This window comes from Equus asinus, chromosome 7, assembly GCF_041296235.1.
Source record: "Equus asinus isolate D_3611 breed Donkey chromosome 7, EquAss-T2T_v2, whole genome shotgun sequence".
Classification (NCBI taxonomy): Eukaryota; Metazoa; Chordata; class Mammalia; order Perissodactyla; family Equidae; genus Equus; species Equus asinus.
This window is the reverse complement of record NC_091796.1, coordinates 103,753,272-103,825,360: the sequence shown is the minus strand read 5'-3', so window position 1 is coordinate 103,825,360 and position 72,089 is coordinate 103,753,272.

Here is a 72,089-nt window from a genome sequence, read left to right as displayed (position 1 = left end):
TATTTTTTATAAAAATTTATCTCGATGTTTCCTTAAAATTTAACCCAGCAGTTGAAGGGGGGCCAACCCTGAGGTCAGAGAGTCACGAGGCCATAAATCCACATTCGTCAGTGGCCGTGGCCATTCTGCTGTGAACAGCGGGCACCTGCTCTTGGCAGGATCTCTTCTGGGTAACCATGCATGGCTCCCCTGTTCCCCGGCCAGGATGAAGCTGTAGGAGCTAATATATTCTGAGTCAGACCAACTGCCGCTCATGAAGGGGGAAAAAAGACTTGCTTGAGTAACCGTAATAATTGGAAAATTATTTTGATAGCCTGAAACAATCTAATATATTACAGAATTTTATTAAAATAATATCAAATCAAATTAACTGCTATTCCATAATGAATTAGGTAACAAGGTAGGCAGATATTAATCGGCCCTGGCTTCTAGGCAGGGGAGCGCGGAATTTATTAGTTCTTGCGGCTGGCGTGAGGGTGCAGGCAGAAAGCGCTCTTGCCGCCGCCGGAGAGGGAACCCCGTGAGACAAGCGGCTTTTACTTTTTCTCTCCCTGCTACTTCCACTTCCTAATCCATCATTAAACACTTGTATTTCTTTTATGTCGGGTATTATGAAATTTTTAATTTTTTAATTGCTTTGTGATTTAATAATGAGGACTTTTCATTTTCCCCGAATAAGGAACGAGATGGCGATATTGAAATTCTTGCACCTTCTCCACCCCGGATGACCTTCTCCCCCTTCCTGGTCTCTTTCATTTCCCAAGTTTAGGCATTGGAGGGGGCGGATTGCCAGGCAAGCATACATTGGCTGCCTGGACATTTGCTTCCTAGAAAAGCAGATGAGAGGGCTGCCCAAGGGGGATGCAGGGCCAGCCTCCAAGAAGCGCCTGGTGAACACAGGTGGGGTGGCTTTCTCACTCAATGAACTGGAGCCTCTAAATCATTCAGCCCCCAATTCACTTTTTGCGATCTCTGCTCTTTGACTCTGTGCTTTCCAATCATTAAAATGTGATATCACGTGGAAGATGTGATAACAGTTTTACTGCAGATCAGATGACCAGCTGGGGGTCCCACCTGCTTCAGGCCCCACCTGGCTGCAGGCAGCCATACCTCTGACCCCTCAAGGCCCATTTGTGGCGCTCCTTCAGAGAGCTCACAGTAGCCGGTGTTAGTTCCAGTTGCGTAGGCCACCAGCAGTACCTGAAACAGCTCGCAGGTTTTAGAAACTTGAGGAGGGGACATCATGTCTCTGAACCTCGGTTTGCTTCCCTGTAAAATGGGGATTAAACAACCTTGTGAAGTCATTCTAAGGCATAAAAATATTACACAGAAAGCTCCTAATACATAGCATTCCCTCAGCAAAGGGCAGTTTATTAAGAACCACTGAAGTGAGGTCTGAAGAATGATGATGATTAGGTGTTATCCCATGGAATCGCCACCATACCCCAGATAATGTAGGTAATATTTTTAATCCCACTTTATAGATAAAGAAACTGAGGCTTCGATGAATTGCCCAACGTCATGCAACCAGTAAACGGTGGAGCTGGGTTTAGAAACCAGTTCCGTCTGCGAGGAAAGCTTTTCCACTACACTGAGCATCTAATGTTCCATGCTTTTGGTTTGGAGCCTTTCTGATTCGGAGATGTCACTGGATGGAAGCTGCATTCCAGATCAAAGTTTAACCAGAAGATTAAACATTGGGGAAACTCATAAATTCTGCATAACAAGGAAAAAATATTTCACTTCAAGGGCGAAACATTGAGTGGAAAGAATAGCACATGTGTTGTCACTTGCTTCCCCCTCACGTAGTGTGGTCACATGTTTTGAATTCTTTGTCTGTATTGGCAAGGACCTGTCAAAGCTCTTTGACAAATGTCCTGGTTTAAGGAACAGCATCTGCTCACGTGCCATATTTCACCGTGAGCGATCGTCATGCTTTTGATGGGAAGGTGGCAGGCATAGGGAGAATGGGGCTTCCTCTCCACAGCGGGGGAAGGTTGGAACTGTAAACCCAGCTCCTACGCCCGTGACAACCCCTGAAGTTCTGAGGATCTGCATCGCCCTCTTGTCGAGGGTATTTGTCATCAGTTTCCAACTTCTTGGGCGCCAGAACCCAGACTTCTTTTTGGGGAAGGACGTTGTCATGTTATCAGACGCTCTGACAATCACGTGCTCCCTCTCTCCTTAGCCAAGGGGCTGGAGTGACCTAGGACAGGTTGGTTCAGCTACTTCTCCCCTGGCCTTGCATCTCGAGATGAAGTGGAGTGATGCAAGGAAAACAACAATATGAACAACCGACCAACGTGGAAACGACAGTGGGAGTCACTTCACCCCCATCGTCCCTGTAATGGCGCCTTGAAGAGGACCTGGGCTTAGATCCCGAATGGAGCTTACTTAGAAAACGTTTCGAAGTTCAGTCACATGCTCCGATGAGAGCATGACTCTTTACATATAGGAAGGCATATACTGTGTGAAAAGTGGAAACGCTAATGCCCAGTGATAAGTCCAGGGCCATAGCTGAAGTCTTTCTGTAGCTAACCACGAGTTCTCCCCGCCGTTCCCACCATTCAGCGGATAGAAGCCAGACTTGGGTTAAGTGTGAACATGCACACACCACACACACACACACAATGTACATCACACACACAGCCGGCAGATAAACACAGACCTACCCTCGAGGGGTCACAGGCCATGGGTGGGAGGTAATTTCAGATGATTTAAGGCAGGAGGGGAACAGGGTGCCCCTCCCCACTTTTTAGCCCAGTGGATGGATATTTTTAGATCCAGTGTGATACTGGAGGGTAGTCTGGAAGTGGGGAGAAGACGAGTGAAGGCCCCAGGCAGAGTCCTTCCGTTTGAAAGGCAGAGGTGCAGATCCCAGCCCGGCATGCGGTCCTGAGGGTGGGATTCTGCTGTTCACCCTGAAGGCCCGAGGAGCCAAGACTCCTTCACAAGCACTCATCCCTCCAAGAGGTGGTTGAAAGGGCGGGCACAGCTACCATTTTAGTGAACCGAGGGGGCCTGAAAACTCATTTGTCTATTTGGGATGAAATGGAAAGCGCCTTTTAAAGTCATTCCCTCCACCACATTGGGCTGCCTCCGTGGGCGAAGGTGAGGTCTGGGTTTGTTAATCTGAGGTTTCATGGTTACTTTTCCTTACAGGGAGGAGAAAGCAAAGGCTCCAGGACAAAAAGTGAGACTCAAATGAAATGAACAAGGAATCATTTCCGCTAATCGTAAATACAGCTCGTGGAGGAGTTCGTTTATTTAGAAGCTGTTTTCTTCTAAGTCTGAATGTTCTTAGCCCGCCGTGCAGAGTAAAGCTCATTTCCTCTCATCTTCAAAGCTGCACAATAAGAGGGTTTCATTATAGGTGACATTCCAGGGCTGGGAGAAGAGATGGGAAGGGGTGCGGTTGAATCCTCCAAGATGAGTTGATTTATACGGGATGAGCTTACAGCTGTGATGGGAAATAAAGCACATCACCCGTCACTGTCTTACGGAAAAAGTCCATTCACAAATATTTTCCCGAGGCAGTAAATATTTTGGCTTGTGGATCCGACACAGCCAACTTAATCTCTCAGCGAGAAGCTAGAATCATCGTCACCCAGAGTCACCTGCAGGGGTGAGATCTGCCTGCCTTGGACATATCTATCCTCTTGGCCAGTTTTCCCCATGGAGAAACCTGGATAGGACCGATGAAGCAGAGAAAGAGCTGGTGATGTTTCTATCCACATAGGCACACGGTTGGGGTTTTTAAATATTGACGATGGAAGCAGAGGAGAGAGAAGTTGCCTAGATGCCAATATGGATGCACAATTTGATGTAAATTCTCTTTAGTTCAGCCACGTTTTGTAAAATTGATAAAAGTCAACTCAATCATCTCTTGCTTAATAACTGCAAGACAGATAGGAAAGTCTTTTTTTGTTTGTTTGTTGCTGATGGTAATTTAAAACATCATTAATATATAAAAATGAAACAGATGTGTTACACAGTAGAATGCGATATTCATGAAACATTTTAAGATATATGAGATTTCGCCCAGAAATCTTATGCTTGTAGTGGGCCTTATAGTCTGGGGCACCACGTCTCCCCTTTCCCCGCCCCACCCTAGACGTGAGGGACTCATCTATGGAAAAACATGAAGGGTTTGAGGTAAGAGGATTTTGCATCCGTCTAAGTAAGAGACATTCTTTTTCAGACTAAGCAAGAATGCTTTCTTTTCAAATTTGCAGACAGCTTGGGGTCTAAAAGGTCTGAACTAGTGGGCAATTAAATGAAAGCTTTTTATTTGCCCTATTAGTCCAGCAAGGAAATAATCTTAGGACTTCAAGAGAGAATGTGGTCCAAGTGATTGCCACTCACCTGGTCTTCCGAAGAGGGCTCGGCCAACAGGCAGCTGAATTGAAACTCACCAAGAAAGGACTTCCCAGTGTCTGAGCTGCACAGGCAAAGTCAATTTTGTGCATTTTTATCATGGTTTGGATATAAAATGCAACCCAAATGAAGTGAACGCCTCTCTTGTGGATAATTGCTTCCAAAAGAATGAGTACCAAACAACCCCCTCGGTGCTTACATGGGAAAAAATAATAATAAAAAGGAATTAAAATTAAGGACGAAAAGAATAAAAGGGTAGATAAAATCTGAGATGCATCGGAGGGAAGATAAAGTGACTTTTTGGCAGCGACTTTAATAGAAGCTTTGCTTCAAAAGTCATCTGACTGTGGTGTTAATCTGTGCCTTCTTTGCTAAACCTCATGAATGCACGCTTCTCTGTTATTATCTCAGTTAAAAAGGAGATATATCGCAAATCAGAATCGGCTGAAACTAGTTATTGCACATTATTCTGCATTTCCCATTTCTGTCAATGCATAATGAGAGATCATGCTGTTTAACCCATGTTGGAAAAGATTGTGAAATGGCCTTTCATTTTTCAAACCCAGCTTCAGGCCACCCCTGTGCAACAGAGTTGTCAGCACCAGCCAGGGGCGAAGCAGAGGAGAGGCTGGACATGGGGACATGAGAGACCTCAGGAGACCACACCAAAGAAGCAGCTTCCATTGTTAGGGCCGGACCTCGAGGTGAGCTCTTGTCACCTGGACATGACTGGAGCCTTGTGGCTTAGGGGTTATGATGATTTGCAGGGAAAGAAACGGGGGTGCAGTGAGCGTGACCTGTCTGGGGTTACCAGGGACTACGTGATGGGCAGAATAGGAATCCGCATGTGGTTGTGCCTGACCCATGCCTGGCTCCAGGAACACGTAGGGAGACTGCCGGGTGCTCATGATGCTGGCTCTCCATCCTTCCTCCTTCCCACCTGGATGAGGCCCAGCTCAGCAGCCAAGAGTGGCCAGGGGGAAACCTAGAAGAGAGATGATTTGACATCTAGATGTTGAACGAGAGCTGCACTTGCTGAGAGTAACTGATGGCAGCTTTATTTGTCTCATCTGCAAAATGGGAGCAACGAATTTGCCTTTTAGCCTTTGGAGGTGAAATGAGAAAGTTCACTGGAACATCATTTGTTTATGGTGGAGACAGCTCAGGGGACATTATCATTTTTATAATTCTTCCTTTATGTGAATTCAATGGCTCTGGTCACAATAGATACCTTTATCTCTTTGTAAAAGAAACGTAAGTAAATCAACTTTTCGTAGAACAGGGGACATTATCTATAGTCTGTTACTGAGGGCATGCCAAGAGGGAAAAAAATGGTTCTATGGCTGTACTGTCTGCTTGGGCTCTAGTAACCAAGTCCCGCGAGCCGAACGGCTTAAGCAACAGAGATCTGTTGGCTTGTGGTTCTGGAGACTGGAAGTCTGAGATCAAGGTGTTGGTAGGGGTGTGCTCTTCTGAAGGCTCCAAGGAACGAACTGTTCCAGGCCCTTGTCCCAGCCCCTGATAGTTTTGTGGCTTGTGATACTTTAACTCCAACCTTCACGTGACGTTCTCCCTGTGTGTGTCTTTGTCCAGATTTCCTCTGTTTCTAAGGACACCGGTCATTTGGGTTAGGGGTCCACCTTACTCCACTGCGACCTCATCTGAACTCATTATGTTTGCAATGACCCTATTTCCAAACAAGGTCACATTTTGAAGTGCTGAGGGTTAGGACTTCAGCATAGGAATTTTGGGGGACACAATTCAACCCATAACAAGGGCTGAAATGACAGTTACCCCACCCCGCAAACTCTCCCCCTCTTGTAGACGTCCATAGTTCACTTCAGCGACTTAAATGCCACGTAAGAAGAAAGAAACCTGTTTCATACTTTTTCCTGACATCTTAAACGTCTTTAACTTTCATTTTATTCTAATTTTTTATTGAGGTAAAATGCAGAGCTCGATCACTTCTTACAGTTGCATATCCCTGTATAACTCATATTTCATGAAGTTAGAGAGATTTCCACCATTTCAGAGAGTTCTTTGTGCTCCTCTCAGTCATTCTTCCTAGTAGAAAACAACCGCTAATGAAATTCTTTTACCATAGATTAACCATGCACATTTTAGAACTTCCTATAAATGGAATTATATGATAGATACTCTCATGTCTGTTTTCTTTCATTTTGCGTTACGTCTTTGTGATCCACTATGCTGTTGCGTTTAGCCATCATTTTCTCCTTTTGAGTGCTGCACAGAGTTCTCTTGTATGGACCTGCCACAGTCTGTTTATCCATTCCCCTGTTGAGGGACATTTGGGCTGTCTCCAGTTTTGGCTCTTACAAGAGAAGCAGCTATGACCATTCATGAGCAGGTGTTCAGATGGGAACTTATATTCTTATTTCTACCTCTAGGAGTAGAATTGCTGGGCCATGGGGTCAATGTAACTTTAATTTTATATAAAACTGCCAGTTTTCCAAAGTGGTCGGGCCATTTTACATTCCCGCCAGCAATGAATATGGGTCCCGGTTACTCAAGATCCTCACCAGCATTTGGTGTTGTCAGTCTTAATTTTAGCCATTCGGATGGGCGTGCAGTTGAATCTCGTTATAGTTTTTAATTTTCATTTCTTTGATGAATAATAAAAACTACAGTAATCAAAACAGTGTTGGTATAAAAATAGACGCATATGTTGATGGGAGCCTAGAAATAGAAGCACACGCACATGGTCAAATAATTTGCCTCAAGAGACACCAAAGCAATTCAACAGAGAAAATCCTTTTCAAAAACGGGTGCTAAAACAGCTGGATATCCACATGAAAAATAATATTATATCTCAACCTTCACCTTACACCATATAGGAAAAATAATTCAAGGTATATCATAATTCTAAACGTCAAAGGTAGAACTATAAACAAAACATAAAAGAATATTTCTGTGACCTTGGGGTGGGGAAACGCATTTTTAACAAGGCACAGCAAGCGTTAACTGTAACAGAAAACGCTGATAAACTGGGCTTCATCAAAATGAAATGCTTCTGCTCATCAAGAAAATGAACAGGCGAGCCACCAGCTGGGAGAAAATATTTGTAATACGTATAATATCTGCAAAGGACAGGTTACCAGCATATATAAAGATCTCCTGCAAATCAGTGGTTAAAGAGACAAGTAAGCTAAGAAAAAACGTGCAGCATATTTGAACAGATACTTCACAATAGAAGACTATCGAATGGGCTGCAAGTGCATGAAAACACGCTTAGAGGAACAGGAGTGGCTCTTTGCTTTTCAAACCCTGGATGTTCCTGGCTCTTTTGCCGTCGTAGAACCGGTGATGGGCAGTGTGTAGTGTGAGGCCTCAGACTCCGACCCCTGGGTTTGGGTACCAGCTCCATCACTGACTAGCTCTATGAGCTCTGGCGGTAACTTAATCCTCTCTGGCTCGGTCTCCCGTGTGTAAAATAAGGACCATGCTAGTTGGCGGGATCCTGTAAGTTAATGTCATAATGTCCTGAGAGCAGAGCCTGGCATGCAGTGGGGGCTGCACACATGTTATTTACTGTCACTGAATCTCCTTTTTGAAGGTCTGATCTTTATGGGTACCCCACAGAAACAGGGTTCCATAGAATCCACTTTGCAAAACACAGCCCTGGCGGGAAAGGCAGTTTTGAAGGAACGGAGACTGTGTGAGGGCCAGGAAGGAGCCAGCTTCACCTCCCACAGCCTCCACCACCCCTGGAGCCTCTAAACTCTGTGACCTCTGAAGTTTCTCACAGGGGAGAAAAGGAGGGGCGCTCCCCCAATGAGGACACCCCTGTGCGTTCAGTGCGGTAGCCCCCAAGCCTGGACCTGCGCTGGGCATTCAGTGTGCACTCAGTAAATGCTGACCGAATGAATGCCCACTGAGTGAATGCATTCCTGGGCTCCAAGGAGTCCGTCTCCAGAGGCAGGGCCAGAAATCGGAGGGCAGAGACCAGTGGCTCACGGAAGGGGGGCCAACCCCGTCCAGCGTTCCTTGAAGCTGTACCTGACTCCACCCCCTCTGGAGTCGAGCATGGTGGCAATTATAGGCCTGAGATGGCCAAACAGCCACCATCCCATCGGCAGGGATTATCGAGGTTTAGCAGTTTTCTCTGTAAATGGCCTCTATGTGGCGAGGATCGCACTTTCCAGAAATTTGGAATCTGAACAATTGGCTGTTCCCGTACAGACAGAGCCAAAATCAACACGCGAAGCTCCAGAGGCCCAGTTAGCAGGACCACGGGTCAATGAAGATGGAGCTTGCAAAACTCGGCTCATGAAAACAGAGCTCCTGTCATCCTCCCATCCTCCATTTCCTCTCTCTCCCTTCCTTCCTCCCTGCCTACCCCCTTCCCTCCCTCTCCCCCTCCCTCTTGCCCTCCCTCCTTTCCTTCCTTCCTCCTTTCCTACCCCCTTCCCTCCCTTTCTCCCCCCGCCCTTTTCCTCTCTGTCTCTCTCTCTCTCTTTCTTTCTCTTTCCTTTCTTTTCCTTATCTCCCCCACATCTCTACTTTCCTAACTACTTACATCTGACACATCACCAGATTCTGCCAAGGGCCATTCCTACCTCTCCCTCCTATGTAATTCTCTCCAACTCATGGCCATACCCTAATGCAGGTTGCTGTCCTTGCAATGGTCTCCTAAGTGACCCCTGGGCCATAGTTTCCAACCTCTTGTCCCCCACCAGACCATCCTTCAGACCGACTCTGGCTTAATCCTGCTGAAAATAAACTTTTTATGTCGCTTGTACTTAGAGACCTCTTGTGGGATGTTGTTTGATGTGGAAGAGGTCCCCAGTCCTGCTCTCTGGACCAGCTGCATCAGATCCGCCTGGGGCATTCGTTAAAACTACAGATGGCTCTGGCCCGTTCCACACGTGGGGAAGAAGGACCTCTGTGGGTGGCAGCAGAGATTCAGACTGACACGAAGTGTCCCAGGTGGATTAGATGTGAGGCCATGTTAAAGGAACGCTGGCCTTGAGGTTAATAATTTTAACTCTTTTCTTCGAGTTTTCCTCGTATCTTCTACCTCCCACCTACTTTCTTACTCTAGGGTTGTCTAAATTCATACCTTTCTTGGAGTGAAATGTGTGCTTTCTTGTTTGCCTTTGCACATGCTTGTCCCCTTGCCCAGAATTTCCTCCACTTCCTATAATTGGAAAATTCTTGCTTCTTTGCCAACATCCCTGTATTAGTTTTCTGTTGCTCCATGAGGAAGAACTACAGACATAGTGGCTTAAAATAACACACCGTCTATTGATTATTGCACAGTTTCTGTGAGTCGGGAGCCCGGGCACAGCTGAGCTGGGTCCTCAGCTTAGGGTCCCTCCAGGCATTGGTCAAGGTGTTGGTCAGGGCTGGCTTCTCATCTGGAGGCTAGACTGGGGATGATGTTCTTCTCCACTCGGATGGTGTTTGCCACCTCTGGTTCCTTGCTGTTGTAGGGGTGAGAGCTTCAGTTTTTGCTGACCCTCAACTGGAGGATATCTTCTCGTTTCTAGGGGCTGCCTGCCATTCTTGTATGAGGGGTTCCCCAGTGGGGCTGTTTGCTTCCTCACAGCCAGCAAGCAAGAGAGAGACTCCAGTGAGAAGGATGCTATGGTCTTATGTAACATAATCATGAAATCACATACACATAATCATTACCTCCCATCAGCTCTGCTGTATTCTCTTGTCTGGAAGCCACAGTCCCAGCAACACTCAGGGGAGCGGGTCACACAGGTGTGAACAGCAGAAGGTGGGCCTCTCTGAGTGTCTGTCTGCCACAATCCTACTAAACATTCACCTCCTCTCCGAACCCTTCCCAGATGACCCTGGGGAGAATAAGTTCCCCATCCTTCAGGGCTTCCGTGGCATCGTGTTCTTTCTTGGTGTGAACTGGCCACTCTCAGTTCACATCTGAAAAAGATACATGGAAGCAGTTCAGAGAGTTTTCCTCTTTTAGATTTTTTTCCTTCAATTCTCACATCTCAAATTTGGCTGCATTTAAGTTTAAATACAGCCTTTTGGCAATCAGTATCCATGGTCATCTTCTGCTAAAAATAGCTCATCATCAAGGAGAAATATTTGTAAACAAGAGCTCCCACCCCCATCACGCCTTGTCCGTTCCCCGGCTCAGGGTCCTTGGGAGCCTTGATGCATGAGTCGTCTTTGAGTCGGGCTCTGCCAGCGGTGGGATGTCTTGGACAATGGATGAGCGATGAAACCACAGACTGAGATGCTTCTGAACATGAAAGAGAAGGTTGAGGTCAAAGCACCTTGCCTTCTCTCCCCTCTTTGTCTTGCTCTGCCTCCTTCACACTCCCCTGAAGCCTGTCTCCTACTCTTCAAACATTTCTTAATAATCTGTAATTTCATGAAAGGGATAAAGGATAAGAGGAACCTAGAAGGTAACTGGATTTACATATGAATGTTGCATTTTCATTTTAATTTTAACAAAGTGTAAAGGTTGCTAATAAAAGCATCATTACTGCCTTGCCACTTCTTTGATGGACTATGGAACAGATTGCTAAGATATGGAGACAAATCTGAGGGTCACCAGTTTTACCAGGAGCTATCGTTCATCCTTTAACAAAAAACAAAACATCCTGACAAATTTTAAAAAAAGGCTTAAAAAAAGAAATGACATTCTTTTCAAGGAAGTTATGGCCATTGTGAGTACTTCATAGGAGAAGCGAATCCGCTGTTGGTTTCAGGAAAGGTTCTGTGTTGACTGAGACACATGGATGGTCATGTGGCTGAGCCTTTCAGAGGCCACCAAGGGTCGGTGGCTCCTTTTAATGAAGAGCTCTTGGGTCAGCCCTGGAGGTAGGCAGAGCAGGAAAGCTGAGCTGTCTTGAGGTATAAGCTTAAATCTTTGCTTCACCCTAAAGCTAATATGGATTAAGGAGTTGGAATCACAAAGACAAGGTGAGCAATAAGATGTGGGATGTGAGGGATGGAGCATGGCCCAGCGTGACTCCCGAGCGTGCTCGATCCAGAGCTGCCCCTTCCAGGGACGAGAGGTGAATGGGACATCTGATGTTGTGGGCATGTCAGTGAGTCCACAGACTTGACGTCCGGTCATAGCCTCTTGGGTTCGGAGGCAGCGTGGGGCTGTACTAGGATCCCGTCCTCCATCTGGTACCAACTTACTGTGTGACACTAGACAAGTCACATTTCCTCTCTGGGCCCAGGTTTCTAAACTAGGTGAGACCAGTGGCTTTCCACATGTGCTCTGTGGAGCCTCTGACGTTCTGTGGAGGGATGTGGCCAGGGGGGTCTCCTGTATTGCCACATGGCAGACGTCGATTTCTGCACCCCCTTCTTCAATCAGAGCAGCTCTGCTTTTCACAGTTCTCGGTAAGATTCCATTGGAAGAAAGGGTTCTGTGGATTAAAAGGAATATTGAAAAGCAGTGGTTGGATGATCTCTAAAGACCCTCCTAGTGCTATGGTTTCCTACTATTATTTAATCATTACATGCTTTGCATCAATAAGTGAAGCTTCCTGAGCCATATTTGAGTGCTGTGTGCGTGTGTGTGGTTTACAGCCGGAAGTCCATTTTTCCGCTGGCCCTTGTTAGCATTTCCGTGCTGTTTCATCTTGCTCCTATCTGATCTTCTAGGGGCAGTGGTTCTTAACTGTTGGTATTGTGTTTACCAGTTTCGGTTTTCACGTGTATTAGTTTCAGTTATTTTCTAGTAATGCTGGGTCTAGATCTTTTGGGTCCGTAGATGGAGATTCTTAGGGGTGGGGCGTCCAGTCATCAATAGATTTCACTGTTTCAATGTTTGGGTGCCAACTTTTTAAATTTCTTTCCTCTGATTCCCCCTAAAGAGCTGATAGGTCCCTTAGGAATTGTCTAGCATAACTTCCTTTTTTTTATATGAAGAAACTGAGGCACTGAGCACTGAAGTGACCAACCACCAAAGCCACACGGGTTAATCCTGTTCTGGTCCTGTTGACCTCTTGGTCTCTCCTTTTGCTGGTCTGTGGCTAACTGTGTGTGTGCCAGCTTAGTGTACCTCTGGCAATTCCTTATATAAAGGGAAGAATCTCTCTGTGTTGTGAAGGTTCACCCCTTAATTATGTGTTGAAGGTTACATGCTAATTATATTGTGAGTCAGCCTGGTAGGACACAGGTGGCTAAAAAATGCTTCTATCTACATCTGTTATTTCTTTTATTGAGGAGAACATGGGGCTGGTAATCAAGAAAGCTGGGTTCTAGAAAGACATATATCTATATCTGCTCGATGTAAGGAATAGCTTCTTTTGATTAACGCTTAACTTTTCCTTGATTATAAAAGTAAATAGCTATTCATTATGGAAAATTTGGAAAATATAGACAGATTAAAAAGATTACAATCACCCCCTTATCCTATCATCCATCAATTAAAAACTTACCATTTTAGTATATCATTGTAGTTTCTTTGCTATGCATATATGCTATATTTACATTAATGATTATCAATTTTACTAGGCCATTTTTATTCACTTACCACTTCATCTCAAGCATTTGCTCCCATCTAGTCCATCTAAGTGCCAGCTTGCTAATGGCCACCTGCCCAAGGAGGGAGTGGACTCACTGAGAGACAGTGAGCCCCCAGCAGCTGAGTGTGCGAGCAGAGGCCACATTACTGCTAGGTGGGGACATCCAAGGATTCGTGGAGCAGAGGGGAGGTTGAGCAGGTCTCGGTGTGTGCCCTGCTGGCCATGGCATTCCTCAGGGCTCACACAGCCTTCACCGCCACCCCCTCCTCAGGTAACTCACAGTGAGTCTCCACATTTGGGGTCTTGCCCATTGGATGGAGGAAATAACATTCATTCTCCCACTTCTCGAAGACGAGGAGAGAATGCGATGGGATCCTATGGATGTGGACTGGAAAGCAGCCAAAGTTGGCACAAGTAACTTATAGTCATCCAGACATTCTAAGGGGGCTTGTCGAACACAGTTCTCCATACCTTAAGCACTTATTCCGTATCACTTTCATGGGGTCAGGCCCCTGTCAAGGATGTTGGGTGCCTCAGACACTGATTAAACTGTCTCCTGAAAGGAGGGCAACTGGCATTAACCGGGTGCGTGCAGCATGCCGGGCATTTTACGTGTGACTTCCCCATCCTCACGACACCTCTCCCAGGTGGAATGACCACCCTTCGACAGAGGAAATGGCTGAGGCTGACAGGTTAAGGAATGAGCCAAGGTTGCCCCGCTGGCTCCTGGTGGAGCTGAGATTGAAGTGTGTGTCTGTGTAGCTCCAGACTCTGTCACGTGTTCTCTGGACTGGCAGGACCCAAGACAGCAGGAGAGAATCCCTTGCTCCAAATTCCCTGGAGATGTCCACGCTGGGCTCACATCGAGGTGATGGACAATAACCTTACTTTTCCTCCAACTTTGCTCACAGGTTACTGCTCAGATCGGTCACCTCCAGGGACCAGCCTGAGTTGTGGGGCAGGGAGGGGTCAGGGGGATGTATATTTGGGTCAGTGGTGGCTTTGCTGGGCAGGGAAAGAAGGGGAAGACAGCTCTACCAACTTTAGTCTGCCCTTGGCTTTGAATCAAATCTACTCTCCCAGTGGCACCACGGCTTGGCAGTTTGGCATAATAACTTTGAGGCACACAAACGCCTAGGGTTTGGGGAGCGTGGCGTGGCTGCTGTGATGTTTAGATAATTAACGCGCAGTTGCTGATATAAGCCTCAAGTTCTAGCTTCCGTCTTCCTACCCTGGCTGCTAAAGAGTCAGGCATGTTTCCAGGAGGTGAGTGGCTCCCTGCAGCTGAGGTCTGAATCTCCTTGTCATCACCGGGATCCTGAGGGGACAAGCTGATGCTGGAGACGCCACCATCCTGGGCTGCTCTCTTCTTGGACAGGTGCTGGAAGCATCTTTCCACTCTCTAAGGCACTGGGGATGGGGAGAGCTCTCGACTTCGACTCGGGAGGCTAGAGTTCACATCCCCGCTCAGTGACTCTCCATCGCTGTGGCTCTGGGCAATTTATTTCCCTTCCTTACATGTCAGGTTCCCTGATCTACAATGGGGCACATACCCACTATGTGGAACCGCCGTGAGAATGCCCCACAGTAATGGTATGAAGTGCTTTGTAAACCCCAGAGCTTACCACACAAATGTGGTTAATATTATACCTCCCAATCCTTTTTCTCCTGCCAGAGAGAACACACACACACACACACACACACACACACACACACACACACAACTCTTTACTCTTTCACTTTTATGCCTGCAGCTTTCCTGCTTTCAGATCTTAGCTCCTACTGATTCTTCTGCTGGAATATCCCTCTCCTTAAAATGCTGTTTATTGTTCAGTGCTGCTTCCTCTGTGAAGCCTGCCTGGGTTGCCAGCTACACCGGTAGGAGCTGTGGAGGTTCAGACCGAGGTTTGGCCTGGGCACTGGGACCTCTAGCTCTCAGTGCTACTCCTGTTCGCTCTGTGATCCTGGGTGAACTGCTTCATTTATGCTCAGTTACTCATGGCTCCCGAGTTCTCTCATCCATTCTCTCATTCACTCCCTCACCCATTCATTCATCCGCTCGCCCATTCACTTAGTGCCCTGTGGGCTGAACATCTATAACCAGAGCTTCTTACAGCACTGCTAGGGAGATGGGCAGGCAAGCCCAGATACCCACTGTCCCTTTAGGGACGACAGAGGCACTTCTGGGGAACACTGGAGCCCCAGAACTCACCTGGTTGCCCGGGAACTCCCGTCTCCTCTGGGGTGTGTCTCTACCCCTGGGGCCAGCCTTGCACATTCCCAGATTCCTGGATTTGATCATAACTGCCAACTTGGAAACATTTGGCCACCGGGGATGCTTGATGTGTTGGGGCTGAAGCAACGGAAGGCTCAGATCTGCATGGTTACTTGGAGGGTGTGTGCCTGTGTGTGTTTACTCTTCTCCCTGCAAGTAACAAGTTCAATATTAATCTTCATTTCCAGGGAAATAATTAGTGTTAAGTGAACTGTGATTTCTATCTCTGGTTATTTCTCACATGCTAATTTAAGCAGCAAGGAAAATGTTCTGCGTTGGCTGGATCCACGGCTGCAAAGACATATTCTAACACAGGAGGAAAGGCAGGGAGGGGTGGAGGGAGCGGCAGACCACCCATTCAACAGGGGATTGAATTCCAGCATGCCAAGAGTCTCCAGCTGCGGGGAAAATTGTCCTTCCTGTCACAGGCCCCTCTAAGTGGGACCAGCCCACCCATGCACTTGTGAGCTGGAGCTCAGAAAAGAAAAAGAAATAGAAAAAGAAAAAGCCCAGCCTTGGGCATGACCTTTTGTCTTGGGTCTTCTTCTCTCCTACTCTCCCGCTCTGAATTTCTCTCCTGCTCTCCAGCCTTGTTTGACTCCAGATCTTGGAAATGGATTCTTGTCTCCTGCATCCCAGCCTGGAAACCCTTCTGGGACCCATTCTCCTGCCTCGATCTCAGTTCTCTCCTCTCCACCACACATCCTTGTTTGCCTTCTCTTCTTCATTAGGCTCATGGGGATGGCCAGCCAATGCACAAGCCCCGGAGAGCCTACTGTCCCTGCTGAGGATAAGCAGGGCCATTTATTGCTGGTTGTCCATGCTCTAAGCGCTCCATGCGTGTAAGGTCTTCAAATCCTCATTTATCACTATTTGACAGACGAGGTAACTGAGTCTCTGACAGGCTGACTTGCCCCAGCGAGTGGGAGGAGCACGGTTGTAATTTAGATCTGGGTGACTCCACATCTCATGCTAGTGACCATCATTTTGCATTGGTTGAAAACAAAGGCAGTTTCTTGTGGAAGCCCAACGTGGGTGCTGAGGAGCTTGGGGGGGTCTCTTTCAACCCCAGAATGGAAGCTGGAAGATAAAGCAGGACCAGTTAGTCGGCACTTTTGTAGCCTTTAATCCATTCAAAATGTGCCTCCATCTCTGGCTGGGGGAAAAGTTATTTCACTTCTTGGACAAGTTAATCAACTTCTTTAAATCGTACCTTTCTTGTTGTAAATTACTGATAACAACAGAGCTCCTTTCATTGAGCTGCTGTGAGCATTAAATGGCCAGACACACGTGAGGCACAGGGCATTGCATCCTGCCTGGAGGAAGTAGCCCCCCCGAGAGCTGTTACCACTATAGTGCATTCGTTCATTCACTCTCATTCATTCATTCATTCACCCACAAATCACAAGTGAATGTCTATTACGTGCAGGGAACATGTTGGTACTGACTGCACTGCATAAATGCCACGTGGTCTCCAACCTTAAGAAACTCTGGCTTTTGTAGGCCATCCTGTTGAGGAAATGGCTGTGGATAATTTGATGTGGTGAGTGAGAGGACGGAGATAAGAACATGGGAGCAACAGTTTGGGCTCAACTAACTCAGGAGGTCCAGGGCAGTGTCTGGGGGCAATTGTCCTGTCGAAGAAGAGAAGGGATGAGTCTTCCTGGAAGAAGAAATCACCTGTGGGAGTGTATGGATGAGACAGACAACATGGCGCCTTTGAGTCATGGCGCCAAGTTGGCGTTAGGTGGAAGTTGGGGTCTCCACTCTCATTTCTCACGCTTGGTTTGTCATCCCTTCTGAAAAGGCACTGGATGGATGATGCTGGACGGAGGAGGAGGGGGGATCCCGCTCTTCCTCATGTACCTCTTGGTCCTCACTGCTGTTGCGAGGGCAATTCTGCTGCCCACTTAACCTCTTCTCTCTCTTACGGAAGAAAAGTTGTCACTCTGGTCCCTGCTTTACACTGTCAGGGCCACTCTGCGATAACCGCCATTGCCTCTTTTGTTCTAAAAAAAATTATTATGATAAAATGTACATCGCATAAAATTTACCTTAGTAACCATTTTTAGGTGTACAACTTAGTGACATTAGGTACATTTACATTGTTGTGAAAGCATCACCACCATCCATCCCCAAATCTTTCTCATCGTCCCAAACTGAAGCTCTGTCTGCATTAAACTCTCACTCCCCATCCTCCTCCCCCAGCCCCTGGCCACCACCATCCTACTTTCTGTCTCTATGAATTTATCTATTCTGGATGTGTGTATAAGTGGAATCATGCAGTATTCGTCCTTTTCTGTCTGCCTTATTTCACTTAACATACTGTTTTCAAGGTTTATCCATGTTGCAGCATGTGTCAGAATTTCCTTCCTTTTTAAGGCTGAATAGTATTCCATTGGATGGATGGACCACAGTTTGCTTATCTATTCATCTGTCAAGGGACACTTGGATCCTTTCTGCCTTTTGGTTACTGTGAATACTGCTGCTATGAACGTGGGTGTACAAATACTGGTTTGAGCCCCTGATTTCAGTTCTTTTGGGTATGTACCCAAGAATGGAATTGCTGGATCATATGGTAATTCTGTGCTTCATTTCTGGGGAACTACCGTACTGTTTCCACAGCGGCTGCCCCTTTTCTGCCATTACCTTGGCACGTGCCACTCTGACGTGAGGGGCACACCCTCTTGGACTCTGCTTTGTTAGGCTCTCCTGCCCTCTCTGCTCTCTCTTCTAGCTTCTCACCTGCCATGAGTGGTTAGTCTGGCCACACTCAGCTGTGTAGATCCAGGCACCTCAGATATGGGAGAGTCAGAGGGGACATTGAGATGTTGGAAAGTGTATTAAGTTCAGGATAATTGAATTGAATCAATACAAGGAAACCGGTGCTCAGAGAGGGTAAGTAACACGTCTCACATCACACAGCCAGCATGTGACAGAGTGGAGATTTCAGCCCAGGTTTGCTGGACTCCTGAGTCCTCCTGTTTTGTTTAGCTCGGTCCCCACCCCCTGCTGCCCCATGTACTTCACTACCGTTGCTGCACCCCTTTGAGCAGTGCCACCTCCACCCAGCACCAGTCCCTTCTGTCCCGTGGGGAGAGTGTGAGGCTGCAGGGGAGGCTACTACTATCCTTCATCCACCTCAGGCCTCCGTGCTGTCCCCGGGCCTGTGACAGAGCAGGTGTTCAGTAAATAGACGGGGGATCCGTGCTTGCGGGGATGGTCCATGGAGGCACAAATACGATCACCAGCTGAGGAGGTGAAGGTCCGGCTTCTCTGACCTCAGGGAAGCTTTGACTCCAGAGAAAGCATGTGAACACGGACTCTGACATGGAGAAGACCCCAGCCTGGGAGCTGAGGACGTTGAGTGCTGGCTCTTCCACCGCTGTGTGGACTTGAGTAAGTTTCTTCTCTCCACGTCTCAGTTTTCTCCTCTACAAAATGGGGCGCTCCAACAATCTGGTGGCCCAGAGTATTTTGGTCCTAATAAATGGTGTCACAAGCACAAGCCCCATCCATCGTCCCTGGGCCCTGAGTCCCTCAGCATCACCATCCCCACCCAGGAGCATTAACGGCTGGAAATCTGGGTGTTTGGAGTCTGCGTTTGCACAGATGGGGCTCTGCGCGGCTTGAGGGTTCTCAGACACCGGGACTCTCTATTTTCAGCCTGATGGAACCTTGGGTACTTCCTCAGATCCCTTCTGATCCGCACTCTCCAGGTGTCAAGTGCAGCCCCCCACTGTGCAGATCTGCTTCTGGGCACTCTAAAGTATGGACTGCTCCAGGCTTCTCTCCCACTGGCTCTGACACCCTGGGTGGAGCCCTCTAACGCTGCTTGGCCGGAGAGTGTACACCCAAAGGGCATGTTTTGCTGATTCTGTTGTTATTTGTATCCCCGTAAAGACAGAGAACAGTTGAGGATGGAGGGCATGGTGGTGGGCGGGTCAGATGTCACCATTTGCTGCCAGATGCTTTGGGCTCAACAAAACCCAACGGAGACTCATCCTAGCCATTGCTTCTCATTTCTCCAGAGGCTGTGTGTGTGTGGAGTGAGTGTGTGAGTGAGTGTGGTGTGTATGTGTGTGCAGTGGGCAACATAAGGACTCCCACAGACGTCCACGTTCTAGTTCCCGGAACCTGTGAATATGTTGTAGGTTACATGTCGGAGGAGAATTAAGACCGTAGTTGGAATTGAGATTTCCAACAGCTGACCTTAGAATAGGGAGCTTATCCTGGTGGCCCTGTGTGATCATAAGGGTGCTTAAGAGTGAAAGAGGGAGGCAGGCGAGGTCATATGGGATACTGTATAGTAGGCTTTTGTTGTGCTATGACTGACCTATTTCATTGGTACAAGAAATGGATGAGACGGAGCTGCAGACTGGAACTCAGGAGGCAGAGTTTAACCTCTGGTTCTGCCTTAATCTGCTTTGTGACGTTGGCCAAGTTCCTTCCCCACGTCTCCCCAGTCTTCCTTGTCAAGTGAGGAGCCAAGCCTGTGAACCTTGGTGATCATCCCAATTCAATATGTTGAGGTCACCAGGATGGTGGTGAGATTAACACCATCCTAGGTACCTCCTCTGTACTCTCCACTGTGTAAGGTGAACTTCACATAGTCATTTACACGCTGACTCATGGGAGTAACGTTTATCAAGGGCTTTCTCTGTGCCAGGCCCGACGTGAGACCCTGGGGAAACAGTGCCGAGTGACGCTGATTCCCTCCCTGCCTTCTTGGAACTGATTTTCCTCAATTCAGTCCTTACAACACTTTTCCAAGTGGAAAGGATCATTTTTTCCCTCATTTTCCTTGTCAAGAAAGTGAATTTTGGAGAAATTCACTTATCTAAATTGACAATGCTTGTAAGCGTTACAACCAAAATTTTAATCCAGGTTCCGTTTGAATGCAGAACATATGTACTTTCTATGAGCCACAATAACTCATTACGTTGAGTAGAATCTTGCTTTCCAGGAGTAGAAAATGATACTTTTATTTTTCCTCCTTTAAAAAGTTATTATAATACTCCAAAGACTTGAAAGCAGAGACTCAAAGAGATATCTGTACACGCAGGTTTATAGCAGCATTACTCACCACGGTCAAAAGTGGGAGCAACCCAGGTATCCATCGACGGATGAATAGGAAAACAGAACGCAGTATACACGTACAACGAAATATTATTCAAGCATAAAAAGGAAGGAAATTCTGACACAAGCTATAACATGAATGAATCTTGAGGACATTATGCTAAGTGACGTAAACCAGACACAGAAGGACCTGTACTGTACGATTCTGCTCACATAAGGTATGAAGAGTAGTGAAATTCATGGAGACAGATGGTAGAATGGTGGATGCCAGGGGTTATGGGGAGAGGAGGATGGGGAGTTCGTGTTTAATGGGGAGAGAGCGTCTGTTGTGCAAGATGAAGGCAGTTCTGGGGGTGGATGCACAATACTGTGATGGTTGCACAATAATGTGATGTACGTAATGCCACTGAACTGCACACTTAGAAATGGTTAACGGGGTAAATTTTATGTTATGTATATTTTACTGCAATTTAAAAAATTAAAAAATGTAAAAAAGTCTCTTTTGAAGGGATGTCCAGGGCATAGTTGAAGGCTACCTGCTTTGGGGCCTGTCGTGGGGTGAACTTTTAGAGTAAACTGCAGAGGTCCTTACCACGAAGAAGCAGGTTTGACGTTCCAAGCATCCTTGGCGAAATGGACCACTTGACAGATGATTAAAAAACTACAGAGCAAACAAACAAAGAAACCCAGGTGGCACTGATACTTAACATTTGTAGGCTTCTGATTCATATACTGAGAAAGGAAATAATAGTTTATTGGAGAAATTGTGCCATGTTGCCCCAGGGAAGTCAGATGCTGGGTTGAAAGTTTATATGGCAGGTCCCTTACCACCCACAGCCACCTGGTCAGGTGGATTAGTATCATTATCCTCATTTGTAGCTGGGAACATGGGGGCTCCAGAAGGCAAACAACAAGCCCAGGGTTTCGGAGGTGGCCCTTGTCTTTCCACTTCGCCTTCACTCCCTCTCTTCACACTTGAGCCACACAGGCAAGTGTCCACACACACGTGTGAGCATTCAGCTCTATGTGTGTGTGTGTAGTCTGTGGGTCTGCCACCAGGTAGCAGAGCCTCAAGAGATGATGATCAAGGGCCAAACTCCCTCTCGGGAATTGAAAGAGCAATGGGGTACGTATCCACCTACACATCCTTCCTCTCTCCTCTGCAAGGGGTGCCAAGGAGGACGGGAGGGAGGGTCTGCGCTCCTGGCCGGGTTTACCTGGTCTCCCAGGACAACAGACTTGCAGGCAGCCAAAGAGATCGTCAAGCAGCAGAGCGTGACAGTCAACATCAAAGTGGGAATGCCACTCCTTGATCCGGACTTGGCCGTACCTGCCAGGGCAGAGCCGCGGATATGACCACCCCGGGAATTCAAAGGCGTTCTTAGAGTAAGCGGACACACACACACACACACACAGCCCAAATGCAAAACCCTCCTCCTACTTTCAAATGAAAATAAAAGTCTAGACATCCTTTCTTCACAATTCTTCACTGACCTAATTATTCAGATCTGTGCTTTCTTTTGGTCTTTTCAAAGAACTAGAAGAATGGTTAATTTCACTTAATGGAATAATTGAATGTCATAATTGTTTTTTACATTTCAGCACGAATGTTTGAGTTAAGCTGCACATACTCTCTCTCCCCGTCTAGAGCTCTTAATAACCAGGCTGCTCAAAGGGCCTTTCTGTTCCATCTTTTTGTTTCCTAACTGGACTGTCTGGGCTGGCTTCTGGCAGCCAGCACATTCTGGGAGGGGGTCTGGGGGGGAGTGGCAGTTAATGACTGTTTTGGTCTTGGATGTTCTGATCTCTCTCTAATTCATTATTTGTCAGGCACGAAGGCACCCTGAACAGGAGAGTGAACAATGCCATGTTATTCTCTCTCCTTGCTTTTCCTTCTCTCTTTTCTGTCTTTGTTTTGGATTAGGGAATGGAATCGTAACACCATGCCAGGCCCAAGGCATCATCGTCTTCCAGATTGTTTGCTGTAATCTCATCTGATTCTATCAATGGCTACAATTATTCTAGTAGGTTCATGCATTCATTCAATTATTCATTGACTATATATTGAGAGACTACTATGTGCCCAGACTTTTCCTGCATGTTTGGGATCTAGTGGATACAACATTCTGGATTTGGATTTATAATGGAGACAGTGGGTCTTTGTAAGTTAAGAAGTAATAGAAATGGTAAATGTGTTAAAACATCCCTCTCGCTTCTGTGTGAAGAAGACAGGAAGGGAATTAGAGGGGTGGGTTAGGAAGCTCCTCCATTCCTCCCAGGGAACATAGCTGTTGGTTCAGACAGAGTGGATGGAATGGAGATGATGCTTAGCCTTCAGTTCCAGAAACATTTTAGAGGTAGATTCGAAAGGACTTAGCCATGGGTTAGATGCATATGTCAGAGTGTGAGAGAAAGAAAAGCATCATAGGTTTTAGGCCTGAGTAAGTGAGCAGTGTTATTAAGGAAGATTAGTGAAATAGGGTGTATCAGTCAGCACGAGTCAGGTTATGCTGTGGTAACAAATACCCCCTCTCTCCCAAATCTCAGTGCATTAATACAACAAAAGTTCATTTCTCGTTCGTGATACGTATCCAGCACTGGTGGGTGCAAAGCCCCCACATTCTAGCTGCACCTACTGAAGCCCATGGCCTCCTCAGTCCCTGCAGTGGGACAGGGAGAGCCTGGAGACCCCGTGCCTTCTCTTCTGTGCTCTAGCTGAGAAGGTGCACACATTACCTCTGTTCTTAGCTCCCTGCCAGAACCCATCCCCACCCTGCCTCCTGTGGGGGCCCAGGAGGGGGCACAAACCGTGCTCCAAGACAAGAAGGCGAACCTGAGAGTTGTGGGCTCTGATGACACCTAGGGCTGCAGGAGACGAGCGTGTCTGGGACAGGAGCTGAGGAGTTTTGCTTTATCCACGTTAGATATAGTCCAAGGGGATAGGTGGACTAGGATACAGAGCACAGACCCAGGGAGAGAGGTTGGGCTGGATATAGAAAAATACAGTTATTTGTGAATGTGTTTCACTCAATTTCAGGCCCTAGTTCTGCATTTTGCGTTCAGAGACGACAAGCATGCAATTCTTGCCCTCTAAGGATTTGCTTAAAGGACACATAATATTCCCATCAATAAACACTTTGGTACTTCAGTGCTTCTAGGAAAAGCCCACTTGTACCCCAGGCTGTCTTCATAGCTTGCATTCAGTCACTCTTAGCAGTATTCCCACAGCAATCATTCATTCATGCAACAGATATCTACTGAGCACCCACTACGTTCCAGATACAGAACATTTTCGAGGTCATGAACATTCTACACACTTCTTGTCTCTGAGCATTTGTTAATGCTGACCTTTTCTTTGTGTATCCTTGGTCACCCCCATCTCCCTGGAAAACTCCTATGCTCTCTTCAATACCCATCTCCGTATCACTGCCATTGGGAAGATTTTGCTCACATCCCACTCATTTCCCCAGAAATAGGCAGCTTCTCCCTCCTCTGGGACACTTGGCATAACTCTTCCCTATCATGCCTGCCTTGTAGTATCTCAGTTGTTGTCCTGGTTGTCTCCCCACCAGACCTGGAACGACACAAGGGTGACTCGTTCTCTTTTGACAAACTCTGCTGTGCCTCGTGGAGGCCCTGGCGGGACTGGGTCTCAGGCTTCTGTATATTCTCACCCGCAGTATGGGGGTGAGTGGGGACTTACTCATCAAAACGTCCTCCTCCAAGGACACCCCTCCGTGCCCTACACCTGACCATGCTTTGTACTTACAGAGAGCTTCTCATGGCCTCCCCATCACTGCCCTCACACTCACTCCCCTGCCGCAGGTCTATCAGCAGCTCAGAAGTCAAAATAACCCTTAAAAAAAGGTTTTTTGAGGTATAATCTACATCTATAACAATTGTGTTAAAGTATAGATAAAATTACATCACTCTTCTTGTCAAATTCTCTAACTGGCTTCCCGTCTCACTCAGAGTCATTGCCGAGGTCCTTGCAGGGCCCTGGCAGGTTCCGCCATGAGGCCAGAGCCCCTGCGATTGCCCTGGTCACCCCCTACCTCTCCCCACCTTCCTCACTGGTTCTTCGCTCTCCTTGGACTATCCAAGTGTGCTGTCTTCTCAGAGCCTCTGCACGGATCTTTCCATCTGCCTGGAACCCCTCCCTGCAGATGCTGGCAGGGCATGCTCCCTGACTTCCGTCAGTTTCTGTTCACACGTGGCCCAGCTTCTGCCTCCCTCTGTGGTGGGCATGAGAGTTCAGTGAGAGAGTGCAAGGGAAGCACTTCACGCAGTGCCTGGCCCCTAGCTGTGACAGGGAGCCGCTGCTGTTGTGACCCTCATTACACCATGGGGCATGTAGGATTGTGGAGGGCTGGTCCCAGCCCGCCCCTCCTTGCCCTTCCTATTGCAATGGGAGACTCAGAGTTTATGATGTTCTCCGATAGGAGAACACAGTGACGTGGGCTGTGAGGATCAGGAGAGAGCAAAGTGAGGGTCCTTCGGTGCTGATTAGAGCTCACCAGGCCTTCCTGGCCCATGGCCTCCTGACAAGACAGTCTCCTGGGTGGGTTCCCTCATTCTGCACTGACTGCCCCCTCTTCTCAGCTTCTGTAAGGCTTTCTCCTCTCCTTGGTGGTCGAGCTGACCATTCCCAACTTCTCGAAGAGCTGCTTGTGGCCAGGCCCATCTGTCCCTCCAGGATAGAGACCCTTATGGCTGGGATTGTGTCTTTACCTGTTGCATTGCTGTGCCCAGCACAAGACCTGGCACCATGGGGACAGAGACAGTATTTGTCCAACGCATGCATACATGAATGAATGACTGATTGAATGAATGAATGAAACAGTCTTCGCTTTTTTAGCAGAGGGGTCCTATGGCTTGAAAGAGCAGAGATATCTCCCCAGATGGTCAAACTGAGACCCAGTAAGCAAATTCTTCCTCCATTAAAAATCAAGATTAACCCCAGCTCTGTGGACACTATCCATTTCCGCTTTATTGTCCTCTCCCTCTTCAGAGACTCCCACCCATCATTCTTCAGCCCTCTCTTGACCCCTCTCTCAATCACCCCTTCCCACGAGTGTCCCAGAAGGCCCCACATCCTCTCTGCTCCTTGGTTTCTTAAGTTCTTCTTCTCAGTCCCATGTCCTCCGCATTGCAGCTCACTCAGGATCTCCTGCTGCCCTCGGCTTCCCAATGGCTGGACCCACATATTTGCAGCATTTTTAGAAAAGTCATGCACATCTAATTACATAGAAACACTGGCTCATTCATTTCCTGGTTTTTGCTCACACAGATGGTAGAAAAAATTTGGGAAATTTAACCCTAAAACATTATAGAACACATTGCCCACATCTGGGGCTGGATCAAATACGGGGCCAGCAGAAAGGAAAAATGTAATTTCTTTGCCTTGCTCTAGGGCTGAGGAAGACCACACTCTCCCTCCTTGACTTTGCAGTGATCTTGGAATCTGCATGGAACATTCTGGTCAGATTCCACCACTAGAAGGGCCAAGGGATGTCAGAAATCCTTCTTGTTTCTAAGAATTTTGTCCTTTTGGAGTTTCTTATGGGAACTGGATGGCATAGTTTATGAAAATGAGCCTTGTAAATGAGAACACGTTCACTCTATAAACGATTTATGAATGCGTACTGCGTGCCAGGTATGGAGCAAGTCTTTGTTCTCTGCTCTATACCTCACTACATACAAAGGATGTAGGTGTGAGTAACGTGCAGATCTGGCCATCATGGAGACTAGAGCATAGTGAGAGAGCCTGAGACGGACACAAGAAAGTTCAGTACAAAGTAGAAATTGGTGCGTGGTGTAAGAGTGGAGCAGATAATGGGAGAAATTCAAGGGAGTGAAGAGATTTTGCACAGTATGGATAAGGCAGATTTTATGTAAGAGTGTCATTTGATCTGCATGTTAAAGGATGGCTGGGATTTGGGTATTTGGAGATAGGAAAAAAGGTATTGCTGACAAAAGGGCCACTGTGGGAAAATGCATAGAAGGAAAGAAGAGTAGGTTCAATTTACTGAAGCTTTGGATTAAGAAAGGGAGGGAACTTCTGAATACAAACAATGAGATAAAGATGGACCACAGAAACTTCCCTCTGTGACACCTAATAAAATGGATAAAGGTGAATAGAACCCAGCCAAGAATGAACAATTCCAATAACATAATCAATGGGAAACAATCTCATGTTATTCACTTGCAGAAGTGGGAACCAAAGAAAGAAATCTAAGATTCTGAAATGACTGTCTGCATGTTATCACAACCCTCTAAAATAACACAGGGATGAAAAGCTGTTAACCAAATTCTCAAATATTTTTTACCAATATCCCTCTTCCCTAATTTTGAAATAGTAGGCTGAGAGGATGACTAGAAACCCTTGGGAAAAGTCAAGGAGAATGCATTGAGCTGTCCTTGTGTACCACCATATCAGTCATGGTGGCTATGAGATAGAGTTGGAGGTGAATTTGCTGTTTTCTAAGCTCTTTTTGGAGTTATGAAACTTGTCCTCACCTGAGGTGGCTAGACCTGGCATCAAGATGGAATGCAACTCCTAGAGGATGGAATGACCAGGGGTACAAAACATTTGCTGGGATCTCAGAGGAGGGAGCTGATCTCAATTTTCAGACAAAATCTCTATCAGAGAAAATAGAAGGTCTGGACAGAGATGCCCTTGTTTAGGATAAGTTAAAAGAAAAGAAGTAGTGTGATCACTATGCAAATATACTACATCAAAAGCTAAGTATAAAAAATTTAAAGAACATTATATATAAAACAAAGATGAAGGACCTAGCCCTGAAGAAGATTTAACTCCAGGAACTGAAGAAGACCCCCAGCAATTGCTTTATGCTATAGAAGAATATAATATGTCCATAGTTTAGTAAAACAGGAACTTAGAGGTAAGTCAATAAAATCAAAGATGAGAAGAAAGGTCATATTATGGAGTTAAGAAAAAAACTTGAGACTGAAATAGTAGCATGCCTAAATCAAGAAATAAATTACAAACAACACAGAAGACAATAATATAGTTGCCATATTGAATTACTGGCCTTGAGGAAGTGCTTGGGGTAGTCTGAATGAATGCAGGGGAGAAAGGTAAAGAGATGCAATCACTCAAAGGAAAGGTCGCAGATACAGAGGGTAGACAGAGATAATGCCTGATAAGGCTAACCTGTGGTCCTACAACTCCGAAACCAACAAGCAGGACAACTATTCACTGACACAATTAAAGGAAAATTTCCCTGAAAGGAAGGAAGAAACTCATACATATGAAAAGGCCACACAGTTTTATAACAAGTTGATAAAGAACGTTTGACACCAAGACCTCTCCTGTTTAAGATGCAGACCATCAAAGGTAAGTGGAATTCTTCAGACATCTGAGCAGAAAACACCGATCTCCTGTAAGGAAGAAAAATCCAGCTTTGGAGCTTTCCTCCAGCAACATGCCACACCAAAGGCAGGGAGCAGAGGCTATGGAGTCCCAAATGATCCGAGGTATGAATCAAGAATCCTACACCCAGACAAGTTGTGTTCCAGGTATAAATGCAATAGGCATATATTCTGAAACATGAAAAAAGTTAGGCAATGGAGTCCTGGGAAACCTTGGGAAAAAATGGTGCTCTACGGCAAAGGAAACCACCAACAAAATGAAAAGACAACTCACCAACTGGGAGAAAATATTTGCAAATCATATATCTGATAAGGGGTTAACATCCAAAATATATAAAGAACTCATGCAACTCAACAATAAAAAAACACCAAACAACCTGATCAAAAAAATGGGCAGAGGATGGCAACAGACATTTTCCAAAGAAGATATACAGATGGCCAATAGGCACATGGAAAGATGTACAACCTTACTAATTATTAGGGAAGTGCATATCAAAACCACAATGACATATCATCTCATATCTGTCAGAATGTCTCTTATTAAAAAGATAAGAAAACAAGTGTTGGAGAAGACGTGGAGAAAAGGGAACTCTTACACACTTCTGCTGGGAGTGTAAATTTGTACAGCCATTATGGAAAACAGTATGGAGATTTCTCAAAAAATTAAACATAGAAATACCATATGACCCAGCTATTCTATTTCTGGGTATTTATCCAAAGAACATGAAAACACTAATTCTAAAAGATACATGCATCCCTATGTTCATTGCAGCATTATTCACAACAGTCAAGCCTTGGAAGAAACCTAGCTGTCCATCAATAGATGACTGGATAAAGAAGATGTGGTATATATACAATGGAATACTACTCAGCCAGAAAAAAACCAATATCGTGCCATTGGCAACAACATGGATGGACCTTAAGGGTATTATGCTCAATGAAATAAGTCAGATGGAGAAAAACAATTACTGTACGATTTCACTCATATGTGAAAGATAAGCAAACACATAGATAAGGAGAACAGATTTGTGCTTGCCAGAGGGGAAGGGGTGGGGGAGGACAAGAGGATAAAAGGTCACACATGTGTGGTGATGGATGGCAGCTAGACTTTTGGTGGTAAACATGATGCAGTCTATACAGGTGCCATAATATAATGATGTGCACCTGAAACTTAGGTAACGTTATGAACCAATGAGACCTCAACAAAAATAAATGATGCTCTATGTCAAACTCCAGCAAACCAAAGGATAGGTGGAGGACAGCGGTAAACACACTTGTGCAGCTGTCAATGCCCAAAGACAGGGATGATATGTAAAGTGCTGAGGGAAAGAAACATGACTTCCATTCTTAGATTTTACAACTGAACTGAGCAGTTGAAGAGAGAGGCTTAGTCTGATTTTCTCTAGCATACAAACAAAGAGCCAAACAAAACACGGACTACCAATCAAATAGTAGAATCCCAAGTAACAGAGCACATAAGTGACTTCCTTGAAAAAAAATTGACAGCAAACTTCGGCTATTCAAGCAACAAAGCAAATAAAGAACTCAAGAGTGGAGAAACCAAGGAGGAAATACTGATAGTGAGTGCCAAAACTGCAGAGACACCGAATTCTTAGTAAAAACTTGTAGACATCATCGCTAGAGAATGAAATCTAAATGCTATAAACCCTACTGATGTAAAAAAATATCTATCATCTATCTCTACCTATCATCTATCTGTCTATCTATCTACCTATCATCTATCTACCTACCTCTATCATCTGTCTATCTATCTATCTATCTATGTATCTATCTATCTACCTATCTACCTGTCTACCTACCTATCATCTATCTACCTACCTCTATTTATCATCTGTCTGTCTATCTATCTATCTATCTATCTATCTATCTATCTATCTATCCATCCATCCATCCATCCATCCATCCATCCATCCATCCATCCATCTATCTATCTATCTATCTATCTATCTATCTATCTATCTATCTATCTATGTATCTATCTGTCTATCTATTTATGTATCTATCTGTGTAGATCAGGAGTCAGCAAATGTTTTCTGTAAAGGGTCAGAGAATAGACATTTGAGCTTTTGCAGACCATTTTGCAGTTGCTGCATATTTTATTTACTTATTTACTGCCTTTTGAAAATGTAAAGACCATTCATACCTCACGTGCTGTGTTAAAACAGGCTGGAAACTGATTCTGGACTGTGGGTCATAGTTTGCTGACTCCTGAGCCACGTCTCTGGCCTCTCATCCAGCAATCACTCTATGGGACAACGTGGTCTTGCCTTGCACAATGGTCCCATTTTCTCCACTGCTGAGTATCAGGAAAAGCTAACAATGTGAATTTAAATGGAGATAGGGAGAAAAATCCTAGCCAGACCTTACAGCTCCAAGTCAGGACTCAAACCTCTGTGCCATCCTGCATATAAGACAATATGGCCTTGCCTTGCACAATGGTCCCATTTTCTCCACTGTTGAGTGTTAGGAAAAGCTGACAGTGTGGTGCTGGATGTTACTGTGATGCTGAAAGCTGTGCCACCGGTATTTCAAATACCAGCAGGGTCTCCCATGGGGGACAGGTTTCATCGGAGCTTCCAGACTAGACAGACTAGGAGGAAGGAATGGCCCCCCATTTCTGAAATAATTGGCCGTCAAAACCCCATGAACAGCAGCAGAGAGTAGCCCTGTCTGACACAGCCCTGGAAGGTGAGAGGATGGTCAAAAAGACGAGGCAGTTTCCGCTCTGCTGACGCAGCGTTGCTAAGAGTCTGAGTTGACTTGATGGCACTAACAACAACAAAAGATCTCATTAATAATGAATCATTTTTTACATTGATTATATGTTGAAATGATAACATTTTGGATATATTAAGTTAAATAAATTTGCTGTTATATTGCTTGCACCTGTTTCTTTCTACTTTTAAAAAAAGTGTACTAGAAAATTAAAAATTACATTAGTGGCTTGCCTGGTATTTCTATTGCATAGTGGAATTTGAAGTACCTGACAAGAAGATAAAAGGATTTTTCATAAAGATGGTGCCTTGCTACTAATGAAACCAGGTGTCTTAGGCAAATGGCCTCCATGTCTGTCTGTCCTTCTGTTTTCCCAGTTGAAGGGAGAGTGGTTAGAATCCTTTAGAAGGAGCGTGAGCTTCTATTCAAATCTTGGATGTTTCATCTGTTATCTGCGTGGCCTTAGAAAAGACCCTTTCTTGTTTTGAGCCTTATCTTCTCACTGAGAAATGGAAGAAAAGTTAGTGGTGATGATTTAATAAAAGACTTGGAAGCAACCCAAGTGCCCATCAATGGACAAACGGATAAAGAAGATGTGGTATATATATACAATGGAATACTACTCAGCCATAAAAAAGACAAAATAGCGCCATTTGCAACAACATGGATGGACCTTGGGGGTGTTACCCTAGTGAAATAAATCAGACAAAGACAAATACCTTATGATTTCACTCATATGTGGAAGATAAACATGTAGATACAGAGAACAGATTGGTGGTTACTGGAGTGGAGGGGGTGTGGGGGAGGGCAAAAGGAGTGAAGGGGCACATGTGTACTGTGATGGATGGAAACTAGACTTTTGGTGGTGAACACAATGCAGTCTATACAGAAGCTGAAATATAGTGATGCACACCTGAAATTTACATAATCTTATAAAACAATGTGACCTCAATAAAATTTAATAAAATATGAATCTCTATGTTACAATACCTTGTAAATGGTTGCATAAATGAAAGTGTTTAGTAATATCCACCTCACCCTGAGATGGGCTGGGTTCATGAACATGAACATTTAGAACTCAGCAGAAGGATGGCACGCTGGGAGCTCATGGGTTGTGTCTCCCCACGGACCTTCTCTCTCCAGTTATGCCTTCCCCTCCAGCTCATCTCCTTCCATTCCCCAGTACGTACCCTCCTCTACCCAACTTTTCTACATGACTCACCAGGCCCACAAGTGTGATCTCTCTGTGATTATCTTTATCCATTCTCTTCTGCACCTTTGGCTTCAATGACCCCTCCTCCCCCAGCTTCCCCTCTTCTCATCCTTTCAGACCAGCTCCCAAGAGAGACTCCTTCAGGCAAGTTTAATCCCTTCCTTTTCTGGGCTTCTTGGCCTCCTCATCTCCCCTCCTTCTAGTCTGGCTGCTCCTTGAAGGCAGATTGTTTTTTCTCAGTAGACCCAGCAAACAACCCAGTGTCTGGTCCCACTGACCCTCAGCAATCACTTGGTAGATGAACGCATGTGTGATGATGTGGAGAAAGCTTTAGCTTTCAAACACCTTGTATGAGACATCCTTGTAACAAAATTCCGCCTTGGTTGGGAAGTGGCTTGGGAAAGGTCATTTTGGGGTGAGCACTGTTATCCCCCGCTCCTGACTGAGAATGGGATTGGAGACAAAATGAAAAATTCTCTTCCTGGCTGTCGTAATTTGGGTCCTTCAGAAGTGGACCCTGAGACAGGGAATTGTGTGCAAGAGGACGATTTGGGACGTGAGCCAGGGTCACATGTTGGAGGAATGGGGAGACAAGACAGGCTGTGGAGACAGCTGATAAAGAATTCATTAGTAAGCGAGTTCTCACTGTGGGCAGCGGGAGGCCAGTTTGTGAGGGGATCTCAGGGAGACAGCGCAGAGCACACCAAAGGGCTGTCTCCCTCGGGGGAGGGAAGGCAGGCAGGCGTTTGTTCACCACCTCCCATCCACCATGGGGGGACTGCTCCTGGGGTGGGTGCTAATTCCTTAGCTCTCCCAGTTCCTCCCTCCCTCAGGCAAGGGAATGCCGTGCTGGCAGGTGGCAGTTGGGCTGGTGTGTGCTGAGGGGAGAGCAGCTGTCACAGGACACGAACCCATCTGCCACCCAGGCCCACCCAATGCATTTTTCTCCTGGTTAGTGTGGCCTGGTCTTGTTGGTGGCACCAGTGTGTCAGGTAGCAGATCATATCTGGCCTAAGCAAACTACCATAATCCGGTCCCATCATCTCCCAGCCTGCCTTGAAGATAAGGAACGGTCATGGGGCCCAGTTCTGGCCAACGAGACTGAAAGGTAAGACGGGTCTGGAGGCTTCTGGGAAAACTTTCACTTTTAGGATAAAGGGGACTAACCATGTGGCATCACGCCCAATCCTTTCTTCTAGGATTGGTTATAAATGTGACTGGTAGGGTCACAACATAGCAGCCTCCTTGGCACCTTGAAGGAAGAGTTTCAAGAACCACCAGGATTTGATGACTGCCCTGCCCTCCACACCCTGGTTACCTGGGGAAGATAAAGTATCAGGTGTCTGATCCGGCATCACCAGAAAACACTTCCAGCTGATGCCCTTGGGACAAACGGGGGAGGGGGGCGGGTGGGGTGTTTGCAGAAGGCCAGGTACTTCGAGACGTGACACTAAAGTACAGAGCCCCCACTTTTAGAGATGAATTAGTATTCTATGGCTGCCATAATAAATTACCATAAACTTAGTGGTTTAAAACACAAATTTATTCTCTCACAGCTCTAGAGATCGGAGGTCTAACGTCATGGTGTTGGCAGGTCTGGTTCCTTCTGGAGGTTTCAGGGGAAGATCCTTTTCCAACCTCTAGAGACCACCTGCATTCCTTGGCTTGTGGCCTCCACCTGGTGTCACTCCTAGGAGACATGAGTGGATTACAGATGGCCCCCGACTTACGATGGTTCAATTTATGATTTTTCAACTTTACAATGGTGCGAAAGCGATATACACTCAATAGAAAGCAAACTTTGATCTTTGACTTTTGATTTGTTCCTAGCACTATGTGGTTCGATCTTCTCCGGTGATGCCGGGCAGAGATGGTGAGCCCCGGCTCCCGGGCAGCCCCGTGATCACGAGTGTGAACAACCGACACACTGACAACCATTCTGTCCCCACACACCACGCTGTTCTCACTTTCAGCACAGCATTCAATAAACGACATGAGATACTCAACACTATATTATTAAATAGGCTTTCTGTTCAATAATTTTCCCCAATTATAGGCTCATGTAAGTGTTCTGAGCACGTTTAAGGTAGGCAAGGCTAAGGTATGATATTGGGTAGGTGATGCGTATTAAATGCATTTTCGGCTTATGATATTTTCAGCATATGATGGATTGATTGGGACATAACCCCATCATAAATTAAGGAAGATCTGTATTTTAAAAATAGGGAGCAGCTGGACTTTCTGTCTGGATGTTGGGGCTGCGGGGGAAGGCAGAGGTAAGGCATTGTGTTTAGATGTCGGAGCTCAAAGGTGGAAGGAGGCAAAAATGGGAGTGAGAAACAAGAAGAGGTCATAGGTCCAGGCCTATGACTCTCAAAAGCCCAGAATTGTGGTTGGGGTCAAGTTAAACTCCGGGTCTCTAAGTGATTGCGGTGGGGGCAGGCCAAGTTGACACCTGGGATACAGTAGATGGGGAAATGAATGAATATGCAAATTAGCGGTTTCACCAGACACACCCCTCCTTCCCAGTGAGAGGGAAAGCGAGTTATCCCCTGCTCGCCTGCCTCCTCACCACGAGGTGAGGGGAGGCCATGCTGGGGGTTCAGGGACTGGCGGTGCTCCTCTTCAGTTTCTGAGTTTAGACAAGGGCGTCTAGCCCGCGCTTGGGGCTGGCAGGAGAGCGAGCAGAGAGGTGAGCGGCAAGGAGACTTCTACCTCCTGGGCCACCCCCCCAGAGAGAGGAGGCCAGACAGCAAGAGGTCTGCAAATGGGAGCCTGGAACCAAGCCTGCTTGCTCTGGTGCAAGCAGTTTGCCGAGAATGTCACTGTGTTGGTTCTGTGCCTGCCCCTCGGAGCCCTGCCCTGGGCAGTATGGAAGAGCATCAGCAGAAGGGGAAAATAAATCAAGCCCAGAAAGCCACTCTCGCTGTCACCTCGTCAACTCCAACTCCTTTTCGTGGCTTCTCCACTTCTTCGTGGGTACTCAAATAATGTGCCCATTAATTGCAGGCCTTGATTCATTTCTGTTTGGCTTCTGGAAAAAGGTGAGCATCATGCGGAAGCAAAGGAATTCAAATGAATTGAGCACTCGGCTGGAATCATCCTGTGGAATAACTATCATGGCTCTCACTTTTGGGAGGCGGTTCAGGGATGTTGGGTTGCCTGCCAAGGTCATACAGTGGGTGGTAGAGGAAAGAGGGTTCTGGCCTCTGTCTGGCACATTCCAGCTAGTGTGTTCTTCTCTGCTGACAGTGGTCCCCTTCTGCCTCTCAACCCATCAATGGATGCAGACTTGTGGAACAGACCTATTTTCTCCACCACTAAATAATGGAAATCCAAGGACTTAGCTTAAAATAGAGTGGGGGTTGTGGGAGCAAAGCCATGCCAAGACATTTTAAGTCGGACCCCTTGATAAACGGAGATTTGATATTTCTGGATAATTCCCAGGGAGCACGCTTTCCCTTTAATTATCTTGTGGTCACCCTTTCAAAGGTGATTAAAGCTATTCTTCAGTAGATGTGGTTATAGATTGAGTGGGAACCTGGTCTTTCTTGTGGTTTTTATCACAGCAATTAAATCTGGTCGGCTTGGAGACGCTGTGTGGCAGGAGGGGCTTTACCAAGCGAAATGATTTTCCCCTTCAGGCAATGTTAAATTTAGGAAAAATACAATTAATTATATCAGACAGGTATCTATTAAATATCATGCACACATTAGACTCATGAGTTGAGCCTCATTCCTCCTAGCCCGTCTGGGTCCAAGGCCACGGCCCCTCACTGAGCCTTGGGCCTGCCCCCACATGAAGCTCGCTCCCCGCCCTGCTCCCTCCCACCCACTCAGCCACCCGGCCCCTCCTCCATCCAACACCCACAGCTCTCTTTGGAAGTAAAAATGAAAGACTGGTATTTACCAGAACTTTCTCTAATGTTCTCCGACATACGACTTAGGTGTTCATGTTGAGAAACATGAGAGCTCTGAAAAAGCGAATCGAAGCCCCTTTGCATTGCTCTGCCACCCCCTTGTTGTATGACCCAGGGAGAGACCCCCAGCCTCTCTGAGGCTCCTTCTTCCCATCTGCAAAATGAGAGGGTTGAACCAGACACCGTCGAAATCCTGTTCAGCTCCAAGTTAGGCATGCCAAGGGCGGCTCAGAGGAATGAGAGTCTCGATTCTTCGGTAAAAGACATAATTAGTATTTTTTCTCAGGTGCTGTTTTGTGTTCCTGATGTTGAAAGGGGCTTGGGATTCATCTACGATTATCCTCTTTCCTCTCTGCTTCATTAGCTCTCAGATAGATTTGGGAAGAAAGACTCACAAACATTATTGATAAGCTGTATTCAGCTGTATCGCCAGTGGGAGCTGGCGATGAGCAGATGCTCAGAAAGCATTTGCTGAAAAGCAAAAGGTGACTTTTCAAAGATGTCAGTGATTGGCTATCACTTCCTAAACACCAGTTAAACGTCAGATGTATCCATTATTCACCCATGAGGTCCAGATAAATTTTTAAAGAATACACACGTGTGACTTTTCCGCTGATTGGGTGTATGATCTTGGGGCTTGGGAGCACGATCTAGTGCCCTTCCATTTTTTGATCCTGGCCCCTTCTCTGAACATCATCTTTCTGTCTTCTTTCTCTTTCCTGATAAACTGGGCTAGGTTTACCTGCCAGCTGTCTCACCAGGGTGTTGTGAGGATTAATGAGATAATATTTTTTAAGTACTCAGAGATCTTCTGATGAAAGAGGCTATAAAAGTACAAAGTGTCACTATTATTATAATTAATAGCATTTTTGAGAGCTTTCAAAGTGTACGTTGGGTTATACGGAAGACAGAGGCGATCTCTGATTCGAGTCAGCTTTCTGTTGGGGAAAAACAAGGTGAAGGCGTCTGCGTGTGGCCGAGATGGCAGCGAGGAGTCGGGCTCACATGCAGTAGTGGGGAGGGTGTTGAGGAATGACTCCAAGATAGGGGGCGCAGGTGGAGAAATTGCCCAAGCCAGGAGATACGGGAAGGTATGCAAAGATGGCTTCCCTTCTGGGGCAAGTTGAGGTCAACTGGGGACCAGATCTCAATTTGGGCATCAAAGCAAAGTGCATCCCTGGGTGGTTCTTTTTCTTGTTATGGCATATACAGGAGGTCTGCCAAAGACTGCTGCTCGCTCCTCTACTCCACAAATGAGGAGTGAGCTCTATATACCAGGCCCTGCGCAGCCACCAGGTTCAAACAAGCAAAGAAAGTCGCTGTATGCAACAAGTTCAGAATCTGGTGGAGAAGACAGGTGCATGCCCAAACACTAGAGCAGGAAATAGCATGGCTGCAAAAGCAGAGGGAAGGCGGAGGGCACGATGAGACGACAGAAAAGGGTAATTTCATCAGACTGTGGGAATCAGGGAAAGTGTCCTAGAAGAAATGGCCCCTGAACTCATTCCTGAAGATCCAAAAGGGGACCTAGCTGAAGAGAGAGAGAGAGAGAGAGACAGAGACAGAGAGAGAGAAAGAGGGAGAAAGAAAATAGTCAGCAGGGTAATTCAAGCTGAGGGAACAGCATGTGTGAGGCCAGGAAAGGCAAGAGCACACCCTTGATTGGGGTAACTGTATACAAGTGGGATGGGAAATGAGATGGGGAGCTTAGAAAATTGGACAAGGCCTGCCTGCTGCAAGGAGGGTCTGACCTGAATCAGTGGCCATAAGGAGGGGTGAGTAGGGACATCAAGGAAGTGGCACCTGCAGGACCAGTTGAGGAGGACGTAGGAGGGGAGGGTTTCATTGTAGTAGCTACACTATTTGCTCACAGGTCTGAGACTCGAACTAGACTGTGGGGTCTTCAAGGGAAGCCATCGTGCTTGATCTGTCTTTGGGAAATGAGTGCCGAGGGTAGCACCAGGCACAAGACTTGCTACGTAATTTCTGGGGCTCAGCGCAAAAGGGAAATACAAGCCCTGTGTTAAAAAACTACAAATGTCAAGATGACCACAGCAGAACATTAAGCCAAGCCTGGGGCCCTTCTAAGCACTAGGCCCTGTTCAACCGTCCATGTCACCCCCCACAATGCTGGCCCTGACCTGCCGTGTTGAAGGTACTCAATCTTGACCGGGAGGGCTGTGACACATCTGGAGGAAGCACAGGGCAGCATGTTTCGACAGATTCACACACTAAAGTCTCGGCTAGGCTGACCCTCAGGCCTTTCTCCTTTGCACCGGGACACTGTTCTGCTTGCCAGGAGATCAGCATGTAATAATGCAGAAAAACAAGGGAAAGAAGAAAAAATACTGATGGTTCTTCAATCTACGCTGGGCAGAAAACAGAAAAATTCTTCTATTTCAGGGCAATTGCTGTATGAGTCAGCTCCTGCCTTGGCACCTGGATGATTTTTCTTGCCAGATGAGTCAGTTTAAATGGAAACATTCATTTATTTGAGTTAGTGTGTCAGGAGTGATGCCGACCATCGGACCAGCCCCAACTTCCACCGAGAACACTCTGGGAGGCGTGTGTATCTCCTTGGGAGGAGAATGTGAAGTTAATAAATATTATATAGATATTAATTCACAAATCTCCCTCCAGCACTGACTCTACAGGTCTCTAGGAGGACCTGGGACACAGGGATGGACGAGACAAAGTCCCTGCATGGGGCTTCCACGCAAGGAAAATTACTAATGAAGATACAATTGTTACTACTTAGGGTACTGAAAAATTCGTTGCTATTTTCTGTATTTGATGTATTGTCTTTCTCCTCTATAGAATGCATTTTATTTCAGGAAACGTTAAACTGTGTTTAAGCTCTTCCACAGCTCATGGTCGACTCGAGAGCCTGCTGACTGTTGTTTCTCCTGTAAAGTCTTGAGCCTGTCAACATTGAGTCTTCCTTCCAGGGGGATATCCAGGACGGTGACATCCTCAGATGGGGAGGGGACTCTGTTGTTTTCCAGAAATTGAGTTCTATATTTTTAGTCATCTAAATAAGCCTTCTTATTGCTGTTGAATGCAATTGGGGTTTGATGAGAATTACCTTTCTGTTTTTCAGTTTTATTGTTCACTATTTCTTCTTGCATCTCAGACCTCATTGCTGCATCTTTTTCCTTCTTAATTAAGTACATCATTAAGATATTCCTTTGATATGTTGGTTAAACTTTCAGTCTTATTTTTAAAAAGTAATTTTGGTGGGGTTATTACATGTTTTATCACGAATATCTTGCAAGTTTAAGTGGTCGTATGTGTGTGCATGTGTGTGTGTACACACGCCCCCTATGAACCAGACCATTCTTTTATTTCATATGACTTGTGTAACACAGCACTCACCATGGCCAGGGGAAACTTCATTGGCTTGGTATCCAAACGTAATTTTAATATAGTTTATTAATCGTGTGACCTTGGGCAAGCTATTTAATCTCTCTAAGCTTCTGTCTCTGCATCTTTAAACTTTCAACGGAAGATAGTACTTTCTTCCTATGGATTTGGTGGAGGGCAAAGAGAACGCCTCCAAAATCGTGAGCCCCACGCCAGCACGCTGAAGCCCCGTGCTACGTCAGTCACAGCTGTTAGCAATCTTCATTGTATCCAGTATCATCCTTTGAGAAAGTGATGTTTGCCAGGAGCTTTTGAAAAACAAAATCACCCACGTGCTACTATGAGCATCTCTTGTGTTTCCCTCCACTGTCTTCCGCTTCCCCATCTTTTCACGTTTAAACCCATCAAGTTTTGGGAACACGCCTGGGAAATGATTCTGCATTCAGACCAGGGACACTGTAAAACTCAGGATGCGAATCAACGCCAGGCTCAGCGCAGCACTGCTTTTACTATACATCATGCTTATTAACTAGACTATCATATCACTGGTTTATTTAGTGCCAAATCCCTAACTCCACCTCTCCCCACTGAGGACCTGGAGTCGGGTCTGTCCACTGTTGTCCTTGTCCACAGTCTTGTCTTTTTGAGGAAGATTAGCCCTGAGCTAACTGCTGCCAGTCCTCCTCTTTTTGCTGAGGAAGACTGGCCCTGAGCTAACATCCGTGCCCATCCTCCTCTACTTTATGTGTGGGATGCCAACCATAGCATGGCTTGCCGAGTGGTGCCATGTCCACACCCGGCATCTGAACCGGCAAACCCCAGGCCGCCAGAGCAGAATGTAAGAACTTAACCGCTGTGCCACCGGGCCGGCCCCCCCACAGTCTTTAAGCTCCACAAACCTATGCCTCTAGACTTGTCAAGGCACACCTGCTTACAGGAGCTTTACGTTTTCCTATTAAGGAGGAAGCTGCTAAGGGAGCAGTTGGATTTTCAGAAGAGTAGATAAGACACACTTTTCAGTAATTTCATAATAGAACCAGCTTTCAAAAAGGCCTTCAGCTCTCCAACACCTGAGTACACTTTCCTCTAAATGGAATCCAAGGAAGATAGCATCAAAATGAGCAAGAAAAAAAAAAATATTTGGTCAGTTGGAAGGAGTACCGTGAACATCGAAGTCATAAACCCACGTTCAAATGCAGGCACTGTCCTGTCCCAGCTGTGAAACCAACGCAGCACCCCGTAACCTCTGAGCCTCAGTCTGCTCCTCTCTGAGATGGGGTGGCGGTTCCTAACTCATAAGGTGACTTAGAGAATGAGATCAGATAAGACACACAGGACCTGCATACTGTGTTCTCTCTTTCTCTCTTCCTTTCCTTCCCTGAATCCGGCCCACTATGACTGCGAGAGCTGAAAAATACTTTAGGTATCATCTAGTCAGGCCCTCCCAGTTTTTGTAGACACGAGAATCAAAAAACAAGTAAGTAAAGAGAGTTACAAGATGATTCCCAGTGTGAGAAAAATGGAATTGGAGCCACACTCGGATGCCCCGCGCCCAGGTCTGTCCTCACCCAACCACAGGAAGTTGAAGGTTCTCTCCTACTTTCCCAGAAGAAGATGTTTCTGATTCTAAGTTGTAAATTAATTGAAGAAAATAAGGCAAATCTGACCCAAAGTGGTTATTCAGTAAATATTTGTGGGAATTCTTCAAAACTAGAACCTCTCCTTGGAGAGATTCAAAGAGGCTATCATTAATCACCAAAGATAAGCCCCTGATTCAGAGAAAAATGCTCAAAACATTAATGCTAAGAAATATAATTTCAGGCCTATGTGGATAATTATGCACTTCTGCGTCCTACCCTCGTTACTGGTGGCTAGGGCTGGTTTATACCATTTTTTTGGTGATGAAAAGAAATGAGGTCAAGCAGAGTGGAGAACGTTATATGGAAGAGATATTTCTTTCCTAGCTTATCCTCTGGCCATCAATGGCTCCAAAGCAAAGTGCAAAGTTCTAGATCTTTCTCTGAGCCTGGCACTCAGTCCTCAACTCTGCCTTGTTTAGTACTTTTATCACCTATGGGGACAAGAGCAGGGCACAATTTGGGAAAGATACCAGGCTTGGAGAGAAAGTTAAAATACTGGCTGACAAAATCCAGGAAGATATAGATAGACTGAAGCATCCTGGTGGACCCAAGAAGCTGAAAATTAACTGAAAAGGGAAAAGATAAATTTCTGTATTTATTAAAAACAAACAGAACACACATCCCACAACTAGAAGGACATGCAACTAAGATATACAACCATGTACAGGGGTGGTTTGGGGAGATAAAGCAGGGGCAAAAAAAAACAAAACAGAACAAACCTCCAAAACAAGGCAGAAAGATTGGAGGAGGGTGTTGTGGTTTAAAAGGTTTAATAAGAAGACTGAGAGATTATTAGCTGACTGTTAAAGAATTATCAGATTTGATATTAGGCCACGTCTGATGAGACAGAAATGAAATAAAAAGTGAATTTTGGTTGTTTTAAGAGAAATTTTCATTTAATACAAGCATATATCGTTTTGCCATACCACTCAAAGAGGAAGGCCTTGCAGAGCTTCCAAGAGGCTATCATTAATTGTGGAAGATAAGTCCCTGATTCAGAGAAAAAACGCTGGGGAAGATCAGAACGCGCATGGCTGTGAGAATTGTGGTATTTGCAAAACTGTTGTCTGGTCGTACAAAACGATCTTCTGGAGTTTAGAAAAAATGCTTCTTTATTTGACCTATAATACTATACCTAAATTGGCCATGACAGTGAATCGTCATTGGCTGGGTAATTTTAAGAGTGTTGCCAAGGATGTTTCCAGCGCATGTCTTACTTGCTCACAACGTAATCCTGGCAAGACCGTGAAGATGCGACGTGGACAGGAAGCAAAGCCTCGAAGCTCCTTTGGGCAGCTCCGGCCTTCATTGCTGCTGCATTGGGCAGTGAGCATCTTTCGGTCATTCCTTCTTCTCAGGACTAATCGAGGATTTTTGTTTCTGGAAAGGAAGGCTCTGATGGTAGCGGAAAATTTATTTGATTCTTTTTTTGTTGTTTCTGATACGGGAAAATCTCACCCATCTCCCCAGTGACAGGGCACGCATTTCACTGGGACTCTTAATAATGAACTTTGCAAAACTTTGGCCTTTACTAACAAAGGCTTCATCCTCAATCTTCAGGAAAAGTAGAGCGCATAAATGAAATTTTGAAACTAAGATTAGCAATACTTTCAGAGACACTCAACTCTCCTTGGCCTGAGGTATTTCATTAGCTTTAACGACAATGAAATCAACTACTTTTGGGATTCATTAGCTTTCACCTTATACATTGATAAGAGGCTGCCCCATGTGTTTTGAAATTTCACCTTTGATCCCTGATGTGAGCTGATATGATCAAGTACTGCAATGGATGCCCTCATATACCCAGTCTCATCACCGATGAGTATGAGCAGCCTCCCCACAACATCCTAATAAGCAGACTCTGAATGATCTAAAACCCAGAGATGTGGACTTCTGGAAGATGATTGCCCTCTGGCTTTGATAAAAAAGACCTTATCAGATACTGTTAACAATAATATGACGGAAAGCTCCTGGGCATTGATTCTTGAATTCATATTTCTAATTTAAGAAACAAAAATCACCTTTCATGGACCATTGGACATCCATTAAAAATAAAAGCAGAAATTGAATAATAACTCTCTCTGCCTTTGCAGTAAAATTGTGTTATGTGGATATTGTGATCTCCTGATATGAAGTGATGAGAAAGGCATTTTATTTCTATGGCATTATATCCAAAAATCCGACATCTGAGTCCAATCATGAGAGAAATATCAGATAAGCCCCAGATTGGGGAACCTTCTACAGGATACCTGGTCAGTACTCTTCAAGAATGTCAAGGTCATGAAAAATAAGGAAAGACTGAGAAACTGTAGCAGCCCAAAGGAGACTGGGGAGATATGACAACCAAATGCAATGTGGTGCCCTGGATTAGTAAGAAGACATTAATGAAAAAACTGGTGAAATCCAGGTAGAGTGTGTAGTTTAGTAATTACTAAGGTACTGATGTTGGTTTCTTAGTTTCGACAAATATACAGTGGCAGTGTAAGATATTAACAAGAGAGGAAACTGGGTGAAGTATATACGGGGACTTTGCCCTATCTTTGCAAACTTTCTGGAAATCTAAAATTATTCCAAAATAAAAAAAATCATTGAAAAAAACTTTTGAAGGCATGTTATTGAATTCATTACTCAATGCCTCTACATAAGCAGTATCTTTCATGATTTAAAGTCTGGAATTTCTTTCTCCACCCCTCCCAACCACACACATATAGACTGAGAAGTTATTATGTGTTCTCTAGTCTGATAATATGAAGAGTTATTTATTGCATTTTCCTTTTTGCCATGGCCATCAGGAAGCTCTGGGTCCAACTTTGATGCTAAGCCAACCAAATGAGCTCTCATGATTACCCTTTTCCCCTTTCTATGGATCTGATTTTCTAATTTCTATCCTATGCTTTCTCTTTATAGAGATAAACTTTGTTGAGAACTACTCTCTTACTTTTCCTAATTTCATATCCCAAGAGAGATGGAGGCAAACTGGTGCTCAATCTGAGAGAGAGAGAGAGAGGGAGAGAGAGAGAGAGCGAGGAGAACAGAGAGGAGCCTTGACACCACGTTCTAAGAGGAATGAGGGCAACATCTGGGTTATCTCAAAGATGACCAGTTTCTAGGGGAAGGAATGGCATTATCTCATGACAAAGATATCACAGTTTTTAAAGAGGGCTAGGTTCTGTCTGTGTCCACCGAGTTCAAGGTCAACACTTGAGTGTAGAAACTATGGGGAGGCATCACCTTCCAAGAACCGAAGCTATGTGTCCATGAGATATACTGCCACACATTTAAAGCATTCTCTTCCACTTCTTGCTGAACACCTGCAGAGAACTTCCTTTTTTCTTCACGCAACTGGCCTTGGAATTTGGGCCCTTTGATTTATGCCCCAGGCCTCCTCCTCCCACTCCATCTCTTGTCAATCCCTGCCTCCAGCATTACCCTTCATCCACAAGAAATGTCCGTTAGCTTTCAGGAACTGCATGTAATTTTGCCTCCTCTCACCTCATTCTTTTCCCCCTACCCAGAATTACAGCAGTGACAGGAAACATTTATTCACTATCTATTTATTCATTCCTATGTGCTAGACATTGTTCTAAGTACTTTCTAAGTATTCAGTCATTTCATCCTCACAACAACCCCATGAAGCAGGAATGATTGTTTTTTCTGTCTTATAGATAAGGAAACTGTGGCACAGGGCAAGTAAGATCACACAGCCAGCAAGTGGCAGCATAAGGATTCAAGCTTGGGGGACAGTCTCTAGATCCATACTCTGAGCTATCCTATCTCTTCATGGTATTTCTTTGGGTCCTTCTCTGCCTGGCGAATTCCTGCTCAACCATCAATATCCTCTGGGATACCTTCCTTGAAACTTTTCAAGTGATCACTGACATGAAGGGAAAGTGGCAGGTTTCCTGAGATGCTGTCCGCTGGGAACCTCCAAAAGGGGCAGGACAGGAAGAGATGAAAAGCATGAGTTTACGAGTCTTGGAGACCAGAGCTCAAATCACAGTAGATGTGTGATGTTTGGCAAGTTGCTCAGCCTCTCTGTGCTTCATATTTCTGACATGTGACAAGTAGATGAAATCCTCCTTGGTAGAGTTGTAGAGGATCAAATGAGACAGTCCACATGATCATGAAGTGTGTAGGATGATGCTTGGCCAATAGCAGGCATCAGTAATGAAGAGAAATGGCTATTACTATTTATTTATTGCCATGCCTGACACATAATAAGTACTCAGGAGATGATACCTCCCTTCCAGTGAATAACCCAGTGAGTTACGGTCAGAGTTCCTCTGGTTGGCATCAAAACTTAGCATCTTATGTCTAGAAGGGACTTCAGAGATAAGCCAACATTTTCCTCCCATAGATGAGAAAACTGAGGCCAAGAATAAGCAGTCAGTAGGTGATTGGGCAGAACTCTAGAAGTTCCTTTTGAAGTCCCTCTTTCTTCCCACCATGCCTTGTTTCTGTACCAGTGGTGGATGTAAACCCACATTCAGGGTTGCCAGTCTGAAGTATATCTCCCCGTTTCATTATGAACCCTCAAGTTCACCTGGAGAGAGAGATGTTTGAAGGTTTGTGTCTATTCCAGCTTTTGGGAAGAAAGGAAAACAGGCCCTCAATGAGCATTTATGAAGCAGCTACTATGTCTTGGGCAATCTCACGTACTCTCACTTGACCTTTGTAAATACCTGGTGGCTATGCTTTGCCCTTGTTTTATAGATGGAGGAAACTGAAGGTCTGAGAGAGGATGTGACTTGCTTCAGGTTAGAAAGCCAGAGAGGGGCCTCCCTGGAATGTGAACTCAGGGTAACGTGTCTGAGGTATCATGGCGAACAGCCACCTTCCCAGATGGAAGGATGCTTTTTTACTATACAGAATTGTGGGAATTTTAAGAAAATGAAGACGTGGGGAGGGACTTCGAGAAGAATGGAGAGGTGGCTTTCTGGGCTGAGATCAAGGGTGTTTCGGAAAATACCTGTAAGAACTGGAAGACCAGGATAGACAGGTCATCACAGTGAGGGTTCCCAGGGTGGAAGGGTGAAATCTGGGATATGGGAAGACTCAGGCGTTTGGGGTGGAGGGAAGAGCCCTGAACTCTGAGCAGATTTACCTTGTTCCATGGTTTATTCATGGGGTGCCCTTGAGCAAGGTGATTCCTCCTCTACTGGCTCCAGAGCTGCCCATCCTCCTTGGACGTGGGTCTAGACCCTTGCCTCCTGTGTATCCAGAGCTTTCATTAACTTCTTTCTGAATTAAGATGTGCGCTCTGCTCTCTCTTCTACCAGGAGTTGACTGACTTCCTCATTTTCCTCGAAGGGCATAGGTACTTCTGTGAGCTCTTTCCCCTCATGAAACTAATAGGTCCAACTCAGTTTAATAAGCTCCCTGTCTCCAGTGGGCATGAGGGATGCAAGAAGGAATGAGGCATAATTCCTACCCACAGAGGACTCACCAAATTATGGCTGTGATGGTTGCACAAACAATCCCATTGCAATGTGATAAAGTGGCAGAAGTAGGAGGGAGTGTAGAGGGAACACTCCAGACCTTGCCCTCCCCTCCAGGAGGACTCTTATGGAAGGATTCGGGGCGAAGAGGTTAGTGGTCCCACCCACTGCAGGAAGACAGATTTGGAGACAAAGACTGAGACTCCAGGTTTTAGGTGGTTGCAGCTGTAGTGATGGACTCAGACGCTCCCCTCACCAGCACGGATTCTGGAAGGGAAGCAGGAAGTCAGGAGTGCATTCAAGGAGGGGCAGGAGTTGGACCACGTACAGAAACATGTCAGTTTTTCAATTCTTCTATCTTCGAACCCTTAGGAGGTCTTGGCTTTGCAAAACAACATATTACCTCTGAATCTGAGTCTCTGAAATCCTGGCAGGGGGGCCAGTCCAGCCGGCACTGTTGCCATATGTGTTTAGAATCTCATGCACAATAATTAATTTCCATTCTGCAAAAATGAATAATTAATATAGCATCCCACGTCAACTGATCCAAATAGAAGTTGACACATATTAAGAGACACACGCTGCTGAGCAAACTTTTTAAATTGAAGCATTTTATTAACAAAGCAACTTTTAAAAATTGCCTATTTTCCAGACAATGAGAATTGAACATATTCCAACAAAGAGGGCAGGCCAAGCAGAGGGTGTCGAGTTGTGATTTGGGAAGGGGAGGTAATAGAAAGACTGCTCTCAGTTATTTGAAGATGCTGGTGGGGGAGCTCAGTAAGAAGATGAAGGATGCTCCAGGGATAGGAGAGAAGAAAATAAAAGGATGGCCTTGAAGGAATTTAAGAACTTAATATTTTACTTTGATTTTTAATTACGCAGCCATGATGGAGAAATATGGACATGGTGATGACAAACTTAGGGAGATTAAAAAGCGATTTCAAGAACTATCCATGGCAGATGCTGGTTGGTAGATAGCTTGATGTTCCTCCCTGTCTGATTCAAAGTTCTCTTAATAAGTCAGTCGAAAATGTCAACAGGGCTACCACATTTGTGGAGGACAAGGAGCTGGATTATAAATACCTTGGACAGTGTGACAAAGATCTAAAGGATTCCCATTCATCTGAATTCTGAGACTCCATGAAATATATTGTGATTGAATTGGTCTCACTTTTGTAATTATTAATACTGTTATTAATAAGAACTTCTTCCACTTATTTGGGGCCCTGTGGATCAGACACAGTGCTGGATGCTCAAAATGCTGCTCTGCACCTGCTGAGAAGAAAGTGGGCATTGCTGCCTTTACTTTCTAGATTATGAATTAGAGGCTCAGCGTGGATAAGAAGGGACCCCCCCCGCCCCGCCCCGCATACACAGGGAGGAAGTGTGGAAATTTGACATGAGTCTGGATCTGTGGTCCCAAACCTTACACTGCGGCCCCCAAAACCCCAGTTTGTAAAATAGGGCTAGCTTCTTTTTAACAGGAGTGGAGGCAAAGTTTCTGACACGGAGTCTAGAAAAAAACAAATTTCCAAGATGAGGAAGAGGGACAAATAGCATAATCAGCCTTTTCCCTTGAATCCTGCAGGTGTTGGGTGTGGAATGCAGTGGCTTTACAAAATCCCATGCTACCAGCGTGGACATCAGAAAGGATAATGTAGTTTGGCTGCATGAACAGAAATATGATTCTTAGAATGAAGGAGGTGATAGGCTTGGTGTGACTGGCTTAAGTCAGATGTCTCCTGAGAGTTACATTCAGCTGTAGGTGCCCCATTTTAAGAGAAGTTTCTAGACCTTCAGGAGGGCAGTGGGAAGCTAGGATGGTGATGGAACTCGAAGTCCTGCTACGTGAGGACAGGTTAAGGAGTTCTTTAGATCAAACCAGGATCACATTCTCCCTCCTTGGAAGGGTCCTGCATGGAGGTTTTCTGACTCACCCCTGAGGCCACAGGAGGAACCCCTGGATGGCAACACTGAGACTGGGGCTTAGTCTCAGGGGGAAAGTCCAACATCGGAGCGTTGCAGTAGCAGACAGCATGCAGCCCAGCGCGGGGGGTTGGGTGGGGCCCATGGAGGTGAAAGAGCCACAGTCTTTGTTCTCTGGGCAGGAGAAGACTGCTCTGAAGAATCCCAAGCTGGCCACGTGGAGAGGACAAAGGAGGGTGAGGAGAGACAGCAAGAGGAGGATGTGGAGGAGATGGAGAGGTGAAGAGAGGGGAATGGAGACGAGGAAGGGGAAAGGGGGAGAGACACAAGGAGAAGGACAGGGAAAGAGAAGAGAGAGAACGGAGAGAGCTGTCTGGCCAGCCCCGAGAGATTCTAGCTACCCTGGTGCGGCTCCAGATGTTTAAGTGAAGACACCGTCTTGGATGTCCACTTAGTCAAGCCTTCAGATGATTTCAAGCCCAACCGCCATCTGTTTGCAAACACATGTGAGACCTGCAGGACCTACAAAGGTAATAACAAATTGCTATTTTAAGCCACAAAGTTCAAGATGGTTTGTCATGTCGTAATAGGTATGACTAGAGGAGATGGCGTAGGTTGGGACCACCTCTCCTCCATGTGGCCTCTATGTTCTTCTGCAAACCAGCTAGGGCATGCTAGCTGGGCTGCATTCTCTGTGGGAGCAGAGGCATGCAGAGCCTCTCAAAGTTTTCCCTGAGATTTGGCACACTTTCTCTTCTGCTGTGGTCCCACGGTCTGCCCTGAGTCAAGGGTGGGATATGAACTCATCACCTCTTGACGGGAAGTGTTGCAAGGACACAGTGCCAAGCCATTTTTGTGAGCCATTGATGGCAGCTTATTTGCTCAGCATGGCCCATGGGCCTCCTTAGACTCCACACACAATGATGCCTTAAGATGCAGAGTGATTCCAATGGCACCGTTTCAGGTGGGGATGCTGTGATCTCAAGCAGCACGTCAGAGTTCTGAGCTGGAAAAGATTTTTAAAATAGTTTTTGTCCAACCGTCCCATTTAACAAATAAAGAAACTGAGGATAAGAGATGCTAAAAGATTTCCCTAAGGCTTACCAACATTGAGTGCGGCATGGGATATGGAGCAGGCTGGTACCAGTACTGTCCAGCCAGGTAACCTTGGGCACCAGCTTTAAGCTCAGGTTCCTCCCATATAAAATGGGGCTGTTTAGGCTCTTGGAGAAATGTATATATATATATATATATATATGCCATTGTGACCTGGCATGACTGCACAGATGGTCACAGTGATTGCAAGTGTAAGACATGAGCTAGAACCCGGGTTTCCTGACTCCTAATTCAGTCCTCGTCCTGCTACGTCAAGGGTCACTATGTGGGCGTCTGTATCCAGATCAACTCATGCTCAACCACACTAGGAAATATCATCAAGAAATATTAGCGTAGGCCGTGTTGAGCTGCCCAGGGCATCCTGCAGGGTGCTAGAAACAGCCTGTGAAACACACAGCACACTGGTCCTCTTCCCTCTGGAAACTTCAGTTTTAACTGCTGTGTGTGTGTGCGCCTGGAATAAGATCATTATCTTTTCCTAACAACTCCCACATCATCGCATCTGACAGAATAGATTTACTGTTTAAGGTAAATGTTGAATTTCTACACTATGGGCATGTGGTCTCAATTAGAGGAATCACAAACAATTTATTGATCTTTTCTGTAAATAAAATAATGGCAGAAAAATTATACCGTGATGATAGGGTGCGGAAGACTCGGGGCAGGACTCGGGTTGGAAACAGCGAGGGGGATATTATGATTCAAAAGTTAACGGACGTCTATGAAACAATTAGGAGTGGAATAGCCAGTGAAAACAATTCCTGGCTTTGTAACAGATGCCATATCGAGGTGCCGGCTTATTTCTAGAAGATAGAGTCTGAAGGATGCAATTGCTGTTCCAAATGCCTTCACAAAAGCAGGGTAATATTCTAGACAAATATTCCAAAGCCTGTCTGGTTCCACGGGAAGCTCCCTGGGCCTAATTCCCAGGTTCAAGTTGCTCTTTGAGCAGAGGCTCGTGTGTGGGGAAAGGAGCACTGGATGGAGAGTCAGGAAAGCTCCATCAGTGATTTTGGACAAGTTAATGGACCCTCAGGGGCTCGGTTTCCCTCTGGAGATGTATACTGGACCAGAGGTGCCTGATTCCTTCCGGCTGTGAAGACAACTTGGATCTACTAACGTAAAAGCTGGGCTGGTGTGCTGGTGGGGCGGCCACACACACACACACACACACGAGTTTGTAAACGATCTACAAGCAAAAGTGGGTGCAGGGAGAGGTTGATGTCATACGTTCTTAGCATCGTTCTGAGCTTGGAAGAGTTTGAATTCATCGAGGTTTAAACACAATGGATTTGGTACCTTTACCTACTTGGCAGTCTTTTTATTTTACTTTATTTTAGCAGAGGCTTTTTTTTTTTCCCCTAAATTAAAAAAAAACAATGTTAGTTAAAATAGGGGAACCAGAGGAGCTCTGAGCCTGGCCCGTTGATTCCTTCTCCGTGTGAGTGAACGAGCTTTCTGCGGAGGGCTCGGTGCTCCGTGGGAGCACAGACAATGTGGAAGGCATTTGACTTGCTGTATTAGTTTTCATCAAAGATTCACAGCTCACATTCAACAGCTTCTTTGCATTAAAATCTGTGACTGTAAAGTTTCATGGAGAAACATTGATCTTTCTTTTTCTCATTAACCCTTCCGCTCCCTCACCTTCCGAGAAGATCTGAAACACCCTATCTTTGCAGGAAAGTTCATTTGTCCTACTCAAATGGCTCTGTTTCTTTGCACCCTAACTCTTTTGGGCCTTCCCCAGCCCTATCCACGTGGACGGTGCTTGTGGAAGGGCTGTGCACTGAGTGCCTGCCGAGGAGGACAAGGGCGTAATGTGGGGCTTGCCTGAAGGATCCCCCGGAGGAACACCACCTGCCTCCTGTCCACTCCCGGTTTGGGGGGATCTCAGCCAAATCAGGCAGTCACTAAATTGAACTTTTGGGGGGAAGTTCCCCAGTGAATGCATTTAGCTGACTTTTTTCCTTTTCTTTTTTTATCGTGACAAAACATACATAAAATATACTACTCAAACATTTTTTTCAGATGTACATCATATTTCGAATTCTGTGTACATTACATCATGTTCACCACCCGAAAACTAATTATAGTCCGTCCCCTCACATGGGAGCCTAATCACCCCTTTTGCTCTCTCCCCTCCCCCCTCCCCCTATGGTAACCACCAATCCAATCTCCAATGTTATGTGTTTTTTTGTCGTTTTTATCTTCTACTTATGATTGAGATCATATGGTATCTGACTTTCTCCCTCTGAGTTATTTCACTCAGCATAATACCCTCAAGGTCCATCCACGTTGTCACAAATGGACTACTACTCAGCCATAAGAAATGACGAAATCTGGCCATTTGTGTCAGCCGTTTTTGGGAGCACCGTTCAGCGATATTAAGCATATTCACAACGTCGTGCAACCATCACCACCATCCATCTGCAGAGCTTTTCCATCATTCCAAACAGAAACTCGGCCGCCATTAAACAACGCCCCTTTCCCTTTCCTCCCTCCCCAAGGGCCCTGCCACCTCTGTCCTACTTTCTGTCTTGATGAATTTGCCTATTTTATGTATCTCACATAAGTGGAATTATACAATACTTGTGTTTTGGGGACTGGCTTATTTCACTTAGTATAACGTCCTCTTAGTACAATATCCATGTTGTAGCATGTGTCAGAATTTCCTTCCTTTTTAAGGACGAATAGTATTCCATTGTATGGTTGGACCATACTGTGCTTATGCATTCATCCCTCCATGGGCACTTGGGTTGTTTCTATCTTCTGGCTGTTGTGCATGGTTCTGCTTTGAACATGGGTGTGAAAATATTTGTTTAAGGTCTGCTTTCAGTTCTTTTGGTTGTTTACCTGAAAATAGAATTGCTGGATCATATGATAATTCCATGTTTAATTTTTTGAGGAACCGCCAACTTTTGAGTCTTGAGCTGGGACATGCAGATGGCTGTGTGTGGATCTTCAAGGAACAAGAGCTGGCCCTCCAGGGGCAAAGGGAGGCTCGAGAGGCTTGTGGGGGGTCCTTAAGCCATCCATCATGGAAAGTGCTCATTCAGTGCCACCCAGCGCAGATCCCAGCTCCTTCAGCATTTCATTTCTGTTCTAGATACACGTTCTGAAGAGCAGGTACCATGCGTCCTCTGCCAGAGCCTGCACAGAGAGATCATTGACAGGCTATGTGGGGGGACGAGGCTTGGAAAGCACTGAGAGCTGCTACAGAGTTAAATGTCAGTTTGTCACTCCTGGTGGCATTGGGGCCATACTAGGTAAACGCTCTGGACCTCAGGGGCCTCCATCCCATGGTGGAACCCATGACACCGTCCACAGGGGTTGAACAGGAATTGGAGATGATGTCTTCAAACACGGTGACAGGTGTGGACTAAACTGTCGAGTTAGTCTGTCCCAAATTAGCAAATGGTGGGGCTGGGATCCAAAGCAGTACAGGCCTGATTCAGGACCACGTGCTCTTTCCACGTGCAATTTACACAGACTCTGACCTAGTTTTCTCATCTGTAAAATGGGATCCAAAATACACCCTTCCCAGGGCAGCTGCAAGGCACAAATGGGATGGCTTGTGTAAAGAGCCTGCCTGTTCCTTGGCACAAATGAGCGCTTACTATGTGCCAGGCGCTGAGCTAGGGTTTGCAAACACTATCTCATGGTTGTGTCCCACCACGGTCCTTTAAGTAGGACTCCGTCACACACTTGCCTCTCTCAGGAGGCTTGGAGTGAAAGAGAAATCTACTCAAGACTTCAGAGGTACGAAGCGGTGGGGCACGTTCTTCCATCTCTGTTCCTTGAGCAAGGTCTTTGGCCTGCAGCGGGAGGGGTGGGCAGTGTCTGGCAGGCGTGGCTGGAGGCTGACGCCGCGGCTGGGGCCGCCCCTGTCTCTGCCCAGTTTCCTGCGTCTGGATGGGTCTGAGGTTGGGAGCGGTTTCCTGTTTCCCTGCAGCTCAGGACTGGCCTAATTGGAAAGACATGTCGGGCCGATGTGTCCAGTGTGCTGGAGATGAGTGAGGGCGGAGTCCAGTTTGCTCAAGCTGTGTCTGTAGAGGAATCTGGAAGGGGACACATGAGGGGCTTCCAGACCACAGACCTCTGGGGTGCTCAGCAAGCAGGGGCTTCTGGGGACCACATAATGCAGATCATTTGGTGCAAAGCAGCTTGGAGAGGGCAGCCCTGAGTCTGCCCTCAGGGCTTTCCTGTGGTGGGCAGTTGCTCCGGCTCTCTGAGCTTCCTTTCCTCATTGTTAGATGGCTGCGGTTCTGCTTCCCAAAGACGGGAGCCCACGTATGGCCATGTGCTTCATGGGTACCAAAGTACCACGTGACTGTCACTCTGAAAACCTGGGCTCAAACTCTGCAGGGGAGCAAACACATATAACCTTTAGAACATGCCCCATGAGCCCCAAAAGGAACAAAGCAGAGCACATGATGAAGTTTGCGATCTCCTTCAGAAAGGATAAGGAAGGGAGCTCACACAAACAGTGGGTGTTTGTGATGCTTTCCCCATGGTGGATTTCCCATGAACAGAGAGGCGGGCATAGCTCCCTGCTGCCCAGGGCTTGCACTCAGAATATTCTTGATCAGATCAAGAAATCTCCAGACCCTAATGTTAGCTTCTTGCTCCCCAATTTACTATTGGGGGTGGAATAGAAGCACTTTGCTCCTTCACTGTTTTCCATCTCTGATGATCCTCAGTTTTCTCATCTGTAAAATGGCCTTTGAGGTATTTCCTTGAGAATTGAACGGGCCGATCAGAGTAAGGAGCCTGGTTTGGAGAGTAGCATGCCCTCAGTCACTACTTAATTCTGCTGGTCCTCTTCCTCCCCATATAAGTTGTTGAGGTCTCTGGGATTTGCAGTTTCTCTCTGTGAATCTCCAATGTCCCGGGCAACAGACGCCCTTGCTTCTGCCATGGGGCACACCAGCGAGCGAGGGCACACGTGGAAGGTTGGATTTCATGTTGTGAAGTGGCCTCCCACATGCCTGAGGAAACCATGGGCACCGCAAGCGGCATTCCATCCCCTGGTTCGTGGCGGCCGGCCACTGGGACATGTGCCTGGCCCAGCTCGCTGGCGCATTGCTCAGTCTCCCACAGAGCCCTGGGAGGAGGGTCTCCCCTCGCCTACATCCACCAACCCCTGACGGTGAAGGCTGAGGGCCCCAGGCTTGTGCAGAAGAAGGTGCTGAATGTTAAACGTGTGTTGGCCAGAAAGTCGGGCCCTTCACTTCTGCCTGCAGCCAGTGTAACTTACGGTTCAGCCCTGCTGGTTTCCCGGTGGGTCCCTCACACCAGGGACGGCAGGAGGTCGAGAAAGGAGGGGCTCCTGGTTAGTTCTAGGTAAAACGGCAAAGGAAACAACGTTTTTCTCAGATTTCGAAGAAGCAATGAGGTGCAGAAGGATTTTGCCAGCAGACTGGAGCTTCCCTGGAGCTCTGACAGTCACTAGCTGGGTGGTCTTGAGCAAGTTGGCTCCCTTTTTCAACCTCAGTGTTGCTCATTTGCAAAAATGGGGATGAGGCTGCTGCCCGTGCATGGGCGTGTGTGCCCGTGGGTGTTAGCGGGTGCCCTCTGAGAGGAAGACACCAAGTATAGTCCCTGGCATGTGGTCGGTGTCCCAGACAACTTAATCCACTCTCCCCTTCTTTTCCTCCCATGTGCTGATAGAAGCCTTTCAATCTCTTTTCAGCAATGATGTATTGAGGACCTACTGTGTGCCAGGCATTGCACTCAGTCATAGGAGTGAGACTTAGGGCACCTTCAGCACTGCTACCACGGATCTTGCAATCTTCTGAGGAAGAAACCATGCAGTGAAGCCATGGCCCCCAGAATGGCTTGGGGCCATGGCGGGGGAAGCGTAGGCAGTATGAGGGCACAGGGAAGGTTTCTCTCCCCTTCACTTGTTCAACATGTGTTTCTTAAGGCATTCAACGTGCCAGGCCGTCTACCAGGCACTTGATGCACTGAGATGAAGGAGACCTGGCCTGTCCTCTCGAGGAGCTCATGGCCCACTGGGGCAGATGAACATGTCAGCAGACAGTTCAAGGGTTTTGGATTAAGATCCCACTAGAGTGTAGACATGGGGGCAGTAATACACCTTGTTAAGGCAGTATCCCATAGAAAACCCTTAACTGCTCCTTCTCCAGACAGCAAAACCTGCCTGTATGGAGATCTGGGTTCAAATCTTGACTCTACTAGTCCAGATTATAATGGTCAACGTCTACCTCGGTTACCCCACTTGTGGAGATTGGGGTGAGGGAATCCAATTTTTAAGTCTTTTTCTGGCCTAGGAATTTCATCCGTGTTAGCACATTTGATCTGTACATAGGTGGGTACGATTCATTTCACATGAAGAAATAGAGACCAAGGAGGTAAGTGGCTTGTCCAAGATCACATGGCCAGTGGATAGTGGAGTAGGTTTCAAATCTAGCCCTATTTGTGTCCATAAATCCTATGTATTTTGTTGTTACAGTTCACCTCCCTGGGTGGGACTGAATGATACCCACTGTCATTCTCACCTAGAATTTACCCCAAGGCAAAACACAACGGATTTTCCACAGTGTGCCTTCCAGCGGTCACATTTTCTGAGAATGGTGACTCTGAATGGGGACACTGTGCAAGTGCAGGGCTCTGTGCACCATCTCTCAAGCAGAAGGTGCCGGAATCGCCCGATCCTGAAGAGGCCGTGTTCTTGACCATATTCGGAGAAAGCCCCATGGTTTCGTATTTTCCTAATTGATCACAGGGCGGCGGGCAGTGGTGAGCCAACACGAGGCATCTGCTGACTGCACACCATTGTATTTTTTGAGTTGGGATTCACAAGAAAGCGAAGCCACATTTTTTTGCAGCCAAGTTGGGGGTGGGGCCAGGCATTTGAACAATGGGTTGGCTCCTCGGCCACCAGACTGGGCACAGTCATATTTGGTAATATGTGGGGCAGAAAATAATTATTTATCGGTGCATTTATTTTCAGGGCTCTGGGTAAGAGGCAACTGAATCCAAATATGGTCTGAAGAAAGCTCTGGTTCTGTTATATACTGTCTTCTCTTGGCCCTGGCTCCTTGAGTGTTTGCAATTGGCCTTTAAACAATTCAAACTATGTTTTCCAATGAGATGAACATCACTGAACACATGGTGGATGCATTCCTGCATCCATGCTGTTTTTTTAAGAGAGGGCTCTAAAGGAACCTTCACGTGGTTTGAGCATTGGCAAAGAATTGCCTCTTAGTGTCCTGGGGCAAAGGGGACTTCGAATCCAAGCTGAGCTGCAGCACTGGCCTCATTTGGTTCTGAGACTTGTTCAAGAAGTTATTTGACTTCTGCTAATTTTAGTGTCCTCATCTGTAAGATGGGCGTAAGGATTCCTACCCCACAAAGCCGTGCAAGGGTAAGATGAGATGATATGTTTTGAAGCATCTTGCTACCTGGTAGGCATCTGCACTGGGTTGGGCAGTCTCCCTCATAATTCGTGTCCTTCCCAGAACGCAAAAGGGTGGCGTTGTTTGGTGACGAGGTTGTTGTAGATGCAATTAAGATGAGGTCTTTCTAGAGGAGGATGGGCCCTTACTACAATGTGACCGGTGTCCTTACAAGAAGAGGAGACTCCATACAGAGGTGAACGCCGTGTGAAGACGGAGGCAGGACGGGAGCGGTGCAGCTGTAAGTCAAGGAATGCCAAGGCCTGCTGTCCGCCACGGAAGCCGGGAGAGACATAGAAGGGTTTTCTCCGGAGCCTCAGAGGGAGCATGGTCCTGCTGACAGCTTGGTTTCAGACTTCCAGCCTCCAGAGCTGTGTGAGAATAAGTTTCTGTGCTTAAGCCACCCCGTTTGTGGTGACTTTCTTACAGCAGCTCTGGGAGATTAATACACGTCCCAGTAAACATTTGTGTAAAGAGCCCACTTCAGAACTTGGCACAGAGGCCCAGCATTTATTATTTGCCTACGCGTGGTGTCCAGAGATGCACGAGGCCTTAGAGGATGCAAGGGTGATGCGGACAGGATGTCTGAGCTCCGATGGCCTAGTTCAACAAACGTTATTTCCCCTCTCTCTTCTCCCATCTTCTGTTCTCATTTATTCTCTGCAAACAGCTTGACAGAAAGATCCCAATGTATTTTACGTGCATCCCCATGGTACGCAAGGTCTGGGCATTGGTTTGCTTTACACTGAGACCCCAGATACAAATTCTACCTACGTATACACCTATACATTTAGTCTCATGTCTCCTGTACATAGACATTTTGCAGTTCACAGAGATGTTCTAAAGTGTTATACTTGGGGCCGGCCCAGTGGTGTAGTGATTAAGTTCCTGTGCTCCTCTTTGGCAGCCTGGGGTTCACAGGTTCGGATCCCGGGTGTGGATCTACACGCCTCTCATCGAGCCATGCTGTTGTGGCATCTCAGATACAAAATAGAGGAAGATGGGCACAGATGTTAGCTCAGAGACAATCTTTCTCACCCTCAAAAAATAAATAAATAAAAAATAAAGTGCCATATTCTTCCCAGGTGGTGTGTTGCCATCAGATATCTGAGTGGGCAAATGTAATTTATGCAGGCGTATATCATGCTTTTAAAGGCCCAGGCCATTTCTCCAGGCCCCCATGAACACTTAGGGCTGCCAGTGCCTAAATAAACTGGTTTATTTACTGCAGTAGTTACCTGTTTAAGACTAGCCGTTATATTAAGTAACACAGAGTGCCCAGACTAATAAATTTATAGCATGCCTGTTTGTTTCGCTGAAGAATTTACTGCAGCAGTAATAACTGTCAGAGGGGGAGCCTGGCGAAAGGGCTGGAGTACCTTGGAGGATCTGTCACATGGTTGACTTCCGGACAGCCACATGGGAGCTCTTCTGTCACCACTCCAGCACCCGAGTCACGACCTTGGATTGATGGAAGAGGAACTTGGGATCCAGCTTCTTGGGGAGAGGCCATCTCTTCTCTTTGACCCAAGTGGGTGTGGGTGACAGGTCTGTGCGCTGTGGGTGTGATTTACAGGAGCCCCTTGGAGATAGACTTCCATGAATTTGAGGGGTGCTTCCTGCCAGCCGAAGGGGGGAGTGCCCAGGGTTCCAACCCAGGCTAGCAGGAGAGTGACCAGTAGAAAAACCACATGAAATATGCAGGATTTTATACTTTCTATTCTTAACCCAACTTGGTGTTCTGTTTTTAGACCAGCTAGAGGCTTGGGACAGAAGAGAAGCAGAGATGGGATGTGTAGACAGTGCTGTGTCGAGGTTGGGATCACGGGCTTTGGGTCAAGTAGGTAAATTCCAATCCTGAAATGGTCATTTAAAAATTGTGTTGCAGTGGGCAAAATGTATTTACAGTCTCCAAGCCATGCATTCTTCCACTGAAAACTGAGACAATCGTCTACCTTATGAGGTTGCGGTGAGGACTAGAGGAAATGCTATTCAAACTACCCAGTACCCAAGATGTGCCTAAGAAATGCTAGTTTCTGTTGGTGGTTTGATGGATTATTTGTAGATGCTTGGATCCAGAGAGGAGAGAGAATATCTAGTCTGGCCCTTCCCTCCTCCCATTTTGCAGAAGGGGAAACTGCTCACATGAGAGGGCCAATTACTTGTCCAAGGTCATGCTGCATATTCATGGCAAAGACTTGGTAAGAAACCAGATCCCCCAGTCTCACTCCCAACTCCGAGTCATTCATTCATTCCACAAACAATTATTGAGCACCTTCTATGAGTTCAGCAGAGATGGAAGAAGAGATGAGGAGTTGTCTGTCTGTCCTGCCAGATGGAGCCTCAGATACCTCTGGATCCCAGGTGTCAATTATAGGATCGGCCACACGGCAGAAAAGCAGATGTTTGTGAAATTGAAGAGATAACAGTTCCTGCCTCACAGGATGAACATCGCTATAATAAAAGCAAGCAAAGGATTTTGAAAGAGTTTAGAGGAGAGCCTGCTCATCCTCTTGGGGGGCAAGGCTTTCTAGAGCAGGAAACACCCTCTCTTTGTCCTGGTAATCATGAGGAGTTAACCAGGCAGACAATAGGGTGGACATTCCAAACAGACCAACAGCTTAAGCAAAGGGCCTTTGAAGTTAAAAAAAAAAAATCGCTTAGTGCTGCAGGCATAGGTTGGGTGTGGTTAGCCTTGTGGAAGAACTGTGTGTTGGGTCGGGGTACGTCTTGAAGAATCCTCTTGGCTGTGCTTTCTCTTCTCTCTCTGTTGTGATCCGATGATGCACTGTGAGTCAGGCAGGGGGCGATTAGCCTCCTTACCTTGCGGGAAACCTAGGCTCCGAGGTGACTGGCCTAGAGGTAGGATTTATTCATTCATCTATTCATCCCACATAGAACCAACTATGCAATTTGTGGGAGCCAACGCACAATGAAAATATGATACTCTTTGTCCAGAAATTATTAAGAATCTCAAGACAGGAATAGCAGAGCATTCATTCAAGTGCAGGGCTCTTCTGAATGTGGGGCCACGTGCTTAGGTCCCATGCCCATGAAACCAGTCCTGGTTCCACAGGTATTTATTGGGTGCTTACTATGTGCCAGGAGTAGTTCCAGGCACTGGGGACACAGCAGTGAACAAGCCAGAGGTGGTCCTTCATCTCCTGAAGCCCAGAGAAGGGAAGACACAGTAAGCAAGTAAAGGAATGAACGAATGGGCTGGTTTCAGAGGATGAGCTGCTGAGGAAATGTGAAGATGTGGAGTGGAGCATTCTAGGCAAAGGTAAAGCGAAGGGTTTAAACTGGGAACAAGCTTGGAGCATTTGGGAACAGGGAGCAATGCTGGAGTGGCCGTAGGGCCAGTGAGGTTGTCGTGGCTGGATGTCACAGGACCCTGTCGGACATGGTGAGGACTTCGAGTGCTACTGTAAGTGCAATGAGAGGCACTGGACAGTAAGGAGGGATGATCGGACAGAAGCGGAAAGACCTCTCTTCTAAGACGGCTCTTCATCAGCCTCCCTTCCCAATGGTCTGGAGCTCCAGAGGATCAGATGCCTCCAGGTGGTAGCACGGCTCGAGGAAGAGTGATATGGAGAGGGCTGTGTTTGACTGACACGAGCAAGTGGAGCATCAGATCCCCACTTATGTAGCTCTCCTTAACTCGGGCCCAAGACACCAGGAGAAAATGGGGCTAGCCGGCAGTGTGGCCAGTGGTCTTATTCACTGGTTCTTCTCTCACTGGCTCTTCTCTGATGCTAAATGTTGTTATAAGGATAAACAATTGTTCTTTTATTTAAAAATCCTGATAATTATGAAAAAATGCAAGCAGCTAGGAGAAGTGAGAAAGTTTACAAAAATTTAAGTCACTCAGAAGCAACAATTGTCAAAATTTGGTAATCGTTATTCTGGGCACCTTTATATATTTAATGGGAAACAAATTACCATATAGCTAGAAAGAATATCTATTTCTAGAAAAATTGTAATCATGATTTGAATAAAAATCAAACACGTTTTTTACTGAACACAGCAACAGCAACAAGAAAGTGAAAGTGGGCTTTAGATAAATATTTCCTCGTTAAAAATGACATAAAAGTCATGGAAAAAACTTGTAGTTTTCTTAGAAGAACACCTCAACTTTAATGAGTATCTGATGACTTTTACTGTGAAAGATGAAAAAGTTAGCATGTCCATAATTCCGCTATCACCTCTCCCTACAGTCCTTGATTTTTCTTGGTTATATTATTGTTTTTACATTTAAATTTTATCTTGTTACATCATTTTTACAGTTTACTCTTAAAAATATTTATATGTGTTCTTTAATCAAACTTTTTATAGTTATTTAATCTTATTTCTACATTTGAATGGACTCAATGACTTCCACTAGTCTCAACATAGCTCACATTACTTTTATTCCTAGCATTGTTGACTGGGTTTCTGGTCCAGTAGATTTTTTTTTTTTTTGGTTAGGAAGATTGGCCCTGAGCTAACATCTGTTGCTAATCTTCTTCTTTTTATTTGATGAAGTTTGCTCCTGAGCTAACATCTGTGCCTGTCTTCCTCCATTTTATACGTGGGACATCACCACAGCATGGCTTGATGAGCAGTGTGTAGCTTCGCGCCCGTGATCTGAACCTGCGAACCAGAGGCCACAGAGGTGGAGTGCGCAAACTTAACCACTTTGCCACTGGGCCAGGCCCTGGAATTTTTAAAGAATGACATGGCTGCTGTAGTCTCTCAGTTATTGCATCCTTGACGGTGTCTGTTTATTACTTCTGTGATTGAAGGCTAATGTGGCTTTGAATGCAATTTGGGGATTATTCTGTTTTCCCTCAGAAATTTATTTATAATAGTCAATTCTGTTCTGTCATTGAATACTGACGTTCATTCTGGATAACTGTTTCTCTTGTTTAGTTGACAATAATTTTTTTTTACCCTTGAGGATCAGTCATTTCACTGGAATTTGATTTAATGTTGATCATGTTTTATTATTTTTTTCTGAGATATAATGTATTAGTTGCTCCTTAAATTTTAGTCTGCATCTAAGAAAATTTTCTTTTGTCATTAAATAGCTTTTTGGTTATTTTCTTCAGAAGCACCAATTATACATGTATTGGCCCTTATTTATCTCTTTTACGTTAACTTTGCTATCATAATTTTTGTTGCAGTTTTGTTGCTTCACGTGATTTTTTTCAAGTTTTTTCTGAGTTTTTTTTATTGATTATGTTTACTGCTTTTCTTGCTTCTAAAATGGCTTTCATCCCCAATTGTTTTTTCGTTTCTTTCTTTTCTAGGTTATCAGTTCTTATTGTGTTGATAGTCTCTTCTTTGAACCATTGTATATCTTCCTTTAATTTATTTTTGTAGAGAAAAATCCCCTCAAAATTATGTAGAATTATTTTTGAGCTCTTTTTCCATTAACATGGGTAATTCCTCCTGAAATATATACATATACATACATCCCATTTATTTATATCTCTTTTCTTCTCCCTTTTTTGATATTATTAACATTTTTTCATGGTTAAAATTTTTTGGGGCTACCTACAGACAAATGATATGCAGAAGGACAGGGGAAAAGGGAGCTGGGACAGACTGAGCCCTCACCTCGGGGGAAATGGAATCTTTCATCCTAGTCATAACATCTATTATTTCTTTCACCCGAGAGGATATCTTGCCCCAGTTTTCAACATTGGAGATGTTGCCGTGACTTACAGCAAAGCCCCAGATTCTCTGTGCTGCCGTCTTGAATTTTCTGCCTCCCATCCCTCTTGGGACTCCACTTGACCTCTGACCATGTCTACCAGCTAGGAGGCAATGACATGATTATTCCTGGAGCTCACTCTTTACGCAATCCGTGTTCTTGGATGGGATCTCTAGAAGGGCATTGCTCACCTCTGATGTATTGTGTACACAACTCTAGATCCTTCGTCAAATAACCGTTGGCTACACTGCCCAAAAAGTTGCCATGTTAGGGACAACATACTCTGCTTGAGATCAAAGGTGAAGTGTATCTTTGCTTGGCATCTTCCACCACTCAAGTTTAGAGCAGATGATATTTGGCAGGTGTTTTCCATAGCTCAGGGTTTGAAGTGGTGGCCATTCTCTTTATCATTTGAAGATGGTATATTGTCTCTCTTAGTCTCACTTATTTTTTAAAAAAGATTATTATTTTTAGTAGGGCTGGAGAGTTGAAATGCATTTTCCCTATCATCTTCAACTGAACATTCCTGTGACTCTCAGGTTAAAAGAGATGAAAATCTATGGCCTATATATCTCCATATTTTAATTGGTGAAACAGAAGACAATTTCGCTTAAGAATTTGGACTAAAAGCCAAAGGATTAGAGGGTCAACGTTTACTTTGTGGTCCAAGTTTTGCCAACAGGAACTTGAGCATAACAATGATAATATTGACTATAGCTGATTGAATGTCAACTCTGGTCCCGGCACTCGGCCAGGTGACTTGTTTATTTCAATTCTAATCCAAACAACAGTCCTGTGAGGTGAGGCTTGTTAACCCCATTTTACTAAAGAGGAAAGAAGAAACCAAGAATATAGAAGATCAGTACACTGAATGATAAACCACTGAGCTTGCATTCAAAATCAGGTGAGTTAATTCCATGCACTCCCATTTTTTTCTCTATACGCCATACGTTAGGTGCAGAATAAAATTTTAAGATAGTAGAAGTTACAGCAAACCCCAGTAATTCTTTTTTCCTTCATGCACTTTTAATTTTCAGTGGCTGTGTTAATAACCCTTGTGGCTCCTTGACACCAGGCCCCTTCTGGCTATTCTTCCTCTGGCTCACTTATTATCAGCATCAGTTCATTAACCAGTTTCCAATGAGGATTATTAAGAGGTGCTTGTGTAAGAAAGGGGCTCTTTTCCTTGTACATTTACAGCTGTTGTTAACTGGCTCAAGAATTTGGTCCATCCCCGATCAATGTGTTCTGTACCAGTCTGAAAGGACCACCTTCAAAAACTTTGTAAATTTGATCTTCAATCACAGCCTCCTTTAACTCGTTCAGGCATTGCAAATAAAACGACGAGGGGCTATGCTGAAAATCTATACACTGTCTTAACCTTCCAATTCTCTGATTTCCCCACAATACATCCCCCCATCCCTCACATCTTCCCACTATGTCCAGCTTTGTCTGAGGGAAAAACTTATCACCTGGAGGAGAAGCAAATGAACAGCCTCCCTGCCCCTCTCCTGTGTATAAATCTCCACCCTTCGGTGGGTTCACAGATCTCTGTCTGTGGTGGTGTCTGCCTCACTCCCCGTCACAGTGGTGGATGGTGTTGCTATACAGTATACAGTTGGTGAATCTTTTGTCTTGGCTTGAAATTAAAGGTATTTTAGATTTTTTTGAGTGTTATTTTTTAATGAAACCGGAAGTGACTGTGTCCACATGATCATCAGAACCATTCCCATCAGGGACGAGCAGCCTCAGTCATGGAAACCAGTGAGACTCTATTGAGAAAATCTTCTGCTTGAGCTCAGCACAGCAAGTTGCATCAGGCCATTCTCAAAAACTTGGTTTCCTCATTCTCCCACCAGAAATACCCGCTCCCCCATCCTGAAATTGTATTTCAACGTGGCCTCCTCTGGTACTCTGTGGGTATCTCCGTCACTGCTTTTGCTACATCATATTGAAATTATCCATGTGTGGTTCTGTCTTCCTAAGGTATTCCTTGAATTTCCATCTTCTCTGAAAAGCCTTTCCTTCATCCTCAGTATCCAGCTCAGAGACTGACAAAACTTAATTGTTGAGAGCAGGTTTCCCAGAGGGCATCATGAAAAGCTAATGTTTCTAAAACACTCTTTGAAACGTGGCCTCATTATTAGAGTGGTGGGAGAGGGAGCCTGTCTTCCTTGGGACTCCTAAGCCTGGGCTGAGGTTGCTCCACGCGGGGCCTGCTCATAGTTCTCAGGGTTCCACCCCAAAATCAATTCTGTGGGAGGCCACATTTACGACCAGTGGTGACCTGACATTAAGATGCTGCTTTGCTGCATCTGAGCCTTGACTTGACCTTCTAGTGATCAAGAAGCCAGGTAGCCTCTCATGACTGTTAAAAACTTCAGCCAACACAACATATTCGGTACAGGACCGAGTGGAGGCAATGCCACTCTACTATAAAATTCAGAAGCCATCACACATTCTTACCCACATCCTCACACAAACTCCTAGCGCCCATGCTATCTTTCCATGTCTGTTCCTTGTCTACCAATTTTATGGAAATATTAAAGAAAAATAGGATAGTAAAATTCATATCATATAAAATAAGACCATGTAACATTTAGAGGTGCCACTCATGTCTTTGTTTTAAAGATTGTAAAAAGGCATTATAATGAGAGTTTCATAAAATTCCAAGTTTTCAGTGGACAGGATATTCCACCTTCATATTCTCCACAAATTCTGTTCCCTCAAAAACCCTTTATTCTAGTCCCAGGAACCATCGCTGTGAAACTCTAATAACCACCCCAGGCATTACATCTTCTGGTTTCACCCCTGAGGCACACTGGGGCTAAATGGGAGAAGGAGAGTATGGTTTTCAGGGGCTGGAGGGGCATCTAAAGAGCAAATGATCTAACCTCTTCATTTTACAGATGGGGAAGCCAAGGACCAAGGGAAGAAAACGGTCTGTCCAAGGTTCCTGGGTCAGTGTGACTATCAAAACCAGCATCTGCCCCCTCACAGCTGGGCTCCCAGACCTAACGAGGAGACCCATGATGCCTTGACCTGAGAGGGAGACATTTAAAGACCTGACCCTCTGGGACTCAGCATCAACTCCCCTGACTACACACTTTTTGCCTTAGTTTGGGTAACTGTGTTTCTGCTTTGCTTTGGCGCCCACACCTATGTTTATCTTTGGTAACTGAACATTCCATGGTTCAAGGCAATGTTTCTTATAGAGCTGACCAGTACCCGATTCCTCTTGGATTGAGCTCTAGCCAACCTTATTATTTAGGATTATTCCATTGTCAAGGAATGAGATCCAACTGAAACTGCCTTAAACCAAATGAAAGAGGATTTATTGTATTCCGTAACTGGGAAGTCCAAAGCTGCTTCTGGTTTCAGGCATGGCTGCATCTGGAAACTGCATAATGTCACTCAGACTTGGGCTCTTTCCATTTCTCCTCCATACTGGCTTTATTTTCAAGTGGTTTCTCTCCTTATGGTGACCCCCAGAAACTAGCTGAGCAACCTCATCAGAAAGAAAGTATCCTTTCCCCGATAATTCCAGGGCTTTCTGTTGGACCGAAGTAAGGATCACACTCATCCCCTGGTGTGTGGGAGTGGGCTAAGCCAACCCCACCCGACCACACGGACAGAGAGTGGGAGAGTGAATTTTCCTAACAGAAAACCAGGATGCTCCTTATCAGAAAGAAAGGTAATCTTGTTTGGGTGGGCCAAACAGCAGATGTCCCAGATGTCTTTCCTTCCTCTCTGTCAGCCTGGTTTGATATCCTCTCCCTGACTATTCTTGGCCTGGCAGCCAGCCCTGAAGCCTACTGATGGGCCTCTTCAAAGATGACTGCTCTTTAAAACTTTCAAAGGTCAGTTATTCACGTTTGCTACCTTCAGACTGGAGTTCAACATCGTCCCTCTGACAGAGATGGTTCAAGTGGCCATCACCTGCTATTCCTATACTTTTATGACTCTCAACCCTGAATGATGGACAGCACACTCTCCCAGGACACCACTGTCCCATGGCTTAGTCTGGTCCCATGTCCCATTCCTTCTTTGTAGATCCCATCCTGAGTCAATGAATGGGGACATGTCCAATTGGCCTCAGATTCCAACCAATGCCCCACAGTAAGTTAATGGCTCATCTGGGACTTAAAGCCAGTTCTCCAGGCTCTTGTGGCTTTTGCATTATTCCAAGGAACCAATCACACTAGGAAATCAAACAAGGAAATTAAGACAAAGAAGCCCTGAGTGTGAATATGTCAGCCAGTCTACAGTCAGAAGAGAAGAATCAAAAAGCAGAGTCTAGGTTGCTGTTGGGTGTTTTTGTTAGCGACGGGCACCAACGTACTGCCATCCTGGGAACAAGTTCTTTGACATGCGGGGGAAGCATTGACTTCATTAACTTGTGTGGGAGCGAGGAGGGAGATGTCCCTGGGAACTTTTTGCAGTCTTGCAGCGAAAGGATGGTGACGGTGTGTTTCATATCGAACTTGGCATAAATGGGAGTGATGGCGGTGTTCAGAGGAGTTCAGATGGCATTTCCAGTTTGTCTGTAAGAGCCTAATTACTGACCTGACACCCGTTGCTTCAAATAGGCCCAGGAAGCAGCTAACTGGTATATGGAAGCATCTGGTAATGCAATTACCCTGTCAGCTCTTTATCCACTTGTAGCCCTGTCATTAGACACTTTTCTTCCTTGATAGTCTTAAAATGTAGAGTTACCAACCAGAGCAATTTAAAATGATATATAGTTATTTTTGACTCCCCTCTTGTCGGAAGAGAACTTCATAAATGATGTCACAATAAACGGAATGTGAGAGAAATCTCAGAAATGAAATTTGTAAGGGCAGAGACTGCGGGAAGAAGAGAAAGATCATCGCCCAGTCTCCTGAGTGCTAATGAATTTATGGGGAAGCAGCGTTAATGAGTTCCTAGGAAGAGATGTTGTCAGGGGTTGCAAGGTAATAGTGAAGAGCTATGGAGCCAGGAGGCAGAGTCGAAAGCATTCAAAGTGGACCCCAAAGCTCTAAAAGGGGAGAGTAGAAAAATTAGGGTGAAGGTCCCCAAGCTAGGTAAAAACTCAGCAAAACAAACAGGATGATGGAGAAAGATGGGAGTTCTGGGGCCCTGGAGCGATGAGAAATGCTGAAGATGGAGAGCCTGCTGCGAAATTTACAACTCCTTATTTTTCTAGGAACTGGGAGAAGGGGCTGGGAGTGGGGAGAATGGGGTCTTTCACAGCTGCCCCCTAATTAGTAGGGACCGTTTGAAAGATGGACAGTGTGTGATGGAAGACTGTGGGAAAGCTAGGTTGATCATGTCAGGCTTGGGGATACCAAAAGATTTGCCACAGTTTTGAGTTGCATGTGGACAAATTTCATTCTTTTTATATTTGACTGAGGAGGGATTTAAAATTCAGAGAGGCTTAATTATTTATTTGCCCAAGGCTCACATAGATCCCAGGTGTGCAACTCTGATTCCACCTACGGTTTTTGGAGTTTCCTATGAAAATGCAGATACAGTCCTTGGCCCAGAGAGCTCACAGTGGAAGTAGGGGAGGCAGGTACACATATTCCAACAACAATATGATGTGGAAGGCGTTAGAGTAAAATTATTGCCCCTAGACTTATCTCCAGCCTCATATCCTACTAGGCTGGTATTTCCCCTACCAGATATCTGTGGGCATCAAGTAAGATCAAGGATGGGAAATGGTCATGTAATCTCCAGAGATCTCTGGAAAACTGATGAAGTACTCTATGTGGTCCTCTGAGCAGCCTTGGAACAACAATGCTGCCCAATTTATTTGGGGAAAATCTTAAGGTAAACAGGTAATCCTGGTTGTGCGAGTACTAAGTACATTCGTCCCAGCTCCAGATTACCAAGGCCTTCCTCTTACTTCCTTCATTCTTTCATTAGGAACCTGTTCAGTATCCACTGCATCCCAGATCCTGTGCTTGGAGTGCGATGTTGGAGAGCAAAGCCAGAAGAGATCTCAAGGAGCTTTCAGCCTGGGAAGGGAGGCCAACACTTACCAATAGCCGCCATGTGGACATCAATCGTGATGTATGTGTTTCTCGTCTCAGTGCCTGCCTTCACTAAGGTCATGTTCCTCATCTCCCAGATGAATATCCCTCTTTAAATCTGTCTTGTCCTTGAAAATTTCCCCAACTGCACAAAGCTCAGGAGATTGACATAGCCCCTGCGTCCTCAATGGGTGCTTTGCACACGTCCTTGGAAGCACCCCCACATTTTACTGTGACTATGTCTCTGCCTGCTTGTCAGATAGAGTGGATTGTCCACATTAAGAGAGCAAATAAGGCCAACTAGCACTGAAAACCCAGCACCAACATGGCGGCCAGTATAAATGAGAATTCCAGAGACAACTGTTGATTGTATGAATTAATACCGGCTTTTTGAGTGAGTAGGTTCTTCTCCAATTTCCTGTCCATAAGTGACCTGGATGAAATCTGGCTTCTCATAAATAATGGACTGTAGTCATTTCATGGGCCCCACAAATCTCAGAATTGATCACATTTCTCTTTTCCTCTGGCTTCTAGGAAGCTCAGAGCTCACTTTTAGCATAATATGGAACCATCTGGTTTGCCTTTCCAATTATTCACCTAAGCAATAGCTTTTTTCCTTTTTACTGTAGGGTCACTCTGATTTCTTCCCATGTTTATGTTATTGTGTCATCATGTCCATTCATTTTTTTACAAAGGGGAGTAATACACTTCTTTTAAGAGATCTGGTTGATGGAGTTGTCTGGGTGGCCCCACTCCTTAAATGGCTTGGTCATTGACTGTAGATTCATTGCATGCTCTTAAATGATAACCTTCCCTCTCTCATTCTCCTGGAGGGTCTCTTAGACAAAATACGGTATTGCACACAAGCACATTCAGATGAAAAATCCTATCACTGGTGATAACTTCGAATGATAGAATCTTAATAAACTTTCTGTGTTTGATTGGCTGGGATAACGAGAGATACATATCATGTGTGATAGCTGCAAGACAGAAGATAAGCTGGTCATCATTTTCAGATAAAAATGCCCATCCATCCACAGATTGCAATCAGGAGACTGCCATGGAGTTCTTGGTCTATTCCAGTTAATTAAATGCTAAATGAAATTCAGAGTTCTGGCTCCTGGAGATTCAACAATCTACTGCCATGTGCTGTAAAGGCACAGAATAGAGTCTGAAAGACTGGCGGAGGAGCAAGTAGTTGCTCACGAAATACTCATCCTCTTGGCAACTCTTTTATTTTTGGAGAACTCATCTGCAAATCTAATTGGGGTGATGTCTGAGCTCCCCTCTTTCTTTGACAGCTGTGGGTGACAGGTTCTGGGAATCAGGATGTGAATATCTTTGGGGGACCATTATTCTGCCTATCACACCCAATGTACAATTTATTGAGAATAAAGGAAAAATAGTTGGGCTAGAAATTATCAAAGACATAATAGAAGATTTTTTTTTCCAGAGCTGAAAGGTCACATGAGTAATTGGATTGAATGAGCTTTCCCAGTGGGGAGCAGAATGAGTGAAAAATGACCATTACTAGACATGCCAATGTGACATTTGAAACATGGAGGATAAAGCGCTTATCATTAATGTTTTCAGAAAGAGTGTGGGAGGGAGAGGAAGGAGAGAGAAAGGAAGAGAAAAAGGAAGAGGGAAAGAGAGAAAGGGATGGTTGGGGGAGAGGACTGGGGAGGGAGAGAGCAAAAAGGCACTTGGAATGAAGTGAGGGCAGTGAGCAGAGAGGAGCCGAGAGCCGTGGAAGAAGGAAGGGACAATGGTTCACTCATCTAGATCCCCAGTGCCTGCAGGACTGGTATACAGCAGACGCCAGGTTTCCCAGTTTGTTAAGTAAACAGTAACTTGATTCTTAACTGTTAGATGTCATGTTCTTGTTTAGCTCTGCTACCCCGGAACCAATCTGATGCCCCATCAAGTTGCAGAAAATATGTTGACCAACCCCAGTTAATAAGACTCAGTGTCAGCTAACCAATAAGGCACTTTGGGAGTTTTTCAGTTTCTCTTATTCAAAAATTCAGCCTAGATTTGTCACCTGGGAGGGAATCTCGTGTCGCCTCACCTCTGAGAGTTCACTGATATCAATGCCTGCTGGGGAAGCATTAAGGTGCTAGAATATTTCAGAAAGAGCTATGTTGCTTGGCACTATTTAGAAGAAGTTTGCAGCAAGGGAAAGACAAACAATGCTTCTGCTTAAAGCTTGTGAGTATTGTATTATCAAATAACACACATACTCGAAGCAGCAGAGGTGTTTGGTCTTGGTTGAATTTCTGAGCTCACTGGTTCTTTGGTTTTATTTTCTGGTTGGTTTATTCATATTCTCTTTGACTTTTTCCATTGGACAAATATTTACAGGGTACCCACATGTGCAAATGAATGCCATGGGCTGCCACAATGATGAGACGTTCGCCTCGGGGCATCTGAAAGCACTGGTTCCCTGCCTAGAACGCCTGTCTCTCTCCATCTGCTTCTCGTCATCTTCAAGACTCTCCCGAGCTCTCCTTTCCGCAGAAAGCCTTTCCTCCCGCTAGACCCAAACCAGCCAGGGTCAGCTGCTCTTCTGGGCTCCTGGACTTTGCCTCTGACTACGGAGTCCCTAGAAACATGCCTACCCGAGCTTAGTATCAGGGAGAGAGTTACTTCTCCTGAAGAACTGGTGGGCTGCCTCTGTTCTGATGACCAAGGTGAAGGGTTGCTCCTGAGCTCCCCTTTCCCTTGCTGCCAAGAACCTTGCTGCCAGAAATCATATTAACTCTTATACTGCAAATGATGGCACGTTCCCTTTTTCTTCTTCCTGTTTTCAATTTCATTTTGTTTTGTTAACATGCCATCACTATATTTGTTTTAAACTGACTTAAATCCTCCCTAGCAGTACATAGGGCAGAGATAAATAAGTATTTGTAGATATGTAAATGAGGAAATTGGAAGAGACAGGTCATAGTTATATATTCCTCTTGGGACTAAACTCTTGGTGGTAATAATAATAATAATAATTAATAATAAAGAACAGTAACCCAAAATGTGCAGGACTTTACAGATTACAAAAAAGTTGTGCACACATCAGTCCTGTGATATCCTAAACCTCACAGAAATCTTTGATGTTATCCTAAGTAGCACCCTTGATCTTTTCTGTAAGGTGACAAGGAAAAGGATGAAGCAAGAAGACTGTCCCTGTAATGCACAGTTGTTCTGGATCTAATGCTGCCCTGGTTCCTCCTCGTGGAGGCCCCCCAGTCCTGCGGCTGCTGTCATGTGCTCATCTCGTCAGAGACTGTAGTCACAAAGCCTGAGTCCAGATTTAGCTTCTTTTTTTATTTTGGACAACTGATTGTTGGGGAAATGGGTCTAAGTTCTTTTACGGCGTTATTTTGGAAACAAAGATAGCCATCAGCCAGGGATGCTTGCCTTCTCCCATTTGAGGGATGAGTGATTAGGGGTCCAGAGAGTTAGTGATGCGGCCACAGCCACAAGGCAAATAAACAGCCACAATTTGAACCCATGTCTGTTGTTGCAAGTCCAGCTCCCTTCCCAATGCACCTTGTCCTTGTTGGTTTATTGTTGTTGTTGTCCTTGTCCTTGTCCTTGTCCACTTTTTATGCACTTAAGCTATGCACCAGGTACCTGCAGCTCCCTGATGCTTCTCTCACCTGCTCCCCACGGCCTCCTGGGCTTCCACCTCTGCTGGGATTGAGCTGCTTCCTCAGAACCCAGGGGTCCAGGTACATTCCCTCTACGTCGAGCACTTTTTCTAGAGCGTGGGGCTGGGGAAGCAACCTAACTTGTGAGCATTCCATCTCAGGACAGAAGGAAACTGGAGTCCTGAACCGGATTTCTTTGAAGGCATAAGTCTTGTTGGCACAATGGGGCAGAAGTCACACCGCAAGGACATGGCGCCTGCATCTGTCTGCTTAGAGATGGGACCCATGGACCCCTTGCTTGTGATCCGTCGTTCTTCACTTTAGCATTCAACTCTTCCTATTATT